Source organism: Vombatus ursinus, unplaced genomic scaffold (genome assembly GCF_900497805.2).
Source record: "Vombatus ursinus unplaced genomic scaffold, bare-nosed wombat genome assembly UNPS02014821.1, whole genome shotgun sequence".
Taxonomy (NCBI): domain Eukaryota; kingdom Metazoa; phylum Chordata; class Mammalia; order Diprotodontia; family Vombatidae; genus Vombatus; species Vombatus ursinus.
The window spans coordinates 34,592,896-34,664,984 of record NW_020954599.1 but is presented as its reverse complement, the minus strand read 5'-3'; positions in this window follow the sequence as shown (position 1 = coordinate 34,664,984).

The following is a 72,089-nucleotide window of genomic DNA, read 5'->3' as shown; positions in this document are numbered from 1 at the left end:
ACCTCTTCCAGCCTTTGATGATAACAAGATTGGTAGTAGCTGGAGCTTATTCATACCACTATAAGTCTTTCCAGGGTTTTCTAATAATGGGGCCTTTTCCAGTACCTTTCCATTTGGTACTTAGTAATGCAAAAGGTATTATTTACACTTGCATGAAACAGAATGAGACACCCAAACTATGGTGGGATAATAATAATAATAGCTCACATCAATATAGTGTAAGATTTATAAAATGCTTTCCTCATACCAGCCCTCTGAAAAGGATTAAAACTTCAGTCTTAGGTGTGGGGAGAATGTTTAGATTGATCTATATAGAAGGAAATTTAAGTGGGTGTGCTGAATACTGTTTTATTTATTTTTAATTAATTTATTTTTAGTTTTCAACATTCACTTCCATAAGATTTTGAGTTTTAAGTTTTCTCCGCCTCTCTCCCCTTGCCCCACCCAAAAATGGCATACAATCTGTTATAAGCTGTACATGTAACATTCATATTAAACATATTTTCACATTAGTCATGTTGTAAAGAAGAATTAGAACCAATGGGAGGAACCACAAGAAAGAAGAAACAAAATAACAAAAAAAAGAAAGAAAGCAAGCAAATAGTATGCGTTCATCTGCATTTAGACTCCATTGGTTTGTTTTGGTTTTTTTTTTTTCTGGATGTGAATAGCATTTTCCATCATAAGTCTTTTGGAGCTGTCTTAGATCCTTGCATTGCTGAGAAGAGCTAAGTCTATCAAAGTTAGTCATCATACAACATTGCTGTTACTGTGTACAATGTTCTCCTGGTTCTGCTTACTTCACTCAGCATCAGTTCATATAAGCCTTTCCAGGTTTTTCCGAAATCCACCTGCTCATCATTTCTTACGGAACAATAGCAGTCCACTACATTCATATACCACAACTTGTTCAACCATTCCTCAATTGGTGGGTATCCCTTCAATTTCCAATTCTTTGCCACCACAAAAAAGCTGCTGTAAATATTTTTGTACATGTAGGTCCTTTTCCCATTTGTATGATCTCTTTGGGATATAGACCAAGAAGTGGTATTGCTGGGTCAAAGGGTATGCATAGTTTTATAGCCTTTCGGGCATAGTTCCAAATTGCTCTCCAGAATGGTTGGATCAGTTCACAACTCCACCAGCAACGCATTAGTGTTCCAATTTTCACACATCTTCTCCAGCATTTATCATTTTCCTGTTTTGTCATGTTGGTCAATCTGATAGGTATGAGGTAGTACCTGAGGGTTGTCTTGATTTGCACTTCTGCAGTCAATAGTGATTTAGAGCATTTTTTCACATGACTATAGATGGCTTTATTTTCATCTGAAAACTGCCTGTTCATATTCTTTGACCATTATCAATTGGGGAATGATTTGTATTCTTATAAATTTGACTCAGTTCTCTATATATTTTAGAAATGAGGCCTGTATCAGAGACACTGACTGTAAAAATTGTTTCCCAGCTGTTTGCTTCCATTCTAACCTTGGTTGTATTGGCTTTGTTTGTGCAAAAACTTTTCAATTTAATGTAATCAAAATCATCCATTTTGCATTTCATAATGTTCTCTATCTCTTGTTTGGTCATAAGTTCTATTCTCCATAAATTTGACAGGTAAATTATTCTTTGCTCTCCTAGTTTGCTTATATCATCAGCCTTTATATCTAAATCATGAACCCATCTTAACTTTATCTTGGTATACGGTACAAGATGTTAGTTTATGCCTGAGTGCTGTTTTAAGTCTGAATAGACTCCAAATACTAACTCTTTAATCACCCAGGGAATTCAATGGCACATGATTTGATTATTGAATATATGAAATATAGGCAATATAGCTATTTGCCAGTGGACACAATCCATAAGAAGGTTTTCTTCTTAGACCTTAGCTCAGAGAGCACAGTATCATTAAAAACTCACAGAAGCAAATGAAGGTCAACCTATGGCAAGGTTAGCATTTGTAATGAAAACTGAGCTTTTGACCAGGAAATCCTTCTTGCCTCTAGATTAACCTTTTGCCAAACATGGAATAGCTGAAAGCTCATTCCTCCAGCGCTTAAAGAGAGCTCTCACTCAAGAGTGACGCTTTCTGCTTTCTGTACAGGCAGTCAGTACATGAGCATTTGGAATTAGATGTCAGTAGATTTCAGTTTTGCATTCCCACACCTTCCCCAGTACTTCAGGCATCTTTGACTTCATCATTGTGGGTATTCCTTCCACTGGTGTAGATCAAAATCCATCCACCATCACTTGGTTGATGGTTTTCAAGACTGTATTATGCTTGAAAAATCCATCACCCTGAAGCCAATCTGGTGATGAGTCTGTGAAGACAGTTAAAATGGTCCTTGAGGGGCAGCTAGGTGGTGCAGTGGATAGAGCACCGGCCCTGAAGTCAGGAGGACCTGAGTTCAAATCGGACCTCAGACCAAACACTTGACACTTACTAGCTGTGTGACCTTGGTCAAGTCACTTAACCCCAATTGCCTAAAAAAAAAAAAGGTAAAAAAAAAATAAAATGGTCCTGGAATACAAACATACAGTGCCCTAAAAAGTGACCATTGTCTTCTGGACATACAAACTTTCCAAAATAACCTGTTATGAATTGATCTAAATAATTTATGAAGTGTTTTATATTTTAGAGGGTAAAATAACAGTAACTCACCCTAACCAACTTAATATGGTTCACTTTTATGCAAATGAGGTCATGTCAAAGATCAAATAGCGTAACAACATATAGTCAAAGCATGATGTGTCATGGTTGATTTCTAAGGAAGATGTTCTGTCCCCTTCTATTGGCATTTTAAAGGCAATTCATTAGTATTTCCAAATGGTTAATTTTTAACCATGAAGAAGGATAGGGAGCTCACTAACAGAAACGCTGAAATGTGTTTCTCATAATCTAACTTTTTTTTCTTTCCTTAAAAAAAAAACAAACCCTAAATTGTCTTCCTTTTATTCTCTTGATATCCGTGTGTCTAGCAGGTGATTTCTTTATGTGCCTACACATTGCAAATAACCAGAAATAAACTCTGAGCAACAATAAACACTCTCCTGAGAAAGGTATTTACTTGGACTCATCACATTTTTATCATATTAGCTTTATTCAGGTACATGAGTATCTACAGATAATAACACTCCCCATTGATTTGTAAAATTTCGATGAGAAAAGGTAGAGGGGAGGGTGGAATGCCACAGTGCCATGAGTTTGGGGATGAATTGCTTTCAAAGAAATACAATTTATGAGATGATACAGCCTTAGTGAAAATTAACAAAGGCATCTTCAGATGAGTGGCATGTTGAGGGTAAAAGATTTTTTTTTTGTCCTCTATAAAGGAAAACTTTTCCTTTTTCCACACAGATCATTCGAGTGCCAAAAAAAGCTTTCAAACACTGTTTGTTAAAAAAAAAATCATAAAAGCCAATCTCACTTTTCCAACAGAGCAGCAACCTACCTTTCTAAAAGTGGACCGACTGGTGCTTTTGAAAATGCTGCTGCCTGAATGTTGCAGCACATTCATTTAGAGAGACTGTTTCAATTATCCTGGAACAGTTAAAGTAAAATCTTATCATAAATGCCATTATCACCAAGAAGAGTATGTTATTTTTCATGCAAGAGGTTAAAAACCTTCTCTCATGTGGTCAATTAGGGCATCTTTGTACTGCTCCTTAGGACCAATTTATGATATATTCTGTTGTGATTTTATATTTGTGTTCCTATATTCTTCTGACCTACATAGCCTGGGGGAGATAAGTCAGTCATCATAGAAATCGAGACAGTACAGACTTCTTATTGCTACTCAAGAAGACTTTCTGCTTTAGCAATGGGGAATTGCGTGTTCATGCCTGTGTGTCTATGTGCGAATTTCAGTCTGTTTGTGTACGTGTGAATGGAGGGGGAGGAGTCTTCCTATTCAGTTGCTTAATATCTGTACACTTCCTGATAAAAGCACTTTGGTTTTCAACATGAACTTGCGGCAGATTTACACAAAGTGCACCAGCCTTTTACAGGAATGCATGATGTGTGCCAAGTAAAGACTGAATCGGTACTTCCCCTTCTATATCAGACTTTGACCTTAAGACCTACCTTAGTGTAGTTTGGAGCCAGTTTGAAGAGTCCCTTTCCTCTCTAGTGGAAAGGGACAGCAGGGGGCTACTTCCAACCATTCTCTACTTCATAGTGGACAGCAACCTGGTGCCACTTAGAATTATCATCTGTGTCCTCTAGTCCCATTTCAAACATCTACCCATTAGAGCCGGTGCAAAAGTTCAGCATATAAAGGCCAGTACATAAAAACCCTTTCTGGCTTATAAGAAACATTATACTGTCCTAAGTTGATTTTTTTTTAATTGCAACCATATTAAATCTTAATATAGCTATGTAAAATGTTAAACATAAAAATACATTTAAAAGTCTTGGGGCGTCTCTCAAGAGAGAGACCTGAACAATATTTCCCCAGTGCAGTAAGTTATTCTTATTATTGTTTTTTAAAAAGAAGAAATCCAAGAAACACTCAGATGGAACTAAGAAGCAATGTGAACCATATACTTTCTTTTTAAAAGAAAGTATAAGATTCTGAGTGGAAATACAATATAAAATATAGATTGCAAGTCAGAGAGAAACTCAATGCCCCTTTCCATGAGTGTTTGAAAAAAGTTGAATTAAAAAGGCTAAAACTCAAATAAATAAGTTTTGTTATGTAAAACCAGCTGGCCCAAAAGAGACATAATCCCAAAGAAAAACTCAAGGTCATCCCTTGGAAATGACTTGACAGACATTCATGGCACAAAGTGATCCTTTTGATTTCATTTGTCACAGAGTTATTCAAATGTCACTGGGGCAGGGTGGGGATGGGAAATGGTAGCCATTGGTAGCTGAAGAAGAATATAAGCCTGATTCTGCTTCTCAGAAAGGAGCAAATTGCCTACCTTTTAGTGATTCATTAACTGTTTCATGCTTTTAATATGCCAGTCAGTACAAATGAAAACAGGTAATTATACCAGAGACTTAGTGTCCCAAGTAAAAAAGATAGGGCAGTTCAATCCAACAAATATAACTTTAAAATTTACTGTGAGGAAAACAGTGTGCAACAAAGAACAAAAAGAAAATGGAACCTTTCTTGTCTTCACAGAGCTTATATGCTATTGAGAGGATGAGGGAGTATGATAGAATGGAAGGTGCTTGCTCTGTAATTGGAGAATCTGGCTTGGGATCCTAGTTTTTTCATTTACCTGGGTAACCTTTAACAAGACATTTAATCTGTCTAAACTTACACACACACACACACACACATATACACACATACACCCTCCACCTCCTAGTATTTATACTACTCATGGTTTAAAACTAAGGCCATGAGAGAGAGTCATCACTCCCATTTCCAAGGTTTCAGCAAGGAAAAATGTGTTTCTAATATTAGACCCTCTTTTAAGGGCTAAATCAAATAAGATGAAAGTTGAGAGGGATAAATGTGAAAACTTACAAGTGAGTACCAAAAAAAAATGGATTTCAAAAAAATAACATGAGGAAAATGTGATTAGATAGAGTAGCTGGTCAAAAAAAAAAAAAGATTTGAGGGTTTCAGTGAATTGTTGAGTCAGCAGTATAAGGTGTTGTTGTTTAATCATGTCCAATTCTTCAGGACCCTGTATGGGATTTTCTTAGCAAAGATACTGTAGTGATTTGCCATTTCTTTCTCCAGTGGATTAAAGCAAACATAGGTTAAGTGACTTACCCAGGGTCACAAAGCTACTGAGTGTCTGAGGCCAGATTTGACCTCAGGTCTTCCTGACTCCAGGCCCAGCACTCTCTTCACTAAGCCATCTAGCTGCCTATGAAGTAGCAGCCCAAAAAGCTAATGCAGTCTTGGGCTACATTAACAGAGGCATAGCTGCCAGAATTTGGATGTCATTCAGAACATTGTGCTCAATGCTGTGGACTGTGATTTAAGAAGGGATGATGATGACCAAGATGATGAGGGACCTGGAGTCCATGTCATATGAAGTTGAAAGAACTGGGGATATTAAAACTGGAAAAGAGAAGGGTGAGGTGACACATGATAGCTGTCTTCAAGTATACGAAGGGTTGTCTTGTGGAGAAAGGATCAGATCTTTTATATTTGGCCCCAGAGGATGGCAGTAAAAACAACGGGAGGGATTGCAAAAAAGAAAATTTAGGATTGATGCCAAGAAAAACCTTTTTACCCATTGCAGTGGTTGAAAAGTGGAATTGATTACATTGAGACTTGGTAGGTTTCCTATCCTTGGAAGTTTTCAAGAACTATTTAGACGACCACTGATCAAATGTGTCATGATGAGAGGCAGCTTGGCGGTGCAGTGGATAGAGCACTGGCCCTGGATTCAGGACTTGAGTTCAAATCTGGCCTCAGACACATAACACTTATTAGCTGTGTGACCCTGGGCAAGTCACTTAACCCCATTGCCTAGCCAAAAAAAAAAGAAAAAATAAATAAATAAAAACGAAAACAAATATGTCATGATGGGGATTCTTTTCATGAAGAGTTTAGACTAGGTGGTTGCCAAAGTCCCTTCTAACTCTTAATGATTCTGTGATAAGTCAGAGAAATTTGGAGGAAGCTAGTGGGGTAGTGAGGGTGGAAAACTACATGGGTTAGTGCAGAGAGAGTCAGGAAAGTTTCAAGTCACGTCTGATACAAACTTTCTATATTCCCCTGAGCAAGTCACCTACCTTCTCTGTGCCTTGTTGGGAATTTCCCACAGCAGTGAAAACTCAGGTCCTGTCCCTACACCCACCCCCAAATGAGTGTATTGGAAAGATCTCCAACTCTAAATCTGGGATCCTAAAGATTAAAGAGAGGAAACACTGGAAGCAGAAAGTTCTCGTAAGAGTCCAGCTAAGAGGAGATAAAACTGATGCCTCAGTCTTATGACTCAAATGGCTCAGTTTCCTCATCTGTAAAATGAGCTAGAGAAGGAAATGGCAAACCACTCCAGTATCTTTGTCAAGAAAATCCCAAAATGGGATCACAAAGAGTTGGAGATGACTGAACAACGACAACATAACTTGGAGAAGAGGAAAGGAAAAGAATCACTTCACACACACACACGCACACACACACACACACACACACACACACAAACCCAAAACAGAGAGTACTTGAATGAAACTGAGTTTCAAATCAAATACCCTGATAAATGAAAGAGTTAAAGATCATAGCATGAAAATAGGTTTCCTGAAAGGATGTGTGGATGCCCAATTGCCTTGTTATGATATCGAATTCTACTTGAGTAAATCAGGATTGCAGTCCACTTGGTCAGCCATCATTAAAGAACTCAGTGGTAAATGTTGGTTTCCCCACCCCACTGAGTTTTGTCAAAATTTCCAAAAACCTCAGCCACAAGAGAATTTATGAGCACTGCATGCTCTACCATCTTAATGTGTGAAACTGCCTGAGAGATCTAAGACGTACGGGATGCAGCTCGATTCCAACTTGTTTGTTTTTTAACAGTTTTTTTGACATGTTACGTTATGTCACATCCCAATTTGATGTAAAGTAACTTCCTGTGTCCAACAAGAAATAGCGTTTTAAGAGACACACCAACTACACTGTTATTTTCCTTGCTGTTTTCAATGGCAGGCACTTTGCCACATCTTCAGTCTTCAGAAGATGATTTGTCAGCAACAGGGTTAGCTCTGCTGGTGAAATAAGGCAGGCCTCCTTCTCATCTGCCCACCACATGGTAAGCAGTTTGCTATGCATTTTGTGGTCGAAACTAAGCACAGTGTTAGCTACAGAATAAATATACATTTCAGGAATATTCGAAATATAGGGTCTCTAAATCCAGGCACTCCAGGGATGATTTTAGGAAGTCACCAAGCATTTTCGTATTAAGAAAAGAAAATTGTCTACTTGAACCAGGAAGTTCATGCCAGATTTCTTAGAAGAATAGATGTCCCTTTGCCCATGTGGTATCTACTTGGTGTTATCCCTAGTTAATTCATAACAGCACAGAACAAGTCCCAGCTATGCAAAGAAACATTGATTTGACAATTCAATCCAATCAGTCAACTGACAGTAATGAGGTCGGGAGGGAGTGGGGAGGAGAGTAGAAATTCTTACAAAAGATTGGTAATACCTAAAACTGGTTTAGGGGTCCTAGTGGGATTCCTCCCCCTTTTAACAACAAAGTACAGAGTGAAAGAATATTCTCAGCTTACTTTGTCTTCTTCGTCCTTTTGATCTGAAAGAACAATCAGATAGGGCTGATTTCTGAAGACAGTTCAGAATGAACAGATTTCAGTTGCCCCCAGTGATAACCATCATTGTCAACAGGAGGCATTCCAGGGACTGACACCAGAGCTTGAAAATGTTCAGATGCTGAACACTTTATCTTTTATTTTAAAATGTCATGCTGGGAATTCTCTTTATACAATGCATTGGATGATGAGTATTTAGAGGAAGAATGGATCCTGAAGGGGGAAAAAAATTAGGAGCCTAAGAGACAGTGAATGAACACCAGAGGAATCGAATAATTTAAGGTTAAGTGGGAAGAATCTCTCTCTCTCTCTTTCTCTCATACACACACACACACACATATACACACACACACAATAATCTTTGGGCATTAAAAGAATAAATAATTCAATTTAATAAACCTTTATTAGAAATCTACTTCTCTACTAGGCATTAGGGGACAAGACACAATCTCTGCCCTCCTCTGGGAGCTTACGTTCTGGTAGAAGGATGTGACACAAAAATAAATAAGCTATAATACCAAATACAGCGCAATAAATCCATCAAGAGAGGTATGAAGGGATAAGATAATCAAGGAGTTTGACTGGAAGATCTAAACTAGTTGATTTATGTAGACTGAAAACTCTTTAATTGGGTAAAGATGTGTTGTATACTCTTTTCTACCTGGATAGTGGCTTTCAAATTAAATCAGGAACTGTTGGGATTGCTCTAATTAATCAATCGATCAACATTTATTACGTACCTAGTATGTGCCAAGGACTATGATAAGGTCTGTTCTTTATCTGTTTGCTTACAGTGACTAGCATAATGCCTGGCACAGAGTAGGCAGTTAATAAATGCTTGCTGACAGTTTTACAAGAGTCCCTGCCCTCAAGAAACTTATACTATATTGGGGGACACTGCATATAAATGTATGAGTACATTTTGAATATATCCAAAGCAAATACAAGTTAGTAGGGCTTTTTTTTTTTGGTGGGGGCAGGGTATTGGCAGGGTATTGGCAGGGCCTTGTGTAGGCAGCTGTAGGTGGCATGGAGGTGAGCTGACCCTTCCAAGAAACTAGAGATTCTTTAAGATGAAGATGAGGACGGAATGTGTTCTAGGCATGGGGGAGAACTTGTAAAGGCATTAACTGACAGGATGTACTCAGAGAAAAGCTAAGATTAGCCTAGAAAATAGCTCCTAAATATTATCAGAGAATTTTACAACTCTCCTAAGTGTTTGAGGTTCAAGTCTCACATTTGAGAGTGTAGAATTGGTTACTTTGTGTGTTTTAGGGGGTTTTTGTGTGTGTGTGTGTGTTCAAGTCTCTTGCAGTTCCTAAAGATTTGTTCGTAGCTGACTGGCTTATACATTTTAAAGGGCCTTTCAAACTAACAGGTAGGCACTGGATTCCATGAATACTGAATTCAGAGAAAATTAGGGGGGACACAATCAGTAGGAAGAGTGATGCCCTTCCAAAACTTCCATGGGTCATTTTAGCAACATCATAAGACGGATATTTTTAAAATCAAGAAAAAAAGTTAATGAAACTGTTTTTAATACCCAGAGAAAGTTGGGAGATCAAAACAGATATCTGTTTGGGTACTATTATCATTTTGCTAGGAATTTGATATAACCCCCCTGTTACACATGGCAAAATTTTTATCCGTTTGTCCAACTTGATTTGAAAAGGGGGAGAGAGGTAGTGATTTAATAATATTTGTAAAATGGATTTTTTTATTTTTAGGTTTTTTTTAATCCTATTACAAAATGGCCCTCAAAATCAACTTCCTAAGTGATGATGGAAGAAAAGTAGGAAAATGGGCAGAAATGCTAAGAATCATATTGTTTTCAGGAAATCTACAAACATTAGCTTAACTGTTAAAATGTAAGATCCTAGTCCAGTGACCAATAGTATACATCCTAGTAGAGGTGTTGTGTTATATAAATCATGACATTCATGCTACAAACAAAACCAAAAACAAAAGGAAATTTCAGCTAAAAAGGAAGGTGGTTCATAGGTTCTCCTTGAGAAGCTAATAAAGAAAAGCGAAGTTTGAATTCATTATAGATCCAAAAGCAACAAGAAAGATCGTTTTATGGAACATTTGGTTATCTCCCATTTCAATGCTCATGATAAGCCTTTGAATAAAGACCCTCTTCACCCCTCCCCCCAAAAAAATCATGAAAATAATTATAGCTTCTGTATCACTATCCAATACAGAAAATTAAAAAGTATAACAAGTCTATAGACTCACTAAGACCTTCCAAATCAGCATTTATTTTGAGGTCTATTGACTTCAATGCAAAGATGGGAACAGGTGAGGAAAATGAAAAATGTGTTGGATAATATGTTTCAAGAATAATGAATGAGAGACTTATAGATGACACAAAAGTCTCACACATCTTTTTTTATTAATTTATTTTGATTTATCAGTGATCAGTTCCATATGCTTTTGAGTTTAAAATTTTCCTCCCCCTTCTTCCCCACCACCCTCCCCAAGACAGCGCACAATCTAATATAAAGCCTCACACATCTTTCTTTGAGGGCCAAATAGTCATGGTAAGTAGTGAATAACATCACCAAAAAATGAGACTCACTTGACCTTTCTGCACCTCATTTTCCTCATCTATAAAATGAGAATAATAGATGCATCAATTTCTCAGGTTTTCTGTGAGAATCAAATGAATTAATACATGTAAAATGTTTTTACAGACCAGAAAGCACTATGTAATTACTAGCAATTATTACTATAAAATCAAATATATTTTAGCAGAAAGAAAAGGACTTGCCGCTGATGTGGAAATCATTTATGAGTTGGCTATCTACCACCAACTTTTGAGATCAAGTACCAAAAAAGAAAATTAAATACTTAATTAAATAAATAGAAAATTTGACTTAAAGAAAACAAATAAATAAAAGACTAGAAGAAAGAATGTGAGAAAAGATGGAGTACAAGTAACTCCAAGAGTCCTGATTTAACTAATTCAGTTATTGATGCTAACAAATGGGCAATTAATAAGAGGAAAAGACATTTGCACTTAATATGACCATTTCATGTTGAAGTTTAAATGATTCAAATCATATCAGAACAAAGAAAATAAAAGAACCTAAAAAGTGTTTTTGTCAATAAGCAGTTGACCTTCTTGCCAAGTGGAAAGCTATGGAGGCAAAAGTAATAATTACTAGACTATAAACTAATTTACAAAATCTTATGTAGAAGGATAGAGGAAGATCATAAGCAGTATCACATCATAAAATAGCAAGAAGCCGTGGAGGGGAAAATTTAAAGAAAATTTTTAAAGGGAGCCATTTAATCAAAGTAATCCAAGAGACATTTAAGGATGAAACTGTAAAGTGTGAGTTGAATATGAAGTGATGATATCTGAAAAATAAAATTAAGGGTTGAGAGAGGAATGTACTGGGATGAAGGGCAAGGGAAATATAGAATGGGGTAAATTATCTCACATAAAAGAGGCAAGAAAAAGCTTTTATAGTGGAGGAAAAGAGGAGGGAGGTAAGAGGGAGTGAGTGAACCTTACTCTCATCAGAATTGGCTAGAGAAAATTACATACACACCCAATTGGGCTTAGAAATCTGTTTTACCCTACAGGAAAGTAGGAGCAGAAAGGGATAAGAGAAGAGGGAGGGTTATAAAAGGGAGAGCAGATTAGGGGAGGGGTAATCAGGAGCAAAATACTTTTGAGGAGGGACAGGGTGAAAGAAGAGTGAGAATAGAATAAATGGGGAGGAATAGAATGGAGAGAAATACAGTTAGCAATAGTAACTGTGAAAATAATTTTGAAGCAAATTTCTTTGATAAAGGCCTCATTTCTCAAACATATAGAGAACTGAGTCAAATTTATAAAAATAAGAGTCATTCCCCAATTGATAATCAAAAGATATGATCACTTTTCAGATAAAATAAAGCTATGGATAGCCATATGGAAAAATACTCTAACTCACTATTGATTGGAGAAATACAAATTAAAATAATTCTGAGGTACTACCTCATACTTATTAGATTGGCTAATAGGACAGCAAAGGTTAATGACAAATGTTGTAGGGGATGTGGGAAAAATTAGACATTAATGCACTGCTGGTAAAGTTGTGAACTGATTCAGCCAATCTGTAGAGCAATTTGGAAGTATGCCCAAAAGGCTATAAAACCATGCATAGCTTTGACTTAGCAATACCACTACTAGGTCTGGATCCCAAAAGAGTTTAAAAAAACTAAAAGGAAAAGGACCTATATGTACAAAAATACTTATAGCAGCTATTTTCTGGGATCAAAGAAAGAAATTGAGGGGATGGCCATTAATTGGGCAATAGCTGAACAAATTGCGATATGTGATTGTGATATAATACTGTATATAGTACCATAAGAAATGATGAAAAACCTGGAAAGATTTGCATGGACATCCTGATACAAAGTGAAATGTACTATGTACAAAGTAATAGCAATATTGTAAGATGATCTGCTGTGAATGACTTAGCTATTCTCAGCATACAACCATCCAAGACAGCTCTGAAAGACATATGATTTAAAATGCTGTCTATCCCCAGAGAAAGAAATGGTGGTGCCTGAATACAGATAGAAGCATACTTTGTTAACTTTATTTTTCTTGAGTTTTTTTGTCTATGTTTTCTTTCACAGCATGACTATTACGGAAATGTTTTGCATGACTACACTTTCATAACCTATATTGAATTGCTTGCCTTCTAAATGGGGGTGGGGAGGGAGGGAAGAAGGGAGAGAATTTGGAACTCAATGTTTCAAAAATGAATTGTAAAAATTATAACTGGAGGAAAATAAAATAAAATTTTTTTAATTTAAAAAATTAAAAAATAAGAGTACAACAAGAAGACAGATGAAAAAGATCTACAATGATTTTTATAACTAATCATTTTTGCCATCAAAGACAGTTGAGCCTTCACATTTAGACTCTGAATATCACAGTAACAGATGTACTAATAAAGGAAGTGGAAAAGACACTGAAAAAAAAAAGTTGGGAAAAACAGTAGAGCTTCTTTTTTTTTCTTTTGCTTGCCCTTCATTCTCAAAGAGGACCATGACTTGCAAGTGAATTGGATTGAAGTAAGGGAGGGCTGTGCGAAGTCACCAGTCTCACTCTCTCCTCTGGAGCCCTCTGAGTCCAGTGGCAAGATATAGATTAGGAAGAAAGGAGATAGCCCCAAATGCAGTGGGAGACCTTGGCCTTAGGGCCAAGGCTATAGAAAAAAAATCTGCACTGGAGGCAAAATAGTTTTGAGGGTGTTGAGGGTTTGATTCCAGAGGTATCGAAAGAGAAGATCCCAAAGGCATTCAAAACGGTGACTGAGAGCATTAGTAACTGCTGACACATATACTTATTTTCTCATCCACATATTATGCCTGTGAGAACAATCTACACATGTATTGAAGGTGTCTTTGATGAAGGTATTAAAAGGGAAATGGCAGGCTTTCACAAGTAATATTTCACCCCCCAAAAACATCTTTACCATCACATAGTTGACTAAAAGATGTAGAAGATGCAATAACCAGTGCTTTTTGTTGATTTTTAAGTATTTGATTTGATAGTGTAAACATTGCCTTAAAAGCTCTCTTTCCATAGGGTTTCTCCAATTTCTATATCAAAATTATAAAAGATTACCTGAGTTCAAATCTGGCCTCAGACCAAACAGTTGACACTAGCTGTGTGACCCTGGGCAAGTCACTTAACCCCAATTGCCTAAAAAAAAAAATTTTTTTAAATTTATAAAAGATTACTTGACATATCTAACGACAGACGTAACCTTGTTCAATGAGCTCTTTGATCATTAATATAAAGTCAGGCATAAAATGGGGCAATAGATGTTCATCAGAGTTTTACATCACTGTCTTAAAGGAGATCTGGTCCATAATACAAGTTGACTAGACATTCTCTATAGATAGTCTTCTTAATGGATATTCCACATACTCCTGTTGGCAGATGATGTTGTAATGATTACATCAAGCTCTGAAATATTACAGAGCCCCTTACATAAGACCCATAATCTTACAAAAGACTCTGGCCTGACTATCCACATTAACAAGCCCAAGTGGATGAAGAATACCTATTGTTCAGGCAGTTAGCTGGACAGATAGAAGATAGATTAGATAGATAATAGCGAGATAATAGATAGATACATAGATACATAGATGATAGATAGTCATGAAAACGCAAATGAAGGGCTAGAAATTCAAAAGTCACCTCATTCAATTCCTTCATTTTACCCATGAGGAAATTGAGGCCCTTCGAAGATTAAGCAACTTGTCCAAGATTACACAGGAAGAAAGCAATAGAAGCAAGTTGGAGATAAGTTTGATACAGAGCTTCTTTCTGACGTGCTGAGGGCCTTCCTCGAGTTTTCTTGACATCTCAAGAATACAAGTGGAATAGACATTGTTGCTTTCGGTTATTCCTAGATCTTGTCATGTGATCAAAGGATCTTTTTTGATCATCTATTGTTTTTACGACATCCTTTATACTGCCTTTCCTCTACGTATATTTACTTATGCTATATATATATACATATACATACATACATACATACACACATACATACATAAACATATGTACGTATGTTTATATGCATTTATGTCTGTATACACACGTGTGTGTATATATATACGTACATAAATGTACATATATTTAATTCTGCACAAATTTACAAGACATCATAGACAAGAGTAGCGCAGGACGGGAAGGCATAAAATGCTTACAATCTGTAACATTTAAGGGAATATGTACATCATGAGATCACAGATACATTGAAGGATTTGAAGCATTTGAAAAAGATTTAAGAAGAAACTGTCATGAAGTCATCTCATAAGTTACAGAGGAAATAGAAACCAACTATCATGAGCTCCCTCCTCTCCCTTATACTATAACAAAAAAACCTCAGCATCATTCTTCATTCTCTCCTCCTTTGCTCCAGTCTCTGATGAAGAGGTGGCTCTTTTCTTCACTGAGGCTAAATCCTTCATTTGTGCCCATGATCCCAACTCATTCTCTTTTCTCTATAAGCTCACCTTTTTGTCCCACTTTCTAATCCTGTCTGTTCCTCTTTATCGACTCCTTCCCTGGTACCTATAAATATTGCCCATAACAACCCTATGAGAAAAAAAAAAAAAAACTTCACTTGACTAAGTTATCTATTCAAGCTATTCAAGCTTTCTATTTCCTTTCACAAATTCCTAGAAAAAAGTAGTCTGCATTCTATTTTCTCTCCTTTACTCATTTCTTAGCCCATTACATCCTGTATTCCAACCTGACCACTCAACAGAATACGTCTTCCGTCAGATTGTCAGTGACCTCTATGTTGCTAACCCAATGGTCTGTTTTCGGTTCTCATTTTTCTTAATATTTTACAGCCTTTGACACTGTTGATGGCCCCTCCTTCTGAGTTCTCTCTCTTCCCTGGTTTTTCCTCAAACTGATCTTTCCTGTTCTTCTGGTACTTGTCCAATCCATTCTCCTCAGTCTCCTTTGCAGGATCCTCACCCACATTCCATCCCCAGATTTGAACTCACAAAGATGAGTCTTCTTGACTCCAGGGACAGCATTCTATCCACTGCACCACCTAACTACCCTTTACATCTATAGAGAGATGTATCTATATGTAAATATATAGACGTATAGCTATAGATCTATGAAGATATATAGAGCTGTAATTATCTTTATATAGATGTGTATCTGTGGTATTTATGCACCTATATATAGAGACTATGGCTTTCTATATCTATGCAATTACATATGCACATGTATATAAATATGTGTATATGTGTTTGTGTACATATAAACATATATACTTATATGGAGACATTTAAATACATATCAGGAAATCATTTTAATAAAGAGTATGACTCATTGCAGAAGATACTCTTAGAGACATTTGTAAGTAAACATTGCCCAGAAAATCATTTGAGCATTCAATCAATAAGCATTGTTGAGCTCCTATTCTGTGGCAAGCAGTGTTCTAGGAGCTGGGGATACAAATAGGAAAGCAAGACAAGCCTTGCCCTTAAGAAACTTACATTCTGATAGCTATGTTAACTTCTTTACTTTAGCTGCCCTATATTTGTAATCATTCGGTCAAACAACAAGTATTTATTGATGACCAGCATTACAGCCATTCACATTATGCCAGGCAATGGGGATACAAAGACAAATATCCCTGAATATTGAAATACTACATTTTTATAGTGTTTGAGTGATCATGCTATGGGGAGGGAGGAAAAGCAAATTATGAGACATTTCAATATTCATCCTGCTCTCAGAAGATTTCTGTCATTGGTCAAATATTAGTGACCATGCCAAATTAACTAGATTGCCATAAAAATAAAATCAGTATAACCACTGTATATGGTAGATATCCATAAATCTGGGAAGCCCTTTACCAGATCCCATCAGGGATAAGGAAAAGTAGCAAAACTTATCTCAAACAGGTTTTTGCCTTGTGACTTATGTTCATTCAGCAATTCTCTGTGTCCCCTACACTCACAATCATAATTGCTCCTCATGATAAGGCTGGTTCTTGATGAAAAATTCCATAATTCTTTACACAAGTATGCAAGGAGCAGGTTGGCACACCTGTAACCTTTTATCAGTTGGCATAGTACTGTTTAGCAGTTCACATCTCATCTTTATTGTTCTGCCTTTTGCCTTTAAAAAAGATCATTGCAAAGGTATTTAAAGACTTTCAAGTTTTTCCCCCTCTGTCTTGCCACTTTAGACTTCCAGTGGTATGTATCCTTATGTAAATTTCATGCATCAATTTTGATTACCTTCAATATTGCACAAATGGGTATATAGAATAACACATGATGAGAACCTAATGAGGTTACACACTGCTCAGAATACTTTATGAAATGGTCCCCAAAGCATTGCTGTTTTGTATGTGTTTAATGAGGGCATTGATTGGCATAGTCATATGTGAAATCAGCAAGTTCTACCCTGCCTATTACATATATTTGTGTATAATTTTAAAACAAAAATTACAAGTAAAAATATTTGCATTGTGGGAGGTACTTTAAAGAAAATACCAAATGGAATACTGTGTAGATCCCTAGGTGCACATTTGAGGGGCTGCCTCTGCAATCCTACTTAGTGTGAGTATTCAGCATGTATTTGATTGCAAATCTTAATATGTGCCAAACTTTCAAGCACACGTTATATATACAAGCACTTAAAATGCAATCTAACATAAGTGTGTCTCTACACTACAATGAGTGTAATCCAATTCCTTGCAAACCTAACCACTTTAAAATCTGGTAAGGGTTTGTGTCTAAAGGTTACAGACATGACCAACCAATCCATGTGTTGGTCGTGCTTTCCAAAGAAGTACCCTCAAGTACAACTTATTAAATAGGGTGAAAAATGAAACAACAGTATACATTTATGCAAAGATCTTTTAAATCAAGCACAGCAGACATATATGTTATTCGACCTTCTTATATTTTCCCTTTTACCCACAAAGACAGTCTATACATCTTCTCTGTCTAGTCTTCAGCAATGACACTGATCAAAAAGGATGTCTTGTTGATTTTTCATGTGATGACTGAAATATCTATGCATGGCATTACTTCTGTATGTAAAGTTATACAGTGTTGACAGATTTTGTAGTCCTTTTATGACAGGGCAGTATGGGAAAAAAAAAAAAAAAACGACCTTTCTTTCCATGACTACCAAAGAATGCATAGGGGTTGAATGACAGAGCTCTGCCAGCCATTTGTCTGTCACAAGCAACGGCAAATTGCAGCCTGTCTCCAGGATAATGTTTAGACACATTCAGAGATTAATGGTTTTGCATAGACATGGACTCCAAGCGATTTGGAGATGAGCTCTATCAAGAATATCCTCTTGTCTAAACTCAACAGAAATGCATTGAAAGTTTGGCTTCATTTGCTACATTTAGATGAAATGTTATTGGCAAATGAGCTACACGGAAAATGAAAATTATATGGCTGATGTTTTTCGCTCAGTGATGAAAAGAGGTCTCTATCTAAAATCCTGGTAACAAATACTTTCTCTTTCTTATCTTTTATATATATCAAGATGCAAAGACATCTCTCCTTTCCATTCTATTGAACATTTTCAATAAGCCTGTAAGATTTTTCATCCAAAGAAGCATATGTCCAAGGAAACTTTTGATATGTTAAATGAACAATCAGAGGGAAAAAGTTAAGTGATATGAGCCACATGGGGAAACATTTCAACTAAGAATGTGCTGATTCATTTACTCTCAATAACACCAGCTTATTTTTAGTACTCTACTATAATCTGATAGGTGTTTCTCCAGCTGGTGAATTTGAACAGCATGAAGGTGATTAACTAAATATTGAAATATGCAGAAGTCAAAAAAGGAGGGGAAAGTGCATTATAGTTTATGTTTGCATTTTTTCAGCATTTTGCTGACTCCTTTCACAAATTAATTTCTCTATATGGACCCATCAGAAAACTCATGAGAACAAAGAATTTTATATAACGAGGGAAAGAGAGAGAGAGATTTAGAAAGACAATTATTTGAAAGGCCTTTCTCTTCTTCCTTACTCTTAGGATTTTAGACTTCATAGCTGATCTGTTGTCAATTCATATTATCTAATTAACTGCAGGAATTAATTTGGCTTTGCACTATTTTTTAAAAAATCAAAGCATTTCTTACGCCATTAATATATTGACAATTTTATTTGAACTTCACGTTGTGTTAAAATGTGATTTCATGAAGATAACTTGAGTTAAGTTAAATATTATTAAAGGAAATATTATCACCACATGAGGTTCTATCTAATAAAATTATTTGCAGAATAAAAAGTCTATAATAATCAACTAATATTTATTGAGAATATATTATGAGCATTACACTATGCTAGACACCTAGAGGAATGCAAAAATTTTTACTATACAGTCCCTGCCCTCAAGCAATTTATAATCCAGCTGGGGAGATAAACTAGAAAAAGATAAGTAAACTAAACCAAAAGGCAAATGATGAATGGCAAATTAGTGATATATACATCATGGGCTTTAAGAGCTAATCTAGAAATAACTTACAGCTGAGGTGGTAGCATTCTTCATAGAGAAAATGACACATAAACTGACCTGAGGGATGGTAAAATTTTAATTGATGGAGGAAAAAATGAGTGGTTTCTGAAAAAAGAAACTAATAATAAGGAAAGAATACAAAGAAACTGAAGGCATGAATGAAGGCATGGAGGTGAGAAAACAAAAGATACGGTTGAAAGACATTGAACAAGCCAGTTTGAAGCAATAGTAGATATAGCTGAAATAGCAGAGTAGTAGAATCCCTTATAGTTCTACTAATACTGAAATATACAATCATCTAATCTTCTAATTTAGGAGATAAGGAAACTTACAACCCAGAAATGTGACTCAGTTGCTCAAAAATGAAGGCTAGATTATAGAGGGCCTTTAATGCCAAGCAAAGGAATTTGGACTTCATCCTTTATGTAACAAAATACCATTAAAGGTTTTTGACTAGGGGGTTGTTGTGAAAGTAGTATATAGAATGGAACTGATCACTCAACTTTAAGTCAGAAGACCGGGATTCAAGTAGAAGCTCAGATATTCATTAGCCAAAGACATTGTGGCATAGTAAAAGAGCACAAATTTGGAATCATAGGACCTGGATTTGAATCCTGATTCTTCTCATTGCTATCCCTGTCATTTTCAACAACTTATTTAACCATGCTGAGTCTCAGTATCTTCATCTATAAAACTGGGATATTGAACCAGGTGAACTCTAAAGTCCCTTCCAATACTAATCATCTGAGACTAAAGATGTTAACAGTAGACAAGTTTCCAAACCTCTCTCTATTTCATTTTCCTTATCTGTAAAATAAAGGTAATGCTTGCCATAATTCCTTTGCTGGTTTGTCTTTAAGTTCTTTAGAAAACACATCTGGGGTCAGCTAGGTGGCGCAGTGGATAGAGCACCAGCCCTGAAGCCAGGAGGACCTGAGTTCAAATCTAAGCTTCAGACCAAACACTTGACACTTACTAGCTGTTTGACCCTGGGCAAGCCACTTAATCCCAATTGCCTAAACAACACACACACACACACACACACACATCAAAAAGTGTTATAAATTTTAAAACTCCACCCACTCCCTGTTACATTATTGTTGTTACACCATGTCTAATTCTCTCTGATCCCATTTGGGTTTTCTTGGAAGAGGTATTGGAGTGGTTTCCCATTTCTTTCTCCAGCTCATTTTACAGATGAGGAGCTAAGACAATCAGGATTAAGTGATTTACCCAAGGTCACAAAGCTATTAGTTATCTGAGGTGGGATTTGAACTCATGAAGACAAGTCTTCCTGATTGCAAACTCAGTGTTCTCTATTCACTGTACTACCTAGCTGCCTTCTTACTCTCCCAATCAAATATACAAACTTCTATTTGGCTTTTAAAGCCCTTCACAATCTGGCCTTCTACCTTTCCTCTCATCTTACTCCTTTCTCCCTGCCATATTCTTTGATCTAGTGATATTGGCCTCCTTGCTGTTCCTCTCACAAGACACCCCATCTCCCAACTTTGAGCATTGTAACTGCCTATCATCCATATCTGTTATTCTTTCCCTCCTCATCTCTACCTCCTAGCTTCCTTCAAGTCTCAGCCAAAATCCCACTTTCTGCAAGAAGCAAACCCTTATGCTAGTGACTTCCCCAGTCATTACCACTAGTTTGTCCAGTATTTATCTTGTTTGTCCATATTTTTTTGCATGTTCCTCGAGAGTACAGATTGTTTTTGTCTTTCTTTGTATCCCCATTGCTTAGAAGGGTGCCTAGCACGTAGTAGGCACTTAGTAAATGCTTGTTGACTTATTGATGTGACCTTGATATAATAAATAGTACTGCAAGGTCAATCTGTTGCTGTAATATGGCATGGAATGGAGTTGGAAGCATCTGGAGGAGGGGAAGCAGAACAGAGAGGAAGCCATGACTCTGGTTTCCATGAGAATTGAAAAGGACTTGAACTAGAGTGGCAGCAATGGGAATGGTAAGCAAGGGAGGAATGAGAAAACCAATAGTTCTTTGTTTATTGTGTTAACTAATGCTCCATAAAAAATAAAGCAGTCCTTTAAATCTAAGAAGATGTACTTTAATAGGGTTAAGTGTGAAGTCCCATGCTTTGATTTAAAAAAAATTACAGGTACAAGGTTGGGGAGGCATAGTTAGCTGTTTATTTGGAGGAAAAACTGTCAGTTTTAACAAGCTCAATATCAGTAAATAATTTATTGGGGGAGGGAGGGAAATAAGCATTTATATGGCACCTACTGCATGGCAGGGACTGTACTAGGCATTTTACAAATATTATCTTGATGACGTCTAGAGGTTAAGTGGTGCTGGGACCCCAAGATTACAACACACGGGCCCTACCTGAATGAATTCAGTGCAAATCTTCTTTCAGTCAGAGAAAAAAGTTTATTAGAGATGAACCATATAGTACAGGTGATGCCTGTAAGGATGAGTGGGCATAAGAAAGTCTCAGTGTTTAAATGAGGGTCAGGGTGGATCTTACATACACTAAAGTAACTTTGGGTGACCAGATGAGGGGTTGGGAAAAGGGTCTAGGTGTTTAGGGAGAATTCTGATTGGAATGTCAGAGAGATTGAATAGACAATGGGAATAGATAATGAGAGGAACTAGAAGGAAGAGGTTTGAAAGGCATCTGAATAAGATCAGAAGGTGGGGCTAGGACTTTCAAAGAGAGATAAGGGGAGTTGATAAGGAACCTTTTGAGATGTAGCAAATGGGAGCCAAATTCTTTTTGGGGTAAGGGGCAAAGGTCTCAGCTTGGGCCCATACCCCATCAATCTCATCTAACGATAAAATGATCACAATCATATTAATATTACATTATTATATGTTATAACATATATATTATATATATTATACATTATATATGTATTATATATGATATAATGTGATATCATAAATTAATTTAATATTGTATATCATAATATATTATCTCATTAATATTTCAGTATTGTCTCATTTATTGATATGGTAATCTGGACAGCTAGTGAACTTTTAGGCTATATTAAGAGAGATATAGTGTCCTGAATGAGAGAAGTGACAGTTTCACTATACCCTTATTCTGGTCAACCCTTACCTAGAGTTTTGTGTCCAAGTATATTAGAATAAAATATAATCAAATATATTAGAAACATAGTTTGGAAAATGTTAGAATAATATGTGATAAAATACATAAAAACATGTATTAGAATAATAAATAATAAAATATATACCCTATATTTTAGAAAAGACATAGATGAACTGGGGAGCACCCAAAGTAGGACAACCAGGATAGTAAAGGATTTTAAGATCATACCATGAAGACTAGCTGAAGGAACTTGAGGTGCTTAGCCTGAAGAAGATAAGACTTGGGGATGGTTCACAAATGTTGACCTCATGTATATGACAGTCCGTCATGTGAAAGAGGGATTAAATGGATTCAGTTTGGCTCCAGAGGGCAGAAATAGGAGCAGTGGGTGGTACTACAGAGAAGCAGATGCCCTAACACTCAGAACTTGTCCTAATGTTTGAGAAGTTTCCTTAGAACAAGTGATATACTTCTCACTAGAAGTGATAGAGCTGAGGCCAGATGACCACTTGTTGGAATGAGTTGCCTATTCACTGATGTCCTCTGATGCCCTCCTTCCAACTCTGAGATTCTATAATTCCAAGAAATACTTTCCCCCTCTAATTTTCTCCCATGTAGGGGGCAAAAACATACACTTGTATGGCTTCAGGAATATCATCTGACTCCATTGCTTAAATCTATGTCTATCATTAGTTCACCATGGTGCTGACCTCCCCTGCTACCTGATGTGAAATTCTTACTATTAAGGTCACCCAACAAAATAAAATGTACATATATTGCCAGGGAAAGGAGCATATGAGCTAACATTTTATACGTGCTAGTGTTTTACATATGTTTCCTCATCTGATCCTTACCACAACCTTGTGGGGAAAAGTACTATTATTTTACAGATTATGAAACTGAAACCAAGAGAGGTTAAATTGCCCATCTAACATTCTCTCTACATTCTCATCTAGCTGCCCCACTTTCACTGCACCAGGAAACCAAGTTTCTTTTTGCTTGTCCCCTCAAAAGTTTGGCAGAATAAGTAACTCAGCAGAAAGAAGATATATGGTCTCCATTTGCAATGCAAGGTACTGTAAACCCCAGACCCTGCACCAGGGACTTGTGGAGTCTACTAGCAGAGGTGTAAGACACCCTGGGGATACACTCGTCCAAGCCTTAGGCTACTTATAAAAAAGTCATTAGTCAGGAACAAGAAGAGGATAATGTCTGGAAGAACAGAGTCTTCCCCTTGTTCGGATACCTGTAAGCACTCCAGGTCACAATACCCAGAGAGCCTTATAAGTCTGCAGAGGTAACGCCTCTAAATTCCACTGTCTTATTCCCTCAGTACAAGACATCAACTTCACCACCTGGTATTCCATGATTATAGGTTTATTCTTTTGGGTTTTCCAACTTTTTTTCTTTCTCCAAAGTCCTCTTTTAAATGGCAAATGCTTCTGAAAAGGATAGGTCTAAAATCTTTATCAACTAACACCTTAATTATCAGCTAACACTCTAATTATACATTAACACTGTGGTAAGGATTAGTTTACAGCCAATTGAGAATAAGAATTGACAAATGGGATAATTGCCTAAGGGGTGAAAGGGATACCTGAGAGCTAGGAAGTGCAAGAAATGAGGAGAGTGATGCAAGACAAAATGAAGACTTTCATGGCAAACTCCATGTTTGCTTTGGACCAAGTGCTGACAAATCAATGTCCCTGACATTTTTGGCTTACCTGCCATATTTTCCTTTAATTGCTGGTTTAGTCAGTTAGTTTTCACCTAGGGGAATAGAGCCTAAGACCTAGGTTTGGGATATATTAGACAGTTGCATTTTTAAAAAGCGATAAGAAAGATTTGGAACACAGTGTTATAAGAACAGAAGGTAGAAGGGATCTCAGAAAGCATCCAGAATAATCCCTTCATTTTATATATGAGGGTACTGAGGGCTGAAGGGGTTAAACAACTTGGCCAGTTACATATATTGCAGAACTTCTGATTACATAAGTTGTTTCTACAACACTAAATTCTACCTAGAGTGAACAGACTTTTTCAGGGTATCAAAATTAGGAGTCCTAAAACTTGTTAAGACTGTAGGCTTCAGTGAAAAGAGGGATTTCAACATCATCTATAAATGTTCTACTTCCATGATCAAGAATGTTGAAATTCAGCTTTCTGACCATATCCTTCTATCATTCCATCTCTATGCTTTACTTATCCTAAATTTATTTATCATCTTCACCATGAGTCCAGGAACTCAGTGCCCTCATAGGCCATTGCTCATCCTTAGGGTTCATGTACTTTTTTCCTAATCTTGACTATATAATTAACCAGTCCAACTTTACACTCTTCTTTCCTCTCAAATCCCTAATCCTCTTGTGCTATCACCTCTCATATCTGGACAAATTCCAGCCCTATATAACTCTCTCTCTGTCTCTCTGTCTCTCTCTGTCTCTCTCCATATATATGTGTGTGTGTATGTGTATACATATATCCCCATATAACTATATATAATTAGATATTTATAATAGCCACAATGACTTATCCAAAGTTGTTCTTAAAACAATATTGCTGTTACTGTATACACTGTTTTCTTGGTTCTGCTCATTTCACACTTCATTATTTCATGCAAGTCTTTCCATGTTTTTCTAAGATCATTGAGCTCATCATTTCTTATAAAACAGTAATATTCCACCCCAATTGGAAGAGGGTAAGAAAAAAAAGGAGAAAAAGAAATTTACATGAAAATTTTGTTGTATATTGAAAGGAATAGCAAGTTGTGCATAGTAGATTTGCAGTTTCATGTACAATCTTTTTTTATTGTACTATGTTATGGAAATACTTGTTTTATTCCATAAATATGTACTAATGTAATAAAAATAAAAGAGAAAAAAATCTCAACTCTATATTGTCTTACCTGTCCCATTGCCTCTATCCCTACTCATGGGTTGCTAAATGGTGCTGGAGGAAGTCAAGCAAAGGTGATGACTAAGTCTACTATAAATTTATTATCTAAAATCAACTGGACCCTCACCGCATCAAAACAATTCTTTTACTCTTCCTTGATTGACTCTATCACATTTTGTAATTGTTTCGAACCTTAGTTTCTTTCTACTAGCCCCTCTATGTCCTCTCCCTACCCACTCAGCAATGGACTTCACCTCTTAATTTACTGAGATGAGACAACTGGCAGTGAGCTCCCTTTTCTTCCCTGCTCTATCTTAAAATCTCATTCTCTTTTCCTTTATTCCAGGCTCTGATGATGAGGCAGCCCTTCTCCTCACCAAAGACAACCGCTCTATTTGTGATTTTGATTCTATCCCTCCTATCTCCCCTGATACTGGCACCCATCATCATGTCCCTTCTCTAAATTTCAACTTCTCACTTCCTACTGCCTCTTTTCCAGATGCTTACAACCATATCCAAGTCTCCTCCATCCTTAGAAAACCTCCTGTTGACCCTTCTGTCCCCTCAAGCTATCATCCTTTACCTCTACTCCCTTTCAGATTCCTAAAAAAAAAGCTGTCTGCTTTCTTGGCTTCTGATTCTTTTTCTAGCTAACACTCACTTCTCAGTGGCTTGCAAAATGGTACTGGCCTCCTCACATAACCAAACCACTCTCCTCAGAATTGCCAATGATCTCTTATTTGCTGCATCAGATCTCTTTTTCTCGGCTTTCTCCTTCTTGACTTGTGTGTACCATCTGACCTTGTAAACCATCCTCTTCTCCCAGAAACTGTCTGCTTTAAAGTTTCCAAGACTAATTCTCTTCCTCCCTCTCTAAGCCTCCTTCTAAGTCTACTTTCCTAGGTAACTATCTAGATAGCACCCTGCTTGCTTAACTGGGACTGCAACTTGGGCCCTCCTGGATTCAATGATCATTTCTGTGGAGATGGCTCCCAATCATTAATTCCATCCACAGTTTCTACCCTGAGTTCACCAACTTAAGCTATGGACAGATCTGAACTTTAAGGAAAATCACTTTGGGGGTTGTGAGGACGATGGATTAGAGAGGTAAGCTTAGAGGAAGCCATAGCAATAACCTACTTACTACCTATTGAACATATCCAACTGGACGTTCTTAAGCTTACTTCCAAAAAAGAACTAATTATCTTTCCCTGCCCCCCCCCACATTCATTTTCCTAAATTTTCTATTTTTATTAAGGGCATTACTATCCTTCTAGTCACCCAGGTTTACCCTCTACTCTACAGTCTCCCACATACCTGATACCCAGATAGTCACTATACTTTGCCCACTCTACGTGTATCACACTATCACTTCTTTGTCACTTTTTGCCTGTATTATTGCCATAGCTTCCTCGAAGCTTCCGTCTCTAACCCATCCTGCTCACACCCCCCAAAGTGATTTTCCTTAAAGGTCAGATCTGCCTATAGCTTAAAGCATGTTACTCCCCTGCTTACCCTATTGCCTTTAATATAAAATATAAACTTTAAGTCATTAGAATTTAGTTCCACATGTCCAGAAGATAAATCTGGAATTCCTAATAAAACCATTCCTATTTACATCTGTTGGGCCTCTTCTTGAGGGTCCTTCATCGCTCCTAACTGCCTTGTTTATGTTTATATGTATACATATTGTTTCCTCCCAAGGGAATGAGTATAAATCATAGATTCAGAGCTGAAAAGACTTTAGAGACCATCCAACATTCTCATTTTATAAATGAGTAAACTGAGTCAGAGGTTGGTTAAGTGACTTGCCCAACAACATCTCACAGCTACTCCACACTGCCCTTTGGAAGGCAGGGACCATTTCTCCTTTCTGTCTTTGTAGCCCAGCACAGTGCCTGATAGTTGGCAGCAAGATAAAGGAGTCCTGTGCTGATTGGAAGGAGCAGTATTAGTCAGGGGATTACCAAAAACAAACTTCTTTTAGGCTGATTCTAAATCAGATTGTTGACTAGGATTTCAGTTAGCTCTGATTAACAATAGCAATTGATTCAGCTATCTTTCCATGGCTTTCAGATTCATCAAAGCCCAAATCTCCGCTTGAATGTTTCACAACCACCTCTTAAGGGGTTTAATTGTTTTGCTTATCACAAGTGCCTGTCACTTTATATTTGAGTCTTCTGCTACTCCTTTCAAAGCTGATTTTGGAACGGTGCACAATGAGCATTTTTGCCTTTGGTCTGGCTTTATTCTTTGTCTTTAAAAAAAAAAGAAAAGAAAAGAAGGCCCTAGTGGGAAAGGCATTGAATTTGTGGTCAATAGAACTTTGGCTCCAGTCCTGACTCCACTATTTATTAAGCTGTGTGACCTTGGTCAAGTTTCTTAACCTCTCTGGCCTCCAGCTTGTCATCTTTACAATGGGGATGAAAAAGTTTGCACTCCTTTCTCACTGGGTTTTTGTGAAGAAAGTGCTTTCTACCCCTTAAATACTTTTAAATAAGTTATTATTGTCATAAATACAGGGAAAGAAACCTACGAATACATTGAGAATTTTAGAACTTGAAGAAACTTGAAAGTCCTAGAGAGGTGAAATATATCACTTGATCACCCAACTAGCTAAATATGTGGAACTAGCTAAATGTGGGATCACATTTCTTGATTTCCTGGCCAAGGGTTCTTCCTGGCCTGGTTCTGTGAACTTATATGTATTTGTCTGTTTTAATAGTTGGATCACTACATTTCAAAATACAATTGATTTCCTTTGGAGTCCTATGTATTTTATTTTATGTGTTTAAAAACATTATTCTGAGAAGGGGTCCTTAGGTTCCACCGGACTAGTTACCAAAGGGTAGCTCCTATTTCTACTTACAGAGTATTGTTTGTCCTTCATTCTCAAAGAAGACCATGACATCAGGGAGGTGATGCCATGACATGCAAGTGAATGGAACTGGCCAGTTGAGCAACACAGCTTTTTCTTTCTTTTTCTTTCTTTCTTTCCTTCTTTCCTTCCTCCCTTCTTTCCTTTCTTTCCCTCTGTCCACATAGGGTATCATGCTTTTACCCACAACTGCTTTGCCCAAAGGAATGTAAATTTTGATTGCAGAAACTTTTTTTTTTTCCATTAAGGATCACACCTTAAACCCAGTTCACTCTGGCTCTCATTGATTGGGCAACAATAGGTCCCAGGTCAGGCTCCACTTGTTCATTGTTTGGGCCCTCCTTGGCTGAGAGTATGTAAATAGCAATTGTTTCTGTTTTGGCCAGAAACCCAGAAAATCTTTCCCTCCCAGACTGATTTTTTTTTTGACTAGGTAAAGAGGCCATTTTCTGCCTCATTTCTTACCTAGCCTTAATCACTGAATGGGCATTGCCTCAGTCAAACTGAAACCTGTTAAAGAACCTTCCCTTAAAAAGGCCAAGGTCTCCCACTGCATCTGAGTCATCTCCAGTTGTCCTGATCTGTATCTTGCCACTGAACCCAGATGGCTCCAGAGATGAAAGTGAGGCTGGTGACTTCGCACAGTCCTTCCTCATTTAACTCCAATTCACTTTTATGTCATGGCATCACCTCCCTGAGGTCATGGTGCTCTTTGAGAATGAAAGACAAACAACAACTTCTAAGGGCTCCAAAACACACACACACACACACACACACACACACACACACACAACCACTGTCTGAGAGGATTTCTTCTACTACAGGTAGTCAAGGTAGGATAAAAGTATCTATCTATTACCCTATTAACTCTAGCCAAGGGTGACATGGGCATTCCTTATTTTAGATTGAAGGAAAGTGTACAAAAAATTTGATTTATTGTAGTTTTAAAAATTGATTATCAACCAGAGCTGTTAAAAAAAAATATAAGGACATTTAGGTTCCTCAGGTAACCAGTTCTCCATGCCTGAAATGTACTTCCTCCAAAATTCCACTTGTAAGCATTCTAATCTCTTGGATCAGTGGGGTCCGACTCTCTGTGACCCCATTTGGGCACATCCAGCATCCCTTGCCATTGGCTAGCTGAGCTTTCAATCAGCATCATAATAACACTTAGGATAGCTATCATTTTACAGTCTTATGCTTATTTATGATTCAGTCAGAGAGTGGCATTAGTTGTGAGAAAAGAATATGGTTTCTTGCCCATACTTTTTTTTTTGTCACATAACTATTTCAATCCTTAGGTATTTCTGAGTTGTTTTAGGACAAAATTCTTGCATACAGCTTTGGATTCAATCTTTTGTCCACCTTTTGCTTGCCTCTTATCTATGTGTTATATGATTCTCTGTCTCTCCTGTGTCTGGCTGCTTTATGCCAGGAAAACTACAAATGCATATCTTGCATAATATCTCCCTGAATAATGTCATTCCGCAGTAACATCCCTAATAAAGTACATAACTAAATCCCACTGTAACATCATTCAGTTTTGTCCATTTATAATGGTGTCCCTAGCTGGCTCCCATAATATCCTTTTACCTCACATTATGTTTTTGTGAAATAGGTTATCATAAGGTAGGGTATGTCTCTACAGTGCAGTGTAGTATAGTACTTTTCATGATAACAATAATTCATTTTAAAGTGCTTTAAGTTTTAAAAAGGGCTTTCATCAAAGTAACCTGGTGAAGGAGAAGGAAATAAGCACCCATGGGCCTGGCACTGTGCTAAGCATCTTATAAATATTAGCTCATTTGGTCCTCACAACAACCCTGGGTAGTAGGAGTGCTATTGTGATACCTATTTCATAATTGAGAAAATAGAGGTTAAATGACTTGCCCAAGGTCATACAGCTAATAAGTGTCTGAGATCAGATTCCGACTCAGGAATTCCTGGCTCTAGGCTCAGCACTTTTCCACTGCACCACCTAGTGTGAAAGGTAATATTATCAAGTAGTATTAAAAAGTGTTGTCCCTATCTTATAGATGAGAAAACAGATTCAAAGAAACCAGATTATTCACCAAGGGTTACATGTATATGAGCTGCTACCTGATGTGTTTGACAAGGTTAGGAGAGAGGGCTTTGTATTCTGGCTACTGCTTTTATTAGCTGTGTAACTATGGGCAAAGTTCCTTAATTTCTTGGCACTTCAGAGTCCCCATCTGTAAAATGGTAATAATAGTGCTTGCAATAGCTACCTCACAGGGTTGTTGTGAGGAAAACAATTTGTAACCCCAAAGTGCCATATAAATGTGAGTTATTATCATTCCACTGTCATCCATCCGTATCACATCTGTAGCCCAGCAGAGCTGAATAGAATGAGCTTGGCTTAAATGATGATATACTGGCTCTACTCCAGGAATTTGTTGTTGGTAATATTATCTTGGCATTTGGCTCCCGGAACTGTTGAAGAAACTGTTCTGGAAGCTGGATATGACATCTATGGCAGGTCCAAATCTAGAATGAATTTGGAGTTCATTAAGTAAGACCTTGATATGTGTGGATTGCATCAAGCATCATTTATATATCAATGACAATAACTGCTCCTTTTTTTTACCCTCACAGTTCTAAATGCCATGAAGAAGGCTGATTAAAATGTTGCTGCATGTATTTAAAATGGAGTTAAGACTAAAAGACTCGGCCACTACGGCATTACCATCATAAGTCCCCCAAAGATTTATTGTTGCAGAAATAGACGAAGCGTATTTTTCATGAACCAGCCTAGTTAAGTACAGACAGGCTTATCATCAGTAAGCTTCCAACATAGAGTTGAGTTGTTGCCTCATGACTAATCATGAAACAAAGAAAAATTTAAATGCCCTTCAATCCTCTGTGATTCCCTTCCTCTTCTGGAGACAGGGACAGAGTAGCAGAAAAGAGGACAAGGTGCTAAGAATCAACATTTTTAGACCTTCTATATGTCTTACCTTAGCTATTCATGCTTTAAATGTTAGAGCTTTGTCCATTGACCAATGAGTGACCATACTTCTTGAGATATGCTTGCAATATTCAAAATTAGGTAGTTTCATTTTAACTGAAACTATGAGTCAAAATACAATTCAACCTAAATTAATAGATGATTCATATGCTCTTCTTGAAATGACAAATAAACATGGTGGTCTTATCTAATAAGAAATGTGATGTCATGGGACAGTTAATCATCTTAGATTGTGGTGTTCATGAAAGATATTGGCCAAAGACCACCATAAATATCTTTACAATTTATGTACCAACTTCCATTGAAGAGAGTGAACAAGTAGAAAAATCCCACAAAGGCCTAAAAAGACCTACTGGGATTCTAATAAGACCCTTAAAGTAAAATCAATATGATTTGATACTCCTTATTCAGTATACAATTACCTTTGCTTACTCTAGGGGAAGAAAGCAAAAAAGGGGTGGGGTAGATAGCATATCCCCAGAGTAAGAAAAGAGTTGGGTCAAAGACTTGCATACTTCATAGAAGCATTATGCCCACACATAATGAATCCTTTGTTCAAGAAGAGATTCGAGAAGCACTGGACATGATAAGCAGTAAATAATATCACATGAAATGAAATAGATTATAACAGGCAGGATTACTGACATGAGACTAAATTTTGAATCAACTGTCTTTGTGCAATCTCATCAAAAATCAATACCAAATTGGAGAAAAGAATTAAAATGGGATAAAGATATGTATGGCGTGTAACTGAGGCAATTCTATTCTCATCTATTTACATAACTTAGTGATATTTTTAAAAATCAAGAAATGGATAAAAATCAGGAAATGGATAAAGGGACATCAGTACAGATTATTATTATTGGGTAGCTAGGTAATGTAGTAGATATAGCATCAGACCTAGAGTAAAGGGGGCTTGAGTTCAAATTTGACCTTAAATGCTTACTAGCTGTGTGACCCTGGTTAAGTCACTTAAACTCTCTTTGCCTCCATTTTGCATCTGTTAAATGAAGATAATAACAACACCTTCCTTTCTGTGTTGTTGTGAGGATCAAATGAGATGATAGTTGTAAAGCACTTAGCACAGTACCTGACACATAGTAAATGCTCTATAATTGTTAGTTATCATTATTAATAATAATCATAATTTCCCGAGGAAATTTAAGAGATAATAGGATAGTTGCCACAAAATAACTTGGAAACTACTTTTATCAGTTAATGTTTGATCCCTTTGGCAAATAGAGAGATATGGTAGGCCAAACGTAATACAAGTTTAGAATATAAATCTGTTACAAAATGCTCCAGAAGAGAATAGTGGATGATTATGAGGAATGTTGCCTCATAAAATAGCAAGAAGTCTTGGAGAAGAAAAGCAGTTTTGTACAAAGCTTGGAGAAAGACTCAATTAAGCTAGCTTATACTAAGAATATTTTGGATGAAACTAATGGGCAGATAACAAAAAATGGGGGGAAATCTGACAAGATTTCTGTAACAAACATTCTCCTCAACCAAACACAGTGGTGCCATCACAGTTGGACTCTAACATTAAAGACCTTGACATACTGTCTGAGGAAACAGAAATGACAAGAAAGAAGAAAAATCAAGATTGGGAGAGCAGCTATGCTAAAACAAATAGAAACAGAGAAAAGTCTTGTTGGAGGCAATACAGTTTGAAGGAATAAAGGAATTGATTCTCAAAATATCTGTAGGCTAGAAGGATAACAGATGCTTTTAACAAACCATAGAGATTTTTAATACCTCAAAAAAGACAACAAATGAAATAATAATACTAAACAAACTTATTTTCTCATCTATGTAGAATATTTATAAGAATAATATCCACATTAATTGAAGCATGTTATTATATTATTATACATATAATATACATATATATTATACATATAATATACATATATATTATTATACATACAATATAAACATACATAAGATATAATATATTAATTGAAGGTATAATAGAGTAATAAACTAGCTTCCTTTCTAAAACACTTTTATTTTATTGATATGTTTTCTTTGGGCACAAAAGAAACATTCACTTTTAACATATTACATTTCTTTCTATTAACTGAAGGGAAGGAAGAGCATTTCCCCAGTTTTGTTGTCACTCTTCATTGACTTGCATTATTGTGGTCATTGTATATGTTACTCTTTTGACGGTCATACACTGTCAAATAATATTCTTTAGTATCTTTTCACTCATGTTATTGCCTGAAATGTACATAGAATACAAGATCTAGTTGTGTTTATTGTTGGCTGACCATTAAAAAAAGCATTTCATTCCATGGAGCAAAATGCCAACTTTAAGGCTCTCCTCCAATATGGTTTCTTCCATGTGTATATTAAAATAATAGGTTTCTTTCAAAAATGTAAGATCAAAGATAACTTTGATGATCTTCTGAGTATTAGTATCAAGGAACATTTCATTTCAATTCAACAGGTATTAAATGAATTGAGGAATAAAGTCATCAAATATGGAAATATGCTCACCAAAGGTTTTGGTAACTGTTGTAGAAAATGTCTAACACAGAGGCCATAACAAAGTAGCATTCTCTACGTACGTTTAAAGTCCATCAGATAATCCTGTTTGTGGATAGCACTGAGCACATTACCTCGTGTCTTAGAACACTGCAAAAACATCCTAAATGGAGGGAAAGGGACAAATATTTATCGGAGGCCTACTGTGTATCAAGCGCTTTATCCTCATAACAACTCTGTAAGGTAGATGTTATTATTGTCCTCAAATTACTTCTGAGAAAATTGAGGCAGACAGAGGTTAGGTGACTTTTCCAGGGTCACACAACTACTATGTGTCTGAGGCCAGATTTGAACTCAGGCTTTCCTGATTCCAGGCCCAGTACTCTCTCCACTGAACCCCCTAGTTGCCCAAGCAACATCTATAATCAGTCAAAGGAGTTTGGCCCAGATATCAACAGAGAAAAAACAAAGTAGATAAAGAATACTTACTGTCTAGCTGGTAATATGCTATTGGTAGACAACATATTTGATAATTACAGGGCTAGAGAATTGGTATGTTTATCTTAGAGATTGCAGACAGATAATAAACTAGACCCAGAATTGCATAAGGGGGAGAATTTGAAATGCATGTGAGAAATTATACAATGCTGTTAAATACCCTCAACCTTCTCCCTATATCAAAAGTCAATCTTTTTAAAATCATAATCACAGAATTCTTTGCCAAAGAATTCTCTTCTGTAATTCTGATGTTTCAAAGATGGACCTTTGTTTCACTGAGAATCTTAGGGTTCATTAAAAGTTTGGGGGATACCAACTTTCTAGTGATAATGATTGGTTATAATTTATGGAATGTCACCATTTCTAAAGAGCTGAAGTTATAGACCACCTACAGGACAATGGAAGTATAGGAAATGAAACAGGCTGCAGTGCATTCCCTAAGAACTGTGCCAAAGGCCTACAAGAAATCATCAGAACCATTTTTGACCAGACCAAGAGACAGAAAAAACAGCAAAAGCAAAAGATATTAGTAGATATGTCACTTGCATGTTCCATTCCAGAAATTATAAAAGATATAAAGGAAGGCACCCCTATATTGGATGATTCCCCCATAGAAGACTCATTGGCAGTGGATAAGAACTGCCAAGGATAAGAAAGCATGAGCAAATTGCAATTTGTGCCTTTACAAGGAACACTCAGACAGATGAGAAGATGGATGTATTGATGTGGTCCCAAACCTGGATTTAGGAGATTTCTCTTCCTATCTCACACATTAGTATGGAAGAGCTGTAGGGGCTATCTTCAAACACCTAACTAGAAGGCCTGGAGTTGTAATCATTTGGGGCAATTTGTTTTCTGCCTCCCAAAAATGAACGTGCTGTGATAGCCCTTAGAGGTATTTTATCCATTATCAAGAGATCCTGTTTTGTTCGGGGAGTTCTGTGGTATTTCTAAGGCTCTATTTTCAAGGCTAGAAGCTGAACAGTGGGCTTTCCCAGTTCAGAATCATGAGAGGCACATTAAGGAATTACTACATAAAAGGATAATGTTTAACATATATGTATATTATTTAGTTCTTAAATTTTGGATGATGTAAAACATGTACTACTGCTACTGCTCACTGATGCTGTCTGTATCCCCTGTGCCTTCATCTATTGAACATGGGAGTTAGACTACTTTTAGTTTAACAGACATATATTAAGTGCCTACTATGAGAAAAACTCTGTATTAATTGCCGAGGTTACTGTCCTGTCTTGGGGAATATTGTTATATATACAGACAATCTAGAAAGGAATCTGAATAGGACAATAACACTAACTCACAGTGCAAACCAAGGAGGTTTCCTGTGGTCAGTCACTCCTTAGAGGAATATTGAATGAAGATAAGGATTTAGGTAGGCTGAAATGAGAACAAGGACAACCTAGATGAAGGCACAGAGATGGGAATTATAAAAGCAAATAGTCCAGTGTGACTGAAAAAGAAATATGTAAGAAAGGGAGTAATAAAAGGGGAGTAAATCTGGAAATTTAGTTGGAAGCAGATAACAGAAGGCTACAAATTCTATGCTGGAGTTTGCATTTTATCCTAGAAGTTCTACAGAGTTGCTGAAGATTTGAATGGCAATGTGACATAATGGAGTGGAATTCTCAGAGTGACAAAACCAAGGCTTAAAGTCTGCCTTACCTTCTCAGAACCTCAGTTTCCTTTTCTGTAAAATGAGCAAAATGATGCTTCTAATCTCTAGCCTACCAGGATGTTTGGAAGTAAGAACTATAAATAGGAATTGTGGTTTTATCAGGGGTGGGGAACCTATGACTTCAAGGCCACATATGTAATGTGGCCTTGGGTACAGCCTTTTGATTGAGTCCAAGTTTTACAGAACAAATCTTTTTATTAAAGTGATTTGTTCTGTGAAGTTTGGATTCAGTCAAAGGGCCACTCTTGAGGACCTAGAGGGCCACATGTGGCCTTGGAGGCTGCAGGTTCCCCACTCCTGTTTAGATATTCCATTTAATCATGTATATAGCTCTGGGTCGTCAATACCCAGGAAGGTTCAGGAGAGCGTCCTTGAGATCAGAGAAGTTTGGATGAACCCTACAGGAACACAAAGACTTTACAAAACTTTCCCAGAATTCTTAGGCTATACTATTCACAGGAATTCAGAGAACTCTGGGAGTTCTGGCATGCTTGAACAATGGATTTTTGCTCCAGTCTAGGGGAACTATATGGTAAGGATGAGAAGAGAGAGTTGCAAGTAAATAGACCAGAATTGGAGAGGAATGAAGACAGGAATGTGGGAAGAATATAGGCCTGAGCCTAACACTAAGCTGGTCTAACAGGTTATTGCAGTTCATGGTAGTGAAGTCTAGTCGACAGTTGTTTTCTTTCCAATTTCTCAGAGCACACCACCGTGAAAATTTCTACCCATTGTTTAAATCCCAGTCCTTTTTTTCAGCAACACTCCTTCAGACTGTTCAGGAGGAGGATGTCAGGGGGCAAAAGCATTGACTCAGACTGCCAGTCCTATCATACCTTCTATATACCTTCTATATCTTGTTTGAATAATAGTTGAGCTCCTTTGTTATTTGATACTGCTAATAAATTATATGACCATTAATGCTGGTTTTATTTAAACTTTAAGTTGTTGGTTTTAGATGGCAAGAAGAAAAGGTAGCCCATGGGAAAACAAATGTCCACAGTGTATTGCAGGGTAGAGCCAAGCTGATTTAGAGAGTTTTCTCCAATTTTGTAATTTCTTATAATATTTCATAGATTACCCAATAGACTGCCTTTGAACCAGGGAACAGAATTAATAAGGAGCCAAGAGCACAGAGGCAAAGAGATTGGCATGGTTGTCCCCAAGGGTACTTGAGAATCTCTGCTTATATGCTGCATTACTCATACCCACCCCAATGTGATTTTATATTAAAATTCATCCATTCATCAATCATATATTAAAGATTTGCTATATGTATGGACATAAAACATATAAAACATAAATATAAATACTTATATTTATACACAATATATAAATTTATATATAATATATAAATTAAAAAACATATAAAATAGTCATTGCCCTCAAGGATCTCACATTCCACTGGAGCAAATAACATGTACATGTATAAGTAAATACAAACGTGTGTGTGTGTATATATATATGTGTATATGTATGTATATGTGTGTGTGTGTATATATGTGTGTGTGTGTGTGTGTGTGTGTATGGGTGCTACTCTTTTGTAGAAGATAGAATATGAACTGTGCTCTGGACTATATTAGAGACAAGGAAATAGTACATTCTGGGAATGGAAGAGTCAGTCTATTTAAAGACACAAAACTAGATGAAATGCTGTTTCCCAAAAAACAACATAGAAGACTGAATTATAAAGTGTGTTGATAACAGTAAGGAGCAGGAAGCCTGGAAACCTTGCGCCATATTTAATCTTTAACAAAATATTCTAAATGCCAAGAATTCGTATTTTATCCTAGAAGTGAGAGAGACCTGTTGAAGCTATTTTAACACAAGAGGAATATGATCAAATCTGTGCTTTCAGAATATCATTTGGCAGCTGTATGGAGGGCAAATTGGAGATGCAAGACTGACAGCAGGTAGTTCATTTAGGAGGTTAGCCCAGTAGCTGAGGCAAGAGACAGTAAGGGCTTGAATTACAACGGTAACTCCATGTCCATGCATAGAGAGAAGGGGAAAGATTTAAGAGATGTAGCAAAGGTAAAATTGGCAAATCTTAGAAACTGATTGATATTGGGATGGGTTGGTAAGCAAGAGGGAAGAGGGAAAAATAACATTGAGGTTGTAAACCTGGATGTCTTGAAGTGTGGGAGTGCAAACGACATAGGGAATTTAGAAAGAGATGTGAGTTTGAGGGAAACACTAATGAGTTATTGGATATGTTGAAGTTGAGGTATTAGATGGAAATATCCAGTAGTCAGCTGGTAATGCAGTACTAAAATTCAGGTGAAAAATCAGGGCTAGATATATAGATCAATAGATCTATGAACCCATGGAAGCTCATGAGATCACAAGACAGTCTCTGTCTAGAGAAAGAAGAGAAGGTCCAGGAGAAAGCCTCAAGGAACAGGCATGGATGAAGTTCAAGCAAAGTAGACTTAGAAAAATTGACCAAAAATTTAGGAGGAGAAGCAAAAGAGAACAATATCATGAAAATCTATGGGAGAGAGAATATCCAGAAGGAAAAGGTCGATATCATTAAGTATTGCAGAGAGATCGAGAAAAAGGAGAAGGGGGCGATGATGGAATCTCACTTTGGAGAGAGATCATTTTCAGTTGAATAATGAATTTACAAGCCATACAATTTTTATCACTTTTATCATAATTATTTTATCATAATTAAATAAAACATCAAGAAACAAAAACTATTTGGTTTTTTTATAAATATCTTTCTTTTTGGACATTCAGATTTTTTCAGTGTGTATTATATTCCTAAATGCATATTAACTTTAAAGTGAGAACTTATATATGGTATTTTTTAATCTAGGCTGTTCATGTACATATATATATATATGATATATGAGTACCTCAAAATATTTGTTATTTAATTAGTGGGGACACATCTACTGATATAATAAGAACAAGAAGAACTAGCATTTATATAGCACTTTAAGATTTTCAAAGCACTTTACAAATATTATCTTATTTTATGCTCACAACAACCTACAGAGATAGGTGCTATTTATCCCCATTTAAACATGAGGTGACAAAAGTGAAGTGACTTATAGAGGGTGACAAAGCTGGATTTGAATTCAGGTCTTGACTCCCGGTCCAATGTTCTCTCAACTGAGTCACCTAGCTTCAGATCACAATCCTTCTTTACCTTAGTAAATTGTCTTCATAAGCTGCTATAACCTAAGTAATTTATCACTTTGGTGATGAAGCTCTCAAAATCTAAACAGGCTGGTCTTTGGACAGCAAACATAGTCCTCCAATTCCAGGCCTACGCTCAAGTCTTCCCAACTTGATGGCACCTTGCAGAAATTGATTCCAAATGTGATAGCCATCAAGAACCCAGGAGGGCTATTTCCAAGCTGTGATAAAGCCATACAGCAGGACTTTATTGGAAGGGATAAGCATAAACATTTCTGACTATACTTTTTAATTAATCATATGGGCATAAAAAGTGGCAAACCATAAACATCTGGAAACTTAACAAAGAATGAAAGATTAATATAAGCAGGAATAATTTATTTGAAAACTTTATTATATGCATATCTATAAGTATAAATATATAAAACAAATATTCTTGCAGTGTATAACAATTATGAATTATGTAAATAGACATAGTCAGCATATGTTAAGCTTTATAACACTCTTCCAGTGGAGAATAGCTAAGTATTAGGAAGAAAATGATAGAAAAGAAAATGAGACAAAGTAAAGAAATAATAAAACTTTCCTAATCAGAATTCAGTGACAAAGGCAGAAAGGTTCAGAGCTTCTTGAAAGAAGAAAGGGTGAAAAAAAATCCAAAATTCCAAGTAATAGTACAAAATAATCAAATAAAACAATCCTCATCATCAAGGCCTAAATCAAGTCAACATTTATTATCTTTTATGTACCAGACACCGTCCTGAGAACTGAGGATAAAAAGAAAGTTAAAAGAGAGTCCCTGCTCTCAGGGAACTCGTAATCTAATAGGGAAAGCAATATGCAAACAACTATATACAAACAAGATATAGACAGAGGATAAATTGGAGAGAATCAGCAGAGGAAGGAATTAGCATTAAGGGGAATCAGGAAAGGCTTCTTGCAAAAAGTGGGATTTTATCTGAGATTTAAAGGAAGCTGGGAAGCAGAAATGAGAAGGGAGAGCATTCCAAGCATGGGGGATAGCCAGTGAAAATGCTGGATCACTGGATCAGAGAGGACATGGTGGGAAGTAGGGTATAAAAAGATTGGAAATGTAGGAGAGAGCCAGGCTTTGAAGGTTTAGAGTCAGAAGGTACCTCACCAGTCATCAAGCTCACCTACTTTGTTTTACAGCTGAGGAAACTGATACCTAGGGACTAAGTGACTGGGTGAAGGTTACATTTAATCCGAGGGAGGATTTGAACTCACTTCTTCCTGATTTCATGCCCAGTGCCTTATATTTTGTGCCAAGCTGCCTTTCTAGGAGAAATGGAAGAAAAGTTAGGCCAAATCAGGGTAAAGAGAAGATTAAAAAGATAAGATATAAATATATAAACCTTGGTGAAGGGAGTACTTGAAGAGTGGAAGATGAGTTTTACAAGTTAAACTGTAATTCAGAAATGGAAGAAAAGTCTAAAAAAATAACAGAAGAACAAGTGTAGAGTAGTTAATTAACAAATATTTGTTGGATTGGCTTTAGTTGAATTAAACTTACAGACATACTTTCAAAGACAAGTCATTCATATTCAAGCTCTGGATTTTAGCAGTTTAAGATAGTAGAAATACAGGAAGAAAACAATATTTAAGAAAAAAGTTTTCAGCAAAGGTAAAATTAATGCTTTCTTAATACAGCAGCAATCTTATACTGTCTTCTTTTATCCTCATGAAAATTCTGTGTGATAGGAGAGGAATTAAGGTATTATAATCCCCATTTTAGAAATGGAAGCAATGCAGGAAAAGAGGCTAGCTGACTTGACTAAGGTTATACAACTTGTCATCGGTTTTATTTGAATGAGTTCAGATCTCTTAGTCCTTGGGTAACAGTGCTATCTTCACTAGACCATCTTGACTTTTGCTATTGAGAAATATAATCTTTTAAATATTGAAGGTTAAAATAATTTCAGAATTTATAACTTAGTAGAAAACAAATTAATTTGAAGAACGGAATAAGAAGAAGATATGCTGATTAAAGCTCACCTTCACAAGTTTTTGATTTACCTAGGGCAGCAACGTGGATAAAATGTTAAATACCTGTGTATAAGCATTTAGCTTCCATGCTATCCCCTAGGATTTTTCTCTTCTCTCCCATCTTCCCCTTCTCCCATGCCCCATCCCTTTGGTAGCCTTTTTCTGGGCCTGGTCTTATCTTTCGTGTCCTACTATAAGAAATTCATTTCTGGACTCCCTATAGTCTGATTTGCCCCCTCTATTTCTAGTGTAACTCTGAAAAAATATATCTTTCTAAGTCATCATTCTGACTCCATTACTCCTCTTAGGGAATCTCTGTTGTGCCTTTCTGATCTTTTAAACATTAGGGTACATTTCACAAAATAACTTGGCTCTCCAAACATTCTAACCAACTCTTCCTTGATTTCTTTTGTCCTTGGTAAAGCTTTTCCACGAGCCTAAGACAGTCTTCACCAGTCAAAGCAAGTCATTTGGTCTTTAAGAGAACTCAAATGTTACTGCAAAACCACTTATTCTTTTCTACATATAAGTAGGTAGATAGATTTATAGACAGGTGAATAGATAGATAGAAAGATAGATAAATAGATAGAAAGATAGATAAATGATAAATAGAATAGGTTTGTATTTGCATGTGTTTTTCTTAATATGTTTGATAAATGCTTAGAAATTTAGTTTCAATAAGTCCTTTAGGCTTTGTATAATGAATGCCCTTTACCATTGTTAATTTATAACTTTCTGTTGATAGGCAGTGTGACAAAGTTTATAAAGAAATAGCCTTAAAGTTAGACTACCTGGATTCAAATCTCGCTTACAACAAATAGATCTTGGCATGTGTGGTTTGGGGAACATCTCTTAGTGCCCCAGGAGATTCTAAGTGGGAATAATTCTTAGTGACCCAGAATATACCTAAGACAATAAGGTACAACACAATTGCTAATGCATATTAGTAGGAGTTTCCTTACCACGGTTCCCTATGCCAATGAAATCACAAATCTAGACCAAACGAAAGTTATGATAATGTTTAGCAGTTTTGTCAGCATGGGGAATTCCCATTGTGGAAATTCCCTCCACCAATGCTTCTGTGATTTATTAGAAAAGTCCTAGAAAATGTTCTTAATCAGAAGCATCAAAGATTTGAACCCAGGACTTTCTGACTTTAAGACTAGCACTCTAGCCACTCTGCAATACTGCTATTCTTCCTGTTAATAGTCAATTTTGTGTGAAAGAAAGTCTTTAAATATAAATTTTCTATTGAAAAATATAGTAGCTAGACATTTAAACAAGATAATACTCCTCTTCAATGAAGATAAAATGAGTAATAGGCCAAGCAAATGCTAATGATTGACTAAGGTTAAAAAAAAAGTTTCTAAGAATCATAGATCCGCAAAATGTTAAAGCTTGAGGGGACAAAAGAGATGATCCAGTTCATCTCCATTCTTTTACAAAGAAATTATATTTTGTTTGAAGTGCTCATCATCAAAAAAATGATTAAGGCAACTCTTAATTATCTGTGGACTGTTAGGAGGTCATTCCCTGCACTCACTTGCTCTATGGTCTTGACCTTGCTTTCTCAGATGGTGTTCTCCACTTTCATATTAAACTCAGTATTCTTTTGAGACATTCAACTGGTGTGGGACCTCGTCCTACCAACTCTCAGATTCCTAGTACTGATCTTAGGAGGAAAAGATATAAAGGTTAGTGTGTTTAGCATGTCTTCATAAATTTGGATTTGTAAGGTGATTTGCAGCATGCCTACAATTTCAGGACTCAGACAACCTGTCTTGGAATTCCCATCAGAGGGGGATTTCTCTCCTCTCCCTTCTTAGCATCCATGCTGTCTATGCATTCATGGATGGAGAATGGTGGTTGTGGTGGATGGAGAGAGAGGAGAGGGTGGTGACAGGGGTTGGAGAAAATCCTTCTTCTAACCCCTTTGTACAAATTCAAGAGATAATTGGTTGTCAAAATGTGATACACCCAAAAGAAGAAGTAGAGCTTTTCTGTAGTTTTTTTCAGGGTACTGAGAAGGCAGCTCTTCCTGCCTCAGTCACCACTTATTTTTGAAACAGTTCCCAGACATGGGGAGACACAGAGACTAATCAGGGGCCGCTGGTCAATCCTGTTCACCAGAAGAAGCCAGAGTGAAGGCCCAGATGGATGGAAAGTGCTCGAATCTAAGCTCTGCTTCAGTAGCAACAAGATGAGCTTTCTGAGAATGGTAGGCAGGAGAAAGGATTCAAACTTGGAGATTGAGGCAGCATATTAGCGGCCGCTTTGTATCAGGTTTTCCATGTAATTATTACATGTAACTTTCAATTAGCTATTCTGAATTTTATTCATGTAAAAGCAAAATAAAGTCACCAGTGGTCAACATAGATGTAGAATGAATAAGTTTTATTGAGCACTTATCTTAAGAAGTTATATTAGGAGGAAAACATTTTAATTTCAGAGAGAATTAAAACATCTAAAGTAAATAAGCATGAATAAAGGGTCGTGGAATATGACTAGGAGAAAATGAGGGCAGAAAACTATGGGTTCACTCACACAGATGCACAACTTTTTTTACTTGGTTTAACAATAGAAAACAGAATAGTCAAAGTACTTAATAAGGGTTGCTGCTGCTGCTTGTACTTTGTTCTCCAAGAGAACCATGACATCAGGAAGGTGATGCCATGACATGCAAGTGAATTGGATTACAGTGAGGGAGAGCTGTGCAAGGTCAACAGCCTCACTTTCACCTCCAAAGCCATCTGGGTCCACTGGCCAGATATAGGTCAGGACAAGTGGAGATGGCCTTGGATGCAATGGGGATCCTTGGCCTTTTCAAGCTAAGGTTCTTAACAGTGTCAGTTTGACTGAGGAAAAGCCTTTTCAATAATTAAAGCTTAATAAGAAATGAAGCAAAGAATGGCCTTTTTAAAAAAATAGATCTGGGAGGGAAAGAAAGGAGAGAAAGAAAGAGGGTTTCTGGCCAAAAAAGAAACAATTGTATTTATATTCGTTCTGAATCAGTCAGGGCCCAAACAATGACCAAGTAGGGCTTGGCCAGGCACCTATTATTGGCCAATCAATGAAAGCCAGAGTGATTTGGGGTTAAGACTGGTCTTTAAGAGAAAGGGAGAAAAAAAAGTTTCAAAGATTAAAAATTTACATTCCCTTTGGGCAGAGTACCTGCAAGTAATGGTGTGATACCCTATGTGGACAGAGAGAAAGAAAAGAAAGAAAGAGAGAGAGAGAGAGAGAGAGAAGGAAGGAAGAAAGAAAGAAAATAAAAGAAAGGAAGGAAGGAAGAAAGAAATAAAGAAAAAAGGAAGGAAGGAAGGAAGGAAGAAAAGGAAAGGAGGAAGGAAAGAAACAAGAGAGTTTGGAGAAAAAATATAAGTTCGGTTTTTTACATGTTGAGTTTGAGATGCCATACAATATCCAGTTGGAGATGCATGACTGTAGTTCAGGAGAGAAAACAAGGCTGCATATATAGATCTGTGAATCAACTTCATAAAGATGATAATTGAACTAATAATGGTAGTAAGGTCAACAAAGCAGTGCATAGGTAGAAGTTAAGAAAGTCTAGGACAGACTAATGGGGAATACCAGTGATTAGTGGACTTGGTGTGGTTGAAGAGCCAGAAAAGGAGACTAAGAAGGATTGATTACACCTATAGAAGGAGAAACAGGAAAGAACAATGTCATGAAAAGCTAGAGGAGAAGATATCCAGTTGGTGATCAACAATGTCAAATGCTGCAGAGAGGTCAAGATGAATGAGGACTAGAGAAAGACCATTAGAACTGACAAATAAGAAATCATTGATAACTTTGGAAATAACAATTTCTGTTACATGATGAAGTTTCAAGCCCAATTACAGAGGATTGAAACAAACTCAGAGAATAAATATAGATATTGATTATAAATTGCTTTTTCTTTTTTAAAATTTTATTTGTTTCTTTCTAGTTTTCAACATTCACTTCTATGAGATTTTGAGTTCTAAATTTTCTCCCCCTTCCTCTGCTCCCCCTTTTCAAAGATGGCATGCAATCTGATATAGGCTATACATATACAGTCATATTAAATATAACATTAGTTATATTGTAAAGAAGAATTAGAATCAAAGGGGAAAACCACGATAAAGAAGAAAGGAAAGAGAGAGAAAATATAGTAGGTTTCGATCTGCTTTCAGACTCCATAGTTCTTTCTCTGAATGTGGATAGCATTTTCCATCATTAGTCTTTTGGAATTATCTCAGATCCTTGTATTGCTGAGAAGAGTTAAGTCTATCAAAGTTGGTCATCATACATTGTGGCTATTACAGTGTACAATGTTCTCCTGGTTCTGCTTGCTTCACCCAGTTCATGTAAGTCTTTCTAGGTTTTTCTGAAGTTCACCTGCTCATCATTTCTTATAGAACAAATAGTATTCCATCACATTCATATACCACAACTTGTTCAGCCATTCCCCAGTCGATGGACATCCCCTCAATTTCCAATTCTTGGCCACCACAAAAAGAGCTGCTATAAATATTTTTGTACATGTGGGTCCTTTTCCCATTTTTATGATCTCTATGGGATATAGACCTAGAAGTGGTATTGCTGGCTCAAAGGGTATGCACAGTTTTATAACCCTTTGGGCATAGTTCCAAATTGCTCTCCAGAATGTTTGGATCACAACTCCACCAACAATGCATTAGTGTTCCAAATTTTTCCACATCTTCTCCAACATATGTCATTTTCCTGTTATATAGATTGCTTTCTCAAGGAGATAAACTCTGAAGGAAAAGAGGGATACAGTGATAGCTGTAGAGATGATAGGATCAAGTGAAGTATTATTGTTATTATTTATTATTAATTATTATCGATACAATCTGAAGACAGAAGTGAATGAAATCAAATGCACAGTTGGGTTGGCTCTGACTAGAAGGGTCACTCAATTATTAGAGACTGAGGGAAAGGAGGAGAGAGTAGGGAATGATGTTAAAATTTTTTTAAGATGAAGAAAATGGGGAAAGGGGCAGGTAGGTGGCACAGTGTATAGAGAACTGGCTACAGGAGGACCTGAGTTCAAACTTAGCCTCAGACACTTACTAGTTGTGCGACCCTGGACAAGTCACTTAACCCAGATTGCCTCCAAAAACAAACAAACAAAAAGGATAAAAGGGAGGTCATGCTGATTGTGGTCATTTGCCCAAGTAACAAGAGAAAGGTCCTCAGCCAGGTGGTAGGAGTGTCTTGGAGGCTTACTGAGGGAAGAGAAGATTTGGAATAGCATCTGCGGAGAACGAGATACAGAATCAGTTGAGGAGTATTAAAAGGACTGCCTTGCTGAAGTGAAGTCAAGGAGATTGGAAGCCACATCATGAGATGTGTATCACTGAAGGACGTAGAAATATTTCTGTTAGAGGAGATGATACTTGGAAAGAAGTGATTGATATCTCTTTTAAAGCATTTGAGGGATAATTAGACTTCTTCTTCTTGGCCCCAGAAGGCAGATCTAAAAGTAATGGGTAGATATTACATAGTGGTAGACTTACACTTGATATGAGGGGGAAGAATCATCTGACAATTAGAGCTGCCCCCAAGTAGACTTGACTGCTTCCTGGAGTGATGAATTCTCTATCCCTGGAGGGCTTCACAAAAAGGCTGCTAGGTGACTGGCATGTTTGGGATTTCATAGAGGTCATTCTTGTTCAGGTTAGACTAGATGACCTTGGAGATCCCTTCCAACACTGAGATTCTCTGATTCTTTGATGTGATTATAAAATTGCTCCATCGTCACTCCAGACCATAGTCATTTCCCCCTCCACTGAATCCCCTAAAGCATTGTAGACTACAATCCATTCTACTCATTTGGCACCTGGTCACCATACTAGCTAGCTGTATCATTGGTTTGTTTTCTTATCTTCAAAGTGAGTAGGTTGGACAAAATGAACTCTAAAGATCATTCCACTTTGAAGATTTTATGAATCTAACATTTGCCTTTTATTGCTTCACAAATTTTCTAATATGTATACCCTGCCTTCTCAACTACAACTTCTGGAGAACAAAAACAATGTTATCATTCTTGGAATCCTGCACAATGTCTACTGTAGGGCTGTGCACATAGTTGCCATATATATTGAGTGAAAAAATGAATCAAATTGGGATGTGAGGGGTAGCGATCATAAGGAGAGAGGTACCAAAGCCCTCTCCTGGCACCAATTAAGTCTCTAGGGTATATTTTAACAATTGGTCTTGATGAATCCACATAAATTGCAGTGAGCACTGAAGTTTCCATTAGCGATTATTAATGAGAATATAACTGAAGTTTTGATACTAGAGAAAGGTTGGTAGAGCCGAGTTTTCCCCAATGGACAATAAGTTCCAATTTGTGCTTTTATCAAAATAGCGAACTGACTTCAGGTACTTAGAGGGGAATCTAAGTTCCTGATGAGCTAAGTGAAAGAATAAAGCAGCAGAATGGAGAAAAGTTTGATAGGGGAGACTTAATGTTGGGGGGGTAGAACTCAAGTCAAGAATAAATACAGTTATAAGAAGTGACAACTTGGCTAACAAATGAGGAGACAGGGGCTGTGATTTCTTGCCACCAGTGTTTCACTCACCCCATATTTGAGAGATTGGGAGAAAAAAAAAAGAAGACTACATTAGGAAAGCATGGCTTAATACATAATTCAGAAATTACCTCAACCCACTGCAGTTTTAAATGAGTTATTGGAATATTTGTCCAGTTTTACTTCAAAATGCAATTCAAAATTGGTGATTTCTGTTGCCACAATGTGTTAGTTGTGTAGGAGAAGAATATTGCTAAATTATGTTTACTCAGCTGGATGGCTCTCAGTCAATCTGATTGTGTTTGACCAGTAAGATATCAGGAGAGTTATATTTTTCGCCCCTCACCCTCAGGCACAGTTACAGAGTGAGAAGAGGAAGAAATTGTAGTGACCCAGGTACTTGATTAAGAGTCAATAATATTGTGCCCTGTGCTTCCAAAGTTTCATCCTGTACCTCAGGGTTATCAAATTATGAGATCTTCATGGTCCACCATGTATTTTTTCTGTATCCCTAGCACGTAGTACTGCAGCTGGCACATAGTAGGCACTTAATAAATGTTTGTGCACTCCTTGACTGCATAGGATATATTCTCTCTCTTCACCTCCACCTCTTAAAACACCCAACTTCCTTAAAAACTCAGCTGATGCCATTTTCTACATAAGGCCTTTCATGACCACTTTAGTTGCTAATGCCCCCTCCTTCTTACAAATGATCTTTTATTCATTTTGTATATATTTTCCTTGGAATTGCACTTTATGATACCAAGGAGCTTAACTAAATATTAACAGAATTTGGTAAATTCAGAGCCCCTAGTCTAGGGAAGAAATATTTTCACTCTGCTAGCCACTGAGTAGAGACTGATATCTTTGCCCTATAGTACACTCTGGAAAAATCTCTGCTGGTACCTATGTTTCCCAGTCAGTTACCCCTGTCATTTCCTTTTGATCAACAGCACAGAAATTCCAAAAATGTAGTAGGTTTGCCAAGAAAAGATAGTGTTATAATCCCTGAATTTCAAAAAGTCTTGTGGACATGAAGAAAGGATCTTCAATCTATGGACTTTCTTGTTGGTACTAATGAATACCTGTTGAAGTTTAGGGGTGCTAGGACCCCAAAATCACAACACACAGGTCCTGCCCAAAAGAATTCAACACAAGCCTTCTTTCAGCCAAAGACAAGGTTTATTAGAACATCCATCATATTGCGCAGATTCTTAAGGAGTCTGAACACCTGTGAGCTGTTGGCTAGATTCTAAGAATCTGAGCACCTTAATGGAGACAAAATGGATCTTATATACAGAAAGAATGTGGGAGGGATCTGGGAGTGGCCAAGTAGTTTGGGGTGACTGGAGGAGGGGTCTAAGGAAGATCTGAATGGGAGTGGCCAGTAAACTGGGGTGAACAGAACACATAGGACCTGGACCTGAGGCCAAGGGAGAATGGAGTCTAGCTAGGATTACGGGTGGGAAATGGCCTGTGGGGGGGGGAAGGGGAGCGGGGCAGGCATAGGGAGGTAAGATGATGGGGGCCTAGGCTAGGTTAAAGGTAACAAAATTGGGAGATTTGTGTAGCCACAATGAAAGCCCGGTTGATGGGATTATAGTGTCAGGCAAATGCCAGAGATTTGGCCCTGTGGGAAAGTCCAGGGTTTTTCCTTTGTGGGGGTCTAGCTCCCATCCTCATCATAGCTACAATTTTGTTGTTGTTGAGTCATTTTTAAGTCATGTTCAACTCTTCATGACCCCATTTGGGGTTTGTTTGTTTTTTGCAAAGATACTGGAGTGATTGGCCATTTCCTTCTCCAGCTCATTTTAGTGAGGCTAACAGTTAAATGACTTGCCCAAAGGCTGAGGTTGGATTTGAACTCGTGAAGATGAGTCTTCCTTGTGTACTTTGGGACTATTCTCAAAGAAGAGGCAATGGGTATTGTAGAAAGAACACTGTTTTGTGTTGTGGAACTCAGATGATGAGAGATGAAATCTAAGCTCTGTTACTAGCTATGTCACCTTGATTAAGTCATTTAACTCCTCCTGAGCTTTCGATTCTTCCTCTAGAAAATGCCAAGGTTGGACTGGATGTTTTTGGAAAGTCCCTTCTAGCTCCAAAGCCTAAGCAAATTTATAAGTGTGAGAAATGGTTATTCATAATCTATGATTTGAGAAGATCGAGTTTTCCATTTTTCTATTGTCCTCATTTCAAAGGACATTACTGATAATGCAATTGAATTAACTCTCCTCAATCTTGGTCAGGAACCACCACCCACCACCCACCCCCACTCAATTTTACAAGGAATTTAATTCCTTTGTGTTCTGCGGATAAATTTTTTAATTTAGATTACCCAAGGCTGGGGGTAATTTAGAAGTAAATGACATAATCAGAGTTCATTAGAATAGGTTCAGCCCCTCATTGTAATTTGTTAACCAATTTGTTAACCAATCAGAGTTGATTACCACCCTCTGGAATACCCTCTTTTCCAAGCCATGTAAGCCTTGAGCCCCTCACTGGTGAGGGTCTTTGGCATTGGAGAGTATCCCAGACTTCTTTTATTAAAATGCCAGCATTATTAATATGACTAATTACTCAGAAATTTTCTTTTGAACTTTTAAAATGTCACAGAAGTATTAAAACCTAATTTAATCAATCAGTTTTATAAAACAAAGCAAAAAAAAATGAGTGGAGGAAAGCATTACTGTGTCTGAGGGGGGAATCATTTCATTTATTTTTAGAGTTGTTTTTGAAAACAAATATGTGCATGAAGAATTTTCAGAGTACAATTGTATGATTTGCCATTTACAGTTATGTGAACTGAGAAAGTGTGGGAGATAGACTGCTTTCAAACCACTTGGCTGACTCTTGCCTTTGAACTCAGTTGAAGTATAACACAGCTGTTACTTCCATATACTAGCATAGTAAGTTTCTAAGACAAACTGAACAACTTGTTTTCATGGGGTGTTTAGACAGTGATGGTAACTAAGTATCACAACAATTAGATGCGAATGTAATGCTATTTAAATTTTGAAACCAAAGCCCCAGATCATCCTATTCATTCCTAGGAGAAGTAGAGGTGTGAAAATTCCTAGGAATATATCTTTGCTTTACTCATTTGCCTGTTACCCATCCTCCTCCAGGGCTCTTTCAAGGTGAGTTTTCTGTTGGTTGTGTTATAGAAAGCTTTGCTTCTTGGGAATGTAATAGACTAGACTGGTTTTTCTTTTTTTTTCACATCAAATATCTGCTTTATTATAGTAAGAAAGTGACAGTCAATTTAAATCAAAATTTATTAAGAACATTAGTAACTGGAAGGACATTGGCTAATCACTGTAATGTCCCCAACAAATGGTAAATGAAAGCATAAGGAAATTGAGTTAACACAAGTTAAAAGTTCACACACTTACTGAATTATATTAGAAGACCTGCAACTTAATTAAATTATCTGAAAATGCTCATTTGCCTTCTATTGTACTAGTGAACATTTATGCAATTTTACTGTTAGACGTATAGTAAGTGATAGGTTTAGATTAGGTAAAATTGAGAGAACTCTAATGAGCCAGAACCAGGAAAGGCTTAATCCGTTATGGAGCATCATAGCAGATGCTTAGACAGAACATTATTAGAAATAAATTTCTCTGGTTAGTTGATCACTCTGTTCTTATGTACTGAATGATTTTTTTTTAAATGAAACAAGTATTTAGTATAGGACAAAATAACCTGACAGAGATTCAGTGAATAAGCCTTCTACCACCTAGCTTTTCATGATATATTATGTATGTGCCAAAATTAGAAATTCATGCAATGGCAGGAAATGTAGCATTCAAGAAGAATGTTTAGGGGACACATTGGGTGGAATAACTATGATGCAGATAGATTTTATGCAAATGATCATCAAGCTGTGAGCATATTGTACAATAAAAAAACTCTTGTCACTTGGATTCTATTCAGTTTGGAAAATGTCCTTCTAGAGAACTATATAGCCTTTAAAGTACATTCTTAGGTTACATTTATTATTCTCCTATTCACTTTTAATTATTATTATGAATATATTTTCTTTTTTTTAAAAAATTTCCTTGATTTTAAGCTTACCATGCGTATCCTAAGGCAATATGTATTCATAATGTTAATTTCAAGTTCTAATGCACATATTGGGAATTGTAGAAGTGAATGCATGTGACATTTCTCTCATATGGTTGCCAACTTTGTTGAAACAGATAAAAAGACCTTCACACTGTGGAACCACATGACACTACAGCTGACCACAAGATTGCATTGGAATACTTTTTTCCTAAGAAAATACAAAGTAAACACCACAGTCCAGTCATGGCCTTTTCTTCTAATAGGCCAAAGTGTTGTAGAAGAGAGTGCTGAAAGTTGAGAAAAGTGACCTTTTATTCATCCCTTGGGGGAAAAAAATCTGGGTATGAAAAGGTAATCAAAACATGAACAAAGCACTCCAGGCAGGCTCTGACTTAGTTTCATTCCATGCAAAGTTTCATTTAGAGGAATAAATTATTTTTGGAAAAGTGTATTACAAACACTTTACCTTTGAACTTCTCTACTCTTCCCCTGTGCTCCCCGCCCTCAACTCCAACTCACAGATGCGGAAAAAATATGGCCTCCTGCAGACTTGTTTCTAGTGGCTGGTAGCAAAAGGAAAAAAAAGAGAAAAAAAAAGGAAAGCTGCCTCCTTTCTACTACATTTAGAGAATTAATTCTTATATGAAATGAAAGGTCCTGTCCAATCCTATTTCACAGTACCTTGGAATGCTTGACTGTACATAAAGCAAAGGGTATTACTTGATTGTTCATTGTTGACATCGCTTTACGCCAGGAGGTGGCAATTGTTTTAATAATCACTGTTACAAAAATCTGTTTTGTCTTTAGATTAGATATTAGGGGACAGTATTCATTTGGTACTTGTCAAGAAGAAGCCTTTTAAAATCTGTAGAGTTCACTCATTCCTTGATTCCTCAAGATGATTTTAACTTCATCACTAATTGGCAAATAGACGACATCTGTTTGAAGAGAATGCAAATGGTACTTGCTTATAATTTTTACACTACTTTTAATCAGACTATTTCCCCATCCATTAGGAAGATCTTGTTTCAGATTTATTATCAAAAGGATATGATGTCTTCATAAAATATAACCAAATGCCTCAATCCTTCAAAACTTGCAGCATTTTGTTAATTTTTCATTTGCAAGGGGAAAAAAAAGTTGCATGTAGGAAATTCCTTCACTTGACCATCATTTATCAGGAATGTATAATAAAGTATATGTGAAGGCTTATTTTGATAAAATAGAAGGAAAAAGTTTTACACATTCAGTCACTGGTATCTAAATTACATAAGAAAGTCACAAAATCCCATAAATTCCTCAGTTAAAACTATGTGGAAGATAAAAGTACCTGGAAGCCTTGACAGTTTTTGAATGCCTGTCAGCCATTTTAACCACAGGACCCAAAGCACTGACATATTCTCAGCACCATTTTTAGGAGAGCTAAGTTACCTGAGGATTTATTTGATAGAATAGTAATTTTCTAAAATGTGTCAACTGTATACAGCTGGACATCACCGAAGAAAAAGGAAGAGGTAGAGGAGGACTGCTTGACTGTGTGAAACAGCTGTGTTCATGCCAGACCGTCTCCTTAGGTTACCTGCAGGATGAAGGGATAAGGGCCAAGGGTTAGCATTAGTTTGTTTGTTTATTTGTTTTTTGTAAAACTGTGAACCTCAAACATATGTCTTCCTGGAAAAAAAAATTGCCTCCCTCTCAGCAAGAGAGATAAATTTTTTTAAATTTTTCTTGCTTCCCTCCTCCAACTGGACTTCTCAGGCTTTTCCAATTGATCTTTTTCTTCTACTGCAGGTCCAGCAAAAGCCAAAGTTTTCCTGAACCTAGTCACTGGCACCTGTCCCATAATTCATAAGATGTTGCCCTGAATATGTTCAATGTTATGCAATTACTACATAAAAGGAAGAAAAACACTTGATAATATATAACTTATATTAAAGCAATAGGAAATAGAATGTCAGATTTCTCATTAGTAAATTCCTATAATGGCTTACATAAAAATGAAACTACCTATTAATATTTTTTCTTAGATTCAAATTTATAGCAAAAATATTACAATGTCTTCTAGTAGCCTTGCAATGCCAGCGAAAAAATTTATTATACCAAAAATGATCTGGCATGCCTAAAGTAGCGTGAACAATATGAAATTTTAAAGATAGCTGAATGCCCATTCTTTAATTTTACTAAAATAATGAAAAACATATATTACTTGAGCTTACAAAACATGTAAATACTAATTCAAATGAAGCATCTATTTTGTACATATATATTAAATTCCAGAATGCAGTATTAAAAGCCATTCCTCTTTTTATACGTTTGCTTTGCCTCCTGACTCCCAACATTCCCACCTCCAAAGTAAGAATAAATATATTCCTGAAAACGTTCTATCAACTATTTCACTGGTGTCATATCGAGCATAGGTTGGACCATACAAGCTTTTTAAAATATCAGCAGAAGGGAAACCATTGTTATTCTTTTGATTTAGATTTAGTGAGAAAAGAAAAGTAAAGGTTTCTAAAAAGGAAAAAAAATCTTGAGTAAAATATATTGTAACAGCAAAGCAAAAACTTCAAAGGGTCAGGAATTGCTAAAAAGGATGCGGTCAGTACCTTCTACCTATGGTCGACTAGTTTGAATCATATTGAGGCCAGTAATGATAGAGGCTTATTTTGATTCAATAGCTGTGCAGGTTAGTGCCATATTTCCTTTTTTTTTTTTAAATAAACCAGATCTCAGTTAGGGATGTCATAGTAAAAAAAAATGGTTCAGTCATCAGAGAAGGCCAAGCCAGAGATCCCCTGTGCTCCATAAAGTCATCTCAGATTCTCCACAGGACCCTTAACTGCTCTATATACTTGAAGAATACAGAGAAGATACTCCTCATCAAGCAGGACAATTTATATAAATTCTAAAGATCACAATATTTTTTTTAAAAGTAAAGAAAAATAGACTCTCCTTCTTGACACATGCATGTAACTCCCATTAGCAGTATAGCAGTTACATATGCATCATCAAGAGGGTAGATCCTTTAATATTGCATGAGGAAAAGTGAAAGCATGTTATGAGTTAGGAAGAGGGGGTAGATGGACAAATAATGAATATGCTTCAGATTTTTTAAAATTAATTTCAGGGTTTCAAAAACCAACTAATCATGTTCCCTTAAATTCACTTTATCTCTTGCAATAAAGAGATTTTACTGTTATTTTAAGATTGATAAAAGTACACTAGATTATAGATTGCCTAGTGCTCTGTGTGTGTGTGTGTGTGTGTTGTCTGTCTGAATCTGTCTCTTTCTGTCTCTCTATCTGTGTGTGTGTGTGTCTCTCTCTCTCTCTCTCTCTCTCTCTCTCTCTCTCCTTGTATAAAGTGAAAGATAAAGGACTCTCCTAAGTGACAAGAACAGAAAATGACAATCTGACAATCATATTATTCAAGGTAATTAACAGTAGTATTCACGGTAACAGATTGAGCATTAGGAGACCATAGGTTCTAATCCTAGACTTGCCAGGAGCTCTACATGTGACTTTGAGCAAGTTATTTTGCCTCTCCTACTCAGGTTCCTCATTTCCTCAAAATGGTTTATCTTCATGAAACTTTCCAGTAAGCATTTTAAATTCTACTAATATACATTTCATAGACATAAGGAATAGGAAGGAATTGTTCTGGATTCTTTGTCTTTAGCATGTATTGTGCAAATATAGTACGTGTGTATGTGTGTGTGTGTGTTAGCAAGGTTTTTTCTTCTTTCCAAACTAAGATGATACCAAATCTTGCAGAGACCCTCACCTACAATTCAAATATCTTCACTTCTATGGAAGGTTTAAGTGCCTAAAACCTACAGCAAGAATCTCCAATAATAACATTCAAATAACATTAATAAATGCCAATTCACAAATGCAAGTTCCGTCCTGATTTACAAACTAAAATTACTATCTATAAACCAAATCTATTATCTTTTTTTTTCCTAACAAATATCAGTAGTCATACTTCTTCTTGAGACACTGTTTTGGAACTTACTACTTGGACTCATGCTATTAAAATAAAGTAAAATATTCCTTCATTGTTTAAAAAAATAAAATTAGGGCCATGATGTAATATGATATGGTATGGAACTTGATCTCAACAAATGTCTGATAAGTAAGCTTCAGGACTATTTTTCCTGTCTTAAGCTCTTAGGCTATGTTGTGCCAATATGCTCTGGTTGAAGACAACATTAATATTAATGAAGGATGGAAGTCTGAGATTTAGTGACTTTCACTTCCCGACCCCCACCCTCACTTCCCTTCATAGTAAATCCATTAGTATAGATGGATCGACATTAATAAACAAGGACAAAATAGCTCTCAATTCAGGGAGTTTTGTTTGACCTTTGGCACATATTACCCATATGTAGCTGGGAGATATTTGAGGCTGACCTATTTATTCAGTGAGGTTTAAATTATTGATTTATTTCTATAGTATGTGTCAAAACATTATCTCCCTACGTGCTGTATGCACCTAGGAACAGACCTAGAGTTTCATCAACATGGGGAGGTCCCAAATGAGGACCCTGAGCATTTCCAATGAGGATCTGTACCTGCTCTGAGGTTTAGTGTTAGAAAGTTGCCTGGGGTAATAAGAGGTTACGTGACCCCCTCAGGGGCACATAACCATAAAATGTCAAAAGTGGGATTTGAAACCAAGTCTTCCAGACTCTCTTAGACCAGTTCTCTATCCTCACTGCCACATTGCCCCAGAAAGAGAGGTGATAGATAAATAATAGACAGATGTTAGATTTTTTTTTAAATCCCCTGAGTCATTCATTTGTTAACTCGCTGGAAGAATCATCTCTAAATCTTTTATCTGAATACACTGGGGGAAAACTTGACATTTTATTGAGAAGCTAAGTGTCTTCCTTAGGGTCACAATACCATTATGTCAAAGGTAGGACTTGAAGCTAGCTCTTCTTGACTGTCTGAAGCCATCTTTCTCTCCTTTGTACTACACTGCCAGAGACAAATGATGATGATGATGATGATGATGATGATGATGATGGAGAAAGATTAGGAGAGAGACAGAGAAAGAGGGAGGGAGAGAGAGACAGACAGACAGACAGAGAGACAGAGACAGAGAGACAGAGACAGAGAGAGACAGAGACAGAGAGAGAGAGAAATTCTTTTACCGTATTTTACTGAGTCCTTCACTTGCCAACTCACTGGAAAAGGCATTTCTAAATGTTTTATTTGAATGTTCTGAGGTAATAGCTAAAATTTCTTTTCTTTTCATATAAGTGGAATTATTCAAAATTTTTCTCATGAGGTGAGCAGCACACAGAAGAGGTAGTGAATTCTCCCTTATTGGAAGTGTTCAAGCAGAAACTACACTATTTGTCATTTATAATATAGTGAGGATTCCTAATGGTTATGCGTTAAGATAAATGGCTGCTGAGTTCTCTTCCAACTCTGAGATTCTGAGTTTGGGTTTGAAACAAAGGTACATTTTTCAAATATCAATATTATTCTTCAGGTACTGTATGGCTATTAGTTATGCAATTAAGTTAAGAGTTAACTTAACTTAATGGGCAAATGAATAGGCACAATGTGGGGCTTAAATAGCATATAATATATCCACCAAGCCTGGTGCCAGTCACACAATAGGTGCTTAATGTAATTTTGTTGATTGAATCAAGGAATTATTTTTTTTTTTAATCTAGGCAATTGGGGTTAAGTGACTTACCCAGGGTCACACAGCTAGTAAGTGTCAAGTGTCAAGTGTTTGGTCTAGAGGTTGGATTTGAACTCAAGTCCTCCTGACTTCAGGGCTAGTGCTCTATCCACTGCACCACCTAGCTGCCCCAAATCAAGGAATTATTAAAGAGAAGTAGTGTAAAGGATGGCATTAAAGAAATATATAATTAAAAAACATGAAGAGAAAAAAAATGAAAAAAGTGATACACATGGTGAAAGTGAAGAATAATTAATGGAGCAGACTCTTTGCTCCCTTGGTAATGTAAAGATAACAAGAAAAAGTGGAGAAGCTTCTTCATATATTGTATGGACTCCCTGTGGCTAAGGTATGGGAAGACATGGACAAAAGTCATACAAGAGGGGCAGACATGGATAGGGAAGGATCTGCATCTTTGGACAACTAAGGACATGTCTCAAAAGCCCTCTGAGACCTTGAGCTGCCTGTATTTGCATGTGAAAAGGCCAGAGATGTTGTCAGGTAGGTAGAAGACAAAATAACTACCCACTTCTCAACCCTAACCTTTTCTCTGATCCTCATCTCTACCCAATCATCTCTATGAGGGATTGAAAGAGACTTAGGTTTGAAAAGTAAGAAATCCTAAACACTAGCATTCAGGTGTTTGATTTTCTGTCTCCCCATGTCAGAGAGCCATCACTTAATCCCTTATAACTAAATTTGTTGTTTTTTTAATTAATAAAATTTATAAAAATCAGCAAAACTTATCAATGCATCAGAAACAAGGCTGACTTATATAATGTTTCACATGGGTGGATCCTCTACATTTGTAAAAGAATCAGGGAAGTCATATCTCATTTTTGAGATGAAGTTTGTTCATTATATTTTGTAAGTCATTTTCAGTTGTTTTGTGGTTGTCTTTCCATTCATATTGTTGTAGATATTAAATATATTTCTTTGCTCTGTTTACTCCATTTTGCATCACTTCATGTAAGTTTTCCTGTTTTTTAGTACCCATCATATTTGTCATTTCTTTTATCAGAGTAATATTTAATTATATACATGAATCACATTCTGTTTTTCTGTTCCCGCAATCAATGGAATCTACTTTATTTCCAGGTCTTTGCTACCACAAAAACTGCTGCTATAAATATTTTGGGGAGAATTGAGCCTTTCTTTTTTTCTGTGACCTGAAGATAAGTGCCTAGCAGTAGAATTTCTGAGTCAAAGGGTATAGATATTCTAACCATTTTATTTGCGTAATTCCAAATTGCTTTCTAGAAAGGTCACACTAATTCACTCTGTCAATATTAACAATGCATTAGTGTGCCTGTCTTTCCACAACCTCTTCAACAATGATGATTTTCATCTTTTGTCATCTTTGAAAATTTCCTGTGGGTAAGGTAAAACCTCAAAATTGTTTTGATCTTCATTTTCCTTATTCATGATTTGGAGTACTCTTTAATAATGTCGTTAATTGTTTGCAATTACTTTATTTTGAGAACTGTTCATATCCTTCGACCACTTATCTATTGGGAAATTATTTTGACCCTCCATATTTCTGTTGGTTATCTTGGATTTTGTTGTTGTTTTTGTTGTTGAGTCATTTCAGCTGTGTCTGACTCTTCATGACTCTGTGTGGGTTTCTTGCCAAAGATACTGGAGTGCTTTGCCATTTCCATCTCCAGTTCCTTTTACACAAGACGAAACTGAAGGAAATTCAGGTCCTCCTGAATCGAGGACCAGTACTCTATACATTGTGCCAGCTACCTGGATACCAAACAATTCTTACAGAAAATTGACACGATATTTCTTTTTCCCAATCGCTTCCTTTCCTTATGCTAGATGCATTGACTTCATGCAAAAGGTTTTCAATTTCAAGAAATCAAAATTATTTCTGTTATTTTTTGGTAACTGTCTGTATCCCTAATTTGGTTAAGAATTCCACTTTTACACATAGTTGTGAAAGGTATATGATCTACCTGTCTTCTATGTTTTAATGAAATAATCTTCAATATTCATATTGAGCATCCATTTTAAATTGATTGAAGAACGCAGTAATAGACATGAGTCTAAGCCTGATATTTGCTGTATTGGTTTCCAGTTTTCCCAGAAGGTCTTATCAAACAAGTAGTCTTTTTTTAAGTGATTTATATATTTAGTTTCTCAAACATTGAGTTATTGTACTATTTTTAATTTTCCCCCTTTCCATTGATCTACTTTTTCTTTTGTAATTCATACCAAATGGTGTTGATGAATGCTGCCTTATAACATAGTTTGAAGTCTGGAAAGGTTATGCCTCCTTCATTCCCAGCTTTTCATTATTTCACTTAATATTCTAGTTCTTTTCTTCCTCCAAAAGATTTTATTATTTTATTTAGTTCTATAAAATATACCTCTTTTTCTAGTTTGATTGGGATAGCATTATCTCTAAACTTTGTTAGAATTGTCATTTTTTATTGTACTGACAAGACCCAGGCATGAGCACTGAATATTCTTCCATCTATTGAAATTGTTATTATATGTCATTGTACAAATAAATATTACCTTGCATTAATTTTATTAATTAATTAATTTCTTTATTAAGAGTCTAACCCTTAGGCATTAAAATTGAAAGGTGAATGGACGTGTTACCACCCATTAGGTAAGGTTTCTGACACAGAGACCCAAACCAATAGACCAGAAGGAGTCCAAAAAAAAAAAAAAAAAACTAAGCCTGAGAGCATTAGCTGGCTAGAAGATGACTGCTGTTTATTGTAAAGATCTTGGCATCTAGGACTAAGCATTTCCTGGATAAGAGTCATAGTAGCCAAGGGAACAAAACCAGAGATCTCAAATAGAGCCTTTTTACTAGTTCTAATCAAAGATTTTGACTTTTATCAATGAAGTTAGAAAAGGACCATGGGGCTTAAAGATAACTTTATTCCTTGAAGAAGAGATAGCAAAGATTTCATTTGAGCTAGAATTTGAAGACCTCAGAGCATCTTGGAGAGACTTCGTGTCCAGATAAAGTTCCACATGTAACCCAGCAGCCTCTTGCAGAGACTTTGTATCCAGAGGAGACTCTAAGACCAGCAGGAAGTAGCTCCAGTGGGATCAGGATGATGATATAAATAAGTGACATTAATGAACCTACAGTGTTGGAAGCATCAGGTGCCCCTCTATGCATGGGTCCTGACCATGCATGTTCATATACATGTACCTCTCTACCCCTGTGCTCTGTCCACATATATTCCTTCTGTGTGCCCTTCCATCCATACTCTTTACATGTATCCACTCTTCTCATTGGGTTAGTGTGTATTTGTAGGAGTATGCCCCAGATTTATAGGGAAAATGTTTTCTTGCTTCTTTTCTTATTGTGTCAATTCAGTAAAAAACAACAACAACAACAACAAAAACAAAAACCTTTTGCTTTGAACTAACTGCGTATTCTGGCTAACACAGGTAAACATTAATAAGTTCTTGGGAGCTGTGGTTTTAGGGTATACATACTCATAGGGCACTTTGAACCTGTGATAGCCATTCCCTGGATGATCCTCCATGTGAGTGGGTAGGGGAGCGGTGCCTTCAATGCAATTGAGGAACAACCCACCATGACAAAATGGAGTATTTGAGTGTGTATATGTACATGTGTCTATACATGTAAATGTATGTATATGTATATGTACATATATGTATATATACAGACACGATAAACATCTATGAAAAGAAAATTGCCTGAAATATTACCAGAGTCTGAACTAGAGAGTATAAACTTATTTCTAAATTCTCCCCACCTCCAGTGTTTCCTTTTTTTTTTTTTTAACAGTGAGACGTGCTCACTGAAGGATAGGTACACATTTTGAAAACACATAAATGTGAAGCACTCTTCTTCCAGCGAATTTCAGAGAAGATTTAGTGATAGTTATTTCAGTGAGTTAGAAAATAAAGGACTCCTGAATATTCCTCCCTGTGTCCTTAAAAACAGATAAACACTCTCCATTCATTTAAGATCTTCTCAATTTAAGTCCTGGCTTTGATTAATTTCAGTGTACCCAAATGAAGCATTAGCTTTGTTCCTCACATAACTGTATCTTTCAAATTGATTTTTTTTATTTTCACTATTTGTTTATGAGACTTTATTTTATAGATCTGTGTTGAATGCCTCTATTTACACAGTGCTGTGCTAGTTATTAAGGGCTTTTAGCCAGGGCTACCAAGTGTAAATCTACACTATATAAGATTAGTTGTTGGTACCATTGGGGAAAAGACACAGTTTATTACTTTGTATTAAAAGTTAGTACTTTTAATATGCTGTAATATTCATAAAGGCAATATTGACTCAGAGCCCATCTTATTCCTCAGCAACCACCAGAAGAATTCTTTTTCATTATTAAGGGCCAACACAGTCCCATTAGGTTTGAGTATCTGAAGAATTATTCATTTGATGATCAGGCTTGTGTTTTTGAACTCTTGAGAATTGCTCAAAGATTAAAAACTTTAAATTCTAGATATATTATAATCTGCTGAGGTTACCGCAGCTTTGTCTAATTATTGATCAGGGTAAAACTCCCATAAACATAGCCAGGAAGGAATTTTAAATAAAACATAATCCCAGTCGCTGGAGCTGTACAAACACAAACACAAATAATAATTTTCTGGACAAGCAATAATGCTTCCATAAGTATGGCTTTGGTCCTGGTTTTGGTCAGATCAACAGTCTCTCACTTAGTGACCAGGTTTTTATCCATTTTCAAAATCTATTTTATCAGTTTATTAATTTTATCAATTAATTTCATCAACTAAACCCCCCCACCACCACCACAATAGAGCTCCCTGGATTTGTATGTTATAAGAAACACAAAAGATGGCTAACATTAAAGCTGAGGTGATCCCTGAATCAGAAAAGAATCAACTTCCAGCTTGACTACTCCTTGGTAAAGGTCAGCAGTTCAATGCCCTTGCCTTTAGTGGGACAAGCTTAACACTTCTGATAGATGGGAATCGTTTTGATTTAAAAAAAAAAACAAAACAACAACAACAAAAAAAATAAAACCTCTTCAGAGTAGGAATCTCAGTATCTTCTCTCAGAAGCTCATTTCACTAACAACCTTCGCTGTCAAGAATACATCCTTATCTAACCCTGATCCCTCATTCGGAAGTATAAACTCATTCCTCTTGTGCCATCCTCTGTGGAGATGGAGAACAGCTGTTCAGTATTTTCAGTGCAGCTCTTCATAACCCTACTTTTAAGCATCCCTTCATCCTTTTTTAGGCTAAATAATCCCGGGTTCTTTAACCTTTCCCCAAAAGTTTTTTACCCTTTCTGACTCACTTCTGAACCCTAATGATAGCTTTCATCTCCATGATACTTTTCATCACCAGACATGCAAATTTTAAAATGCACAAATGTCGACTGAAACAAATATGGGTATACCTTAATCGTTAAAAATTATAACCCTGATTTAGTAAAAACTGAAGCTAAGATAGAAAAGTCAGCTGGGTTGATCACCTGTGGGGAAACTGCAACCAAGCAATTTTTTGAGGTAGCATGAAGGGAGTGTCAAAGGCTGCGTGATATGATGCTAATATATGAGGACTGCTTGGTGCAAAAAGTCTAACAAGAAACCAAGGGTTGAGACATTCACAATACAGCATATTATTAATATTACTAATTAGAACCTTTATTCTGAAGCAGCTCTGTGACATTGTGGAAAGAGGACTGGACTTAGAGTCAGGAAGACCTGAGTTCAAATGCTGCCTCAAACATTTATTAGTTATGTGACTCTGGACAAATCATTCACCTCTGACTTCACTTCTCCATTTTCATAACAGGAATAATAATATTGTCTTCTCACAGGGATGTCATGAAGATCAAGTGAAATAATATATGTAAAGTACTTTACAAAGCTTAAGGCATTATATAAGTATGAGCTGTTATTATTGGCATAATTTATTAATACAACTAAAGGGAAAAATGAAAACTCTAGACCTCTGCACCTACTCCAGGTTCAGTCCCTGATTGTTTTTTTTTGTTTTGAGCTGGGCAAAGTCTGGCACAAAATAAACACTCAGTTAATGTTTGTTGATGGTGATAGTAACCTTGGTACCACAGCTCTCCTGTTAAAACATCTGGAAATGATCAAAACTGATTGGGGAGAGGGGGTTGCCTTGTGGTGTCTTGGGTGAAACTGAAGTCATTGGACTTTCCTTTCCTCCTATCATGACCTAACCTTTATTCAAGTAAATTAGGCCAAAATCACCATCGTGCTTTGAGTACTTATCACCTCCTTCCTAGATCACTGCAACAGCCCGATTTCTCTGCCTCTACCCGCTCTAATCTATTTTACACAAAGCTGGCAGATCAAATTTTCTAATCTAAAGCATCATATTCTTCATGTCACTTCCTTGCTCAGAGACCAGTTTCTGGCATAGGTTCTCCACAATCTTGTCTCAATCTACTCTTCCACGCTTACCTTCCCTTACAGGAGCCTTTCATCACAACTCTGCAAATAAACTGGTGTATTCTCCTACTCCTAAACATTTCTTTCATCTCCTCTCCTTCAAAGCTATTGCTCACTCTGTCCCCCTTTTCTCCCCCCAGCAAGGAACCTTCATTTACTCTCTAGCCAACAAAATCCTAACCATTCCTTTAAGCCAGCTCAAATCCTCTCTTAGGAAATCTTTCTTAATTACCTCATATCCAATGATCTGAACATCTATGAATTCCTACCACACTTTATATATCATTCATTCCTCATCTCCTAACCTTTTATGTGAATACTCTTTATTCTCCTCTTAAAACTAGATTATAAATTATTTGAGGACACAGATAAATCTATACTTTTAAAAATCTCTAGCAGGGCCTCACACGCTGCCATATATAATTGCAGGAATTCACTAAGTAGTCACTGATTGACCGTTTATAGCCAGCAACCACCTACTAGGACCGTCAAAGGACTGAGTTTGCTGTTCTAGGTGTCTACTACTGCAGCCAAGAATCAAACTCAAGTCACTGTCTATTGAGAAGTACACATATCATCATACCAGATGATACAAGATTTTTGCTGGCTGCTACTAAAAATTTTTGTTTATTTCAGGTAGAAATGTACTTTGGTGCACCATGTAAACTCTGATACCTGCTCCTGACTTAAGTTTTTCTTTTTTCTTTTTTTTTAAGTTAACAGCCATTAATTTTCTCCCCCTTCCACCTCCCTATTGGAAGGAAAAAGAAAACTCTTGTATATGTTCTGTAAAGCAGAACATATTCTCTTATTGGCCATTAGGATAGCATGCTTCATCTTCTGTCTTCTGGAGTCACAGTTAATCATCTCATTAACCAGAGCTCTTGAGTTTTTCCAATTTGTTTGACTCTACTTGCTGTAATGCAGTATATGTATGTGTGTGTATATATACATATATATGTGTGTGTGTGTGTGTGTGTGTATATATATATATATATATATACACACTGTTGACCGTAAGGATCTATGAAAATAGCTTTTAAAAGCTGTAATTTGGACTTTACTACAGGTTAATCTTAAAAAGAAAAACAGCTAGGGGCAGCTAGGTGGCACAGTGGATAGAGCACCGGCCTTGAAGTCAGGAGGACCTGAGTTCAAATCCAACCTCAGATCAAACACTTGACACTTACTAGCTGTGTGACCCTGGGCAAGTCACTTAACCCCAATTGCCTTAAAAAAAAAACAGAAAAAAAAAGAAAAACAAGTTTTATGTACTAAAGACCTAGAGTTTCATGTACACTCCTTTCTTTTTCTGTTTTACTATGTCTATGCAGAAGTCCACCCTATTTGGTATTTTGGGAAGGGAAAGGGAAGGAAGGGAAGGAAGGGATTATGAGAATGGCTATCTCTGTTCAAACTATAGGTTCATTTAAATATACATACACATAAGTATGTATATGTATACACATGTATTTTGTTAAATTCATAAACCATCATTGGTCACAGCCCAAATGAGCACCTTATGTTTATAAACTTATGCTGTAAAATACAAATGATAAGTATCTATTCATAAATGGCTATACAGGGTGCCATCCAAAAGTCCCTGCACATACAATTATGCCTAGTGCATTCATCCTGGAAAGTTAAAATGTAAACCTAAATAAGACATACTTTTAATATTGCCCTGGGTACCAAATAAATATTTTACATGCAGAAACCTGGCAAGAATAAAAGTAAAAATCAATTCTTCTTTCTTATAACCTTAAGAGATCTTTAGATTTCTTAAAGGTTGGTAAAAAGAATTTCACCACCACCCGAGATCATTAAGTCTGAACTCAATTAATTCCTACTGTTCATAAGATTCCCTAACTCAGATTTTAAGATACAATTATAAATGAAGTAGAAAGGGATATGGGTGACCCTTGACTCTCTCACATCTTTACTGTTTATGCAAAGTGAGTGTCTGGCAATCCCAAGCACATCCATCACTTGCTTGTTTTGCCTACAGCAATCTGGGCTGTCTGCTGTCAGTAACACCAAAGGAAAGGAATCCCCTTCATATAACTTCAGAAGTCCTCCACCTCTTGAAAATCAGAGCTAGCTATTAAGGATCTTATAGAACTATTATATATATTATAAAATCATTATCACAATAATTATATGAACATTGATTGGCAAAGAATACTTGCTATCCACGTGACCCATTTCAAGTTTTACAATAAATTTTTTTTTAAGTGAGCCAAACTCTCTTCTTTGATAAAAAGACACCAGTAGTCAAATAGCCTTTATTGTCTTGTCATTTGCCCTTTCCTTTAGGAGATATCCCACTGGAGCTTCTAGAGTCAGAGAGGGTTATAGAATATGAATCCTTCTTTCTTATGGGTGTTATACCATGGAGAGGGGATGTTCTGAGGTGATGAATGTGTCCCTTAACAACATATCCCACCATTGTGAAATAGGTTACCTTAGCAACACGCTCACCTCCTACCAGCAAGGGCTTGGAGACCTCTTTTTGTCTCTGAACCTAATGCCCAGATAGCAGGTACATAGTCCATCTTGGTATCAGTTTAACTGAGTTTCTCTCCTTATTTAAACACAAACATTTCTTCTCTTACCTGTTTTGCCAATAAAAGATAAAACAGTTCATGCTACTATCTGATTCATGATCTTGGTGGAGTGAAATGAGGAGAGGGTGGGCTGATGGGTTTTTTTTTTTCCTATGAGTGACAGGCTTTTTAAGTGAGCTGAAAAAAAAATCTAATAGGAAGTATCTTGATTCATTAAGTAGACTTAGATTTCTCCTTATGATGCTTAACTTCAAATTCAGTTCAGTCAGTACTACTGTAAAACTAAAGGACTTATTTCCAGTTTCATAGTTAGGATATTTAAATTGCCACTTAATCTATTTTTAAACAACTAAGTGGAATAGAATAAAATGCTTTGCTTTTACGGGGAGTCTCCTTCAAGGCTCTTATGGACTCTTTAAATTTACTTTGGCATTTATGGTGCTTTGTTGCAATCTTAGATGAACTTCAAATATATTCTTGCATGAGAAAAGCAAGAAACCCCAATTCTGCATGTCATTTGTTCATATCTGAAAATATTTTGAGGAGGTACTCTGACCTGCCAACACATTAAACAGCTGGCAACATCTGCATATGCCCAGGCCTCATGGACATAGTTCTACACAAAAGCTCATAAAGATGCACATCCTGTTCTTACATATACTAAATCCTTAACTATTCATGTTAAAAATCACTATGTGAGGGAAAAATAATTATACTTGAAATGATGAAAAAGTCAGAAAATAAGACAAATGACCAGAAAGGAGATGACTTGGCCTTTAAAACAGAGGTAAAGGGATTCCAAACAGTCCTTAAGAGGGATCAGGATGATATGCCTTTCAGAGGCAGCTGGTGGCACTGTGGGTAGGGTACTGGGTCTGGAATTGGAAAGACCTGACTTCAGATAAGGCCTCAGACACTTCCTGGATTTTGTAAACCTAGGCAAAATAGTTTCCTCAACTATAAAATGGGGGTAATAATAGTGCCTATCTCATAAGATTGTTTCAAGGGATCAAATGAGATGCTATTTGTAAAAGCACTTAGCAAAGTTCCTGGCACATAACAGGTCCTATATAAATGCTCTTTCTCTTTACTTCCTGTATTCACAGATATAATAGGTTTTTAGAATGGATACATTCATTTTTAGACCCATAATATTTTGGGGAAAGTGACACTTTGGACTTGTGATAGTTTGGGACAAGTGACACATATCACTTGGGGCCCTTGTTACATAATTTTGGGGTTTGAATTTGTCTCTCCTTAAATCTCTCTTTCTTGGAAAAAAAAAGTGTGCTCTGAAATAGATTCAATTTTTTCCAAAAAATTAATTTTGTTTAAATAAACTTTGGGAATTTTATGACAGCAGGGTATCACGGTAGATAGACTTCTGGAACTAGAATCAGAAAGATCTGAGTTCAAATCCTGTCCCAGACAGTAGCTATGTGACTCTGGGCAAGTCATTTTACCTTTCTCAATCTGTGGATCTGTAAAATTGAGATACCTGCTTTCCAAAGTAGTCATGATGATAAAATGAGATAATATTTGTAAAGGACCTTGTAAGCCTGAAAACACTATATAAATGCTAGTAACAATAGTAGTAGCAGCAGCATTTCTATTGAGAGAACTATGCAGAACTGGGATTATGAGTCACTCTGATATAGTACCAAGTACATTTAGAAGAATTATCCATCAGTCTCCATTTCCACTAGAGCTTGACTGAATTTGATTCCAACTGAAAATTGGAGGGTTTAGAGAATAATCATAACAGGAAAAAAGTCCAGACTGTGAGAATTATACGATGATTGAATAACATGCTTTTCGTACAAAAACAACAGAATCTCTATTTCTTTAGCTCTGTAAGGACTGCATAAACATCCAAGAATGGGAGACCTTAGGTAGTCTTGCTTGAAGTGATGGGTATGGACACTAAGGTACTAGTTACCATTAGATGGTCATAACTCTGCCTACCAAAGATTTTTATAATCTGTTTAGAAGCCCTAATTATAAAATTCTTTCAGTCCTATGGTTTTATGAAACTATCTCCTGGGGCCACTATGTCAGCTATTGGGGGAAGGAAGTAGATTATTGATTTATCTATGTATGTGTGTCTTCAAAGTTTGCAGAAGTTGTCATTTTTTTCTTTTGTCTTTTTTAAAATCTACAAAAGGAAAAAGTCAAACCAATAATGGACTACAAATCATTCTGAGTACTCACTTATAAAAGCAGATATACTGTTATACGTGTTTTCAAATGCAAATTATGTAGATTTCTGTTAAGGGGCTTTTTAAAAAAAAAAAGCCTTAATGACTTCAAAACTGTATTTACAGGACTTTTTAAAATCAGCATTCTTCCAAAGCCATTACAGCCTGTCATGTAAATCAGCATTTAGGGACTTTTACATTACAGTTGGCAATGCCAACTTCTCCTTTCACATGCCTCAATACTTGGATCCCTGATGCAATAAACCATAATGGTCTCAACTCATCAAGGCCTTTTAATTCATAGATCACTGTCATGATAAATCATAACAGATCCTTTTGTGCCTTTTTTTTTTTTGGTCAAGGATAGTCAAATTCTAGAAAGTCAAGTCAAGAAGATCTTTCCTATGATCCCTTACAGGAAGTGTTGATAGGGACAGGACCTGTGTGTAATTTTAATGGTATGATGATATCACTCCTAGATAAGGAAATTCCCTCTACCAATGTGGGTTGGCATTTTTTCTGCTATTTGTGGTCTTAAAGACTTGCCTGGAGCATTGAGAGGTTAAGTGACTTAAGGAGGACAAAGACAATATATGTAAGAAGCTAGCTTTGAGCCTTGGTCTTTCTGGCTTAAGACAGACTCTCTGTCCACTAGGTCAAACTGTCTAGGAAGAGGAAGAAAGTTCATAGTCGCAAAAACTAATGGAGCGTCCAGTTTATCAAGTGAAGTTGTCATTTTTGGAGATAGCCTTCAGTCAAGCTTCTATAATGTCCTCATAAAAGGCCATGATCTTTCTGCTTACACTGTTGATTTAAAAAAAAAAAAACATATGGGGAGGGGCAGCTAGGTGGCCCAGTGGATAAAGCACCTACCCTGGAGTCAGGAAGACCTGAGTTCAAATCTGACCTCAGACACATAATACTCACTAGCTGTGTGACCCTGGGCAAGTCACTTAACCCCAATTGCCTCATCAAAACAAACAAACAAACAAACAAAAAACATATGAGGAGACCATTCCAAGAGACATCAACTGTTTAGAATGTAAATCTTAGCTTTCTCCATTCACAGATGAAGGGCTTAAAGGGTCTCTCCATGTAGGAACTCCAACAGCTATGTTGTATGTCAGAGTACCCTAGTTCCTAGTTTGGAAACTCCAGCAGAATGTGAAATAGAGACAGACAGATAAACAGATACGTAAAAATATGGATCATGGAGTGGTAGGTAGCTAGGTAGATGGTAGGTAGATAGATGGATAGAAAGAAAAAAAAAAGATAAATAAGTAGGTTGGGAGGGAGATAAAACATTTGTCAAGTATTTCCTATGTGCCAGGTATTCTGTTAAGTGATGGACATGTAAAGGTAGGCAAACAAGGTATGCCCTAAAGGAATTTAGAGACACACTAAGGCATGGTGTGGAGATGGTCAGGAAGCACTAAGGAAGCATAGAACTGGATATAAAGCCAACGCTAACCTTAAAAGAACAGGATTGTATCCAAGAATGGAGTCCAGTTTTCTGTTGGGTAAGGGTAGAGATGATAATAGCAGTGGAGACCAGTGGAAAGAGCAGGGTGTGGAGATAAACAGGAAGTATTGAGGTCTGAATCTGGCCCAGATGGCTTCTTGGCACCCTCAGTGCCTAGCACAGTGCCTTGAAAACAGTATTAACTTAGTAAATGCTGTTTGAATGGAATGGAAATAAATGTAGATGTAGACTTTGAATCGACCTCAGAGACCATCTGGTCTACTCCAGCTCCTTTGTTTTGCACATAAGGAAATTGAGGCCTTGGGATATTAAGTGACTTGCCCAGTAGTGAGCATAAGAATTCATTCAGATTTGAACCCAAGTCCTCTGACACCTAAGCTGATGCATTTTCCAGGGAATCAGGCTAGATAAAATAAACACTTCATAAAAAACATAATACCACAGTGGTGATGGCCAGATGGGGCACAATCAATGTATTGACAATGCCAGAAACACTGGATACAAAATGTAGAAGTACATGGATGCTCAGGTAAGCGGATATTATTAAAGATTGGGGTGATTGACAATCTTTTCTTCTAAGTGGCTTGGTGTGCCTTCAAACAGTTTAAATTCTCCATCCCACCTCTCAATGACTGAGATGTCCTGTTCCTTTTTTTAAAAAATTAATTTGTATTTTAATGAACAGAAATCTATCTGACCTCCCACCCACTCCACTCAATTGGAAGGAAAATGAAAAACTTGGATGTTTAATGTTCCACTAGTTCAGCAGTGTGTATAATCAACTAAAACCTACCTTTCATTGCATTGTAGCATAGGTTTTAGCACAGAAATGTCCTTTGAAAATGAATTAAGAAACCCTTATCCTACTTAGCACAGTGGAAAAAAGCAAAGGCTTTAGAGTCAGAAGGGTTCCAATCACAACTCTACTATTTAATATTTATGTGATCTTAGATCTTTCTGACTCAGTTTCCTCTACTGTAAAATGAGGGAATTGGACTAGATGATCTCTAAGCTTCTTTTTGTCCTAAATTTCATCATCCTAATTGTTGGGAAGAATGATCTTTGTAATTTCAAATATGGCCTCAGACACTTACTAGCTGTGTGACTCTGGGCAAGTCATTTAACCCCGTTTGCCTCAGTTTCCTCATCTGTAAAATGTGTTGGAGAAGGAAATGGCAAACCACTCCAGGATCTTTGCCAAGAAAACCCCACATGGTGTCACAAAGGGTCAGACAAGACTGAAACAAGTGAACAACAATAATAACATAATAGGTTTTTAAAATATTCCCGATCTTTGTAACTTCAAAATTAAAGTTGGTTTATAGGATTTTATTGTATCTTCACAGCAAAGCTGATGAATGACTATTGGCATCTCATAGCATAATAGAGGTTAAAAAGTAGTGACATTTTTTCTTAGTCATCTGAAAACTTGTCTTTTCATTCTTCATTGTGGTTTTGCCTGCCAAAGATACCTTTTATTTCTGTATCTGTTTTTCCACGTATTTCCATAAACACAAAAATATCAAAATGCAGGGCAAGATTTTCAGTGCCCTTTGATTAGATGATACCTTCATTGTGCATTTATTTTAAATGTTTTCCCAGAATTTTCTTTGACTGATGTTCATTAGGATTAGTTGTTAAGACCCTAGAATTTCAGCGGAATATTGATTCCTCTTTGGATAAATGCTCTTCACACTTGTAAAAAAATGTCAATACTATTGCTAGTTAAGAAATAACTAGGAAGCCCGATCTAAGACTGAAAGTCAGAATGACACACTTGTGAAGTGGGGAAAAACATATTTAGCAATGTTAGCTAAGAGGGAAGCTGATGTGCATTTCTTCTATATATTGCAAAGTCAAAAACACAGTATTATTTTTTTTTGTTTTCTTTTTTAGGCAGTTGGGGTTAAGTGACTTGCCCAGGGTCACACAGCTAGTTAGTGACAAGTGTTTGGTCTGAGGTCAGATTTGAACTCAGATCCTCCTGACTTCAGGGCTGGTGCTCTATCCACTGCACCACCTAGCTGCCCCAACACAGCATTATTGACATTCAAATATTTGTGTGGATCTTCTGAAGATTAAGGAAAAAGTGTATTTCTTTTGTAATAATAGTTTTAAAGGATTAAATTTTTCTGTAAGATTCAGC